At 33.6% G+C, this 72,089-nt stretch overlaps 1 protein-coding gene and 2 pseudogenes across 1 annotated transcript; 2 read left to right on the top strand and 1 right to left on the bottom strand.

Annotated features, from left to right (window-relative positions):
• The first annotated feature begins 16,295 nt into the window (after positions 1 to 16,295).
• Positions 16,296 to 21,786, top strand: LOC108481382 (choline/ethanolaminephosphotransferase 1-like; annotated as a pseudogene).
• Positions 21,787 to 26,522: 4,736 nt separating this feature from the next.
• Positions 26,523 to 43,300, bottom strand: LOC108482684 (long chain base biosynthesis protein 1-like; annotated as a pseudogene).
• Positions 43,301 to 60,635: 17,335 nt separating this feature from the next.
• Positions 60,636 to 61,321, top strand: LOC128286484 (uncharacterized). Its single transcript, XM_053023823.1, has 2 exons — positions 60,636 to 60,980; positions 61,061 to 61,321. Exons 1-2 carry the CDS (start codon positions 60,704 to 60,706, stop codon positions 61,204 to 61,206), a joined length of 423 nt encoding a protein of 140 aa, XP_052879783.1. The 5' UTR covers positions 60,636 to 60,703; the 3' UTR covers positions 61,207 to 61,321.
• The last annotated feature ends 10,768 nt before the right edge of the window (positions 61,322 to 72,089 follow it).

Raw genomic sequence — 72,089 nt, 5'->3', positions numbered from 1 at the left:
CTAGAGGTGAGCAAAATCCAATTTGATTCGAAAAACTTGATAAAAAATTTAAATTTTGAATTAAATAGTTCGAGTTATTTGAGTTAATCAAGTTATTCGGATCGACTCGAATAAAAAATTAAGTTTTTCAGTTTAACTCGAATATGAATTACACAATTCGAGTTATCCGAAAATTAGAATAAGAAAAGATAAAACTACATCGTTTTGATAAATGTTTATTTTTTTAAAAGTTAAAATTCAAAATAATTAAGTTAAAATGCAAAACTACGTCTTTTTAATAAATGTTTACCCATTAAGTTAAAAGACTAAATCATTATATTGTTCATGTAGTTAAATAATCTTGTACTTCGTCTACTAGTTAAATAATTGGTTCATCTAAACGCAACATTAAGTATAAATAATAAAATTCGTTAACTCGACTTGATTTAATTCGAAATTTTTTGACTCGATTCGATTCGATTCGAAAAAATTCAAATTGAGTTCGGTTACTAAAATAGATTTGTCAACTCAACTAACTCGAAAATTTTTTACTCGACTTGACTCGACTAGATCGAATATTCTCCCCTACTTACATTATAAAAGTAATTTCTTTTTGCCAAGACATTATAAAAGTTGAGTAGTACCAAATTATATACAAAAATAAAGTAAATAAATTAAATATTGAGTGTACAAAACTAAAATTTGGTTATTGTCATATAATCTTAAAAAGAAGTAAAGGGTCATAATTGAAATTTAATCATTAACTTATAATGAAAAAAAATATTATTAACACGCATGATGGCTTTAGCCATTCCTTTTATATATTTATACATATTAAAGAACTTCTAATTAAGTTCGTGTCGCAGATTAATCATGTATCAAATTAATTGAAAAAAGATTAACATAACTTTTTCTTTTAAATGAAAACTAATAATATTATGATGGTACTTTTGTCTTTCCATACTTTTATATAATTTTTAAATAAAATAATTAAAACTACACATCTATTTGAACGAATGTTTAATAAAATTTATTTAAAAGTTTTTCCACTTCGTTTACAATTATTGTTGAATAAATTTTAAAAGAAAAATACTTTTCTTACATATAAGGTTTTCTCCTACCCCACATTATGAGTATGACATAACCTAAGTAGTTTATAGAATCTTCCAACAATTAAATAAATGAAGACATTGTAAAGGCTAATGTTGAGTCTTGATTTCTCGTTAATTGACTCAAACAAAAGTTGGTAAACTGCAACAAACTGGTTTTGTTAAAACTTCGATGAGAAAAATCTTGAACACATAAACGGAACATGAACACCAACTCGAGAAAAAATATGAAGTAATAGGATAAGGATCCAAGGCATGTATCAAACCACTATTTTTAAGGTTCTATTCACCCCACCTATACTCTGTGTACAAATGAGTTTCAAACAAATGAACCTCGAGAACACAATGAAGCCTAGTGACTATTTGCATTTTGCTTTGATCACTTAGTACTTCTCTTGTTATTCATGAGATTGACGGGGTGGAGTCAACATTTATCTCATAAAAAAGTTAAATATGTGAATTTAATATCTAATTTCAGTTTTATGAATTCATATATTCTTAAGAGGAGTTCTGCATCTCTTTTTTTATTTGGAATGTAAATTTGAAAATTTTATAATGATTGCCTGTTTATTATGTTATCTATATGGAGTTTCTACATTTAAAGTTGAGGTTTCTCCATATGAGATACTATATAAAATCAATCTTAATTGGACAATGTCTAGAGTCATACTTTGAGACAGTCTTATCTTCTTGGCAGTGGCCTAAAATATGGGTATCTTCTGCCGTTATGATTATAAATGCTAACATTTTCATTATTTTTTTATCTTGAAATTGGTACATTTTAACAATTTCCATTGTCGCATTAAGCCCTATATTATGGAATAAGATAGAATTGTCTTACTGTTACTTTTTTTTAAAGTTCCTCTGATGTTGCTTTACATTCTAGATTTATGGAGAATCATGATATTTTATATAACTTGTGACTATTCTCCCTATGCTTTTGCTCTAACAGGCTTTCAGTTATCCTTTTGAAGGACCTAAAGGCTTCCATTTTTGTTTTCCTTTAATCCAGCGTCCATATTCTATTCATCAATGTATGTTCTCATTTTTTTCTTCTTGATTTTTAGAGGGTGAAGTTGATTGTGGATTATTTTTTTTGTGTTTTCTTGTGATTGCAGATATTCTGAGAGCTTGTATGCCTTGTTTTCAATTGGTGGATGTTACTATTTAGTATCTCATGCAAATAATATTGTGGTGCTTTGGCTTTCTCTTTCCGGTTTTGCAAGATCTAATAGAATGCTCAATGCTGGTTATTTTAGTTTTCAAGCAATGCATTAGGCTTGTTGTTGAAAGTTGGCAACAATACAGTAGCAAGCAAATGTCCAATATGCAATTTGGTTGTTAAAACTTTTTGTAACATGTGACTTATGTTTAGTTTGATTATAATTTTTGTTTTGCTAAGGTTAGTCATGTACTTAGCTGATTTAATAGCCTCTTAGGTTATCATTTAAGTTGACTTTATAGCTTGGATACTAGCAGAAGCAATGTTTTGTTTTTTTCCAATGTAATAAAGTTACTTATGTATATTGTAATGTTGCTTATTGTAGTAATGTGAAGTTTTTCAATTTTTCCTCTCAACAGATTTATTTTGCTTCTGTTTTTCATCTTTCAAACATAAATTTTTATTGTTTTTTATCTTTGAATGCTGATATAACTCAACAAATGGTATCAAGAGCCTGTCATCTTTGAGGGCCTTTTGTTGTGTATTGTTCATTTGAGTGTTCTGTGCTTGAAAGAAAAGAAACAGAAGATGTTTTATTGGTTTTATGGTTGCTGCAAAAGAATGAGTTTCTCACCACCACCACCATTTGTTTCTGCTAGTGAAAACTACAACATTTGGGATGTGAAAATGAAAACATACCTGCAAGCTCATGATCTGTGGTGGTGGTGGTGTTCAAACTGACACAGAGCCACCACCTTTGAGAGTTAATCCTACCATAACTCAAATTAGGCAGCATAATGAGGATTGTGCCAAAAAGTATAAGGCTATGTCATTGCTTTAAAATAGAGTTTTAAATGTAATTTTCACAAGGATAATGGCTTGTGACTCTCCAAAGCAGGCCTAGGACAGATTCAAGAAAGAGTTTTAAGGGTCAGATAAAACCAGGTAGCAACAGTTGATCAACTTAAGGAGGGACTTCGAGAATAAGAAGATAAAGGAGTCTGAATCCATTAAGCAGTATTCTGACAGGATTATGACCACAGTTAATAATATTAAGCTTCTTGAGGATGATTTCAGTGACAAAAGAATAGTTGAAAATGTCATTACAACTCTTCCAAAGAAGTACGAGTAAAAAATTTCTTCCTTGGATGACTCTAGAGACCTATCAACTATATCCTTGACAGAGTTGATAAATGTTCTTTATACACAAGAGCAGAGAAGAGCAAACAGGATGGAGGAGTATTCTGAAGGAGCCTTTCAGGCTAGAAGTAAAGAAATCTCAAATTCGAACTCAAGCTACAAGGGTAAAAAGTTTTGGTCTGAAAAGAAAGAAAAGGCAAAGAATAATTATGCCAAGAGGAAGCTTCCACCATGCACTCACTGTAAGAAGTCCACTCATTTAGAAAAGTACTGCTGGTTTAGGCCTGACATTCAATGTAGAAGTTGCAAGCAACTTGGTTACATGGAAAAAGTCTATAAAAATAAGGTAAAAACACAGTTACAGTAGCAAAATCAAGCTCAAGCTGTTGAGGATGTTCACGCTTGGGAGGAGCATATTTTTACTACTTCTTGTTTTGCAAGTTCGAACAAGGTCAAAAAGAATTGGTTGATTGACAGTGGCTGCACTCATTACATGGCATCAGATGAAGGCGTGTTTAGGGAACTAGATACCAGCTTTGTGTCCAAGGTCAGAATTGGGAATGGTGAGTTCATTGAGGCCAAAGGCAAAGGCAAAGTTGTGATCTGCACTTAATCAGGTAACAAAACAATTTCAGAAGTTCTTTTTATACCTGATATTGACCAAAATTTACTTAGTGTTGGTCAGTTGTTAGAGAAGGGTTACTCCCTTATCTTTGAGATAAAACTTGTGTGATTAATGATCTTTTTGGTCAAGAGCTTGTGAAAATAGCTATGTATGACAGATATTTTACTTTAGATGTGAATCAGTTAGAAGTAAATGCATATACTGCTCTGATTGATGAATCATGTTTATGGCACAAAAGGTTGGGGGATGTGAACTATAAGTCACTTGTTTTGCTACATAAGATGAGTCTAGTTGAGGACATGTCCAAGATTAAGCTTAAAAATGAAGTATGTGAGGTCTGTCAGCTTGGCAAGCAGACCAGACTACCTTTTCTAGTTAACAAAGCTTGGAGAGCTCAAGAGAGGCTTCAACTGATATTTATGGACCTATGAAGACCTCTTCATTGAATGGCAGCAGGTATTTTGTGTTATTCATTGATGATTGCACCCGATTCTGTTGGGTGTATTTTTTGAAACAGAAATCAGAAGTGGTTGATTTATTTTACAAGTTTAAGGCCTTAGCTGAGAATCAAGCAAGTTGTAAGCTGAAGGTATTGAGGTCAAACAATAGGACTGAATATGTGTCTCAAAAGTTTTAGAAGATTTGTGATGAAATTGGCATTCAACATCAATTAACCACTATTTACACACCACAACAGAATGGTGTTTGTGAAAGAAAGAACAGAACTGTTCTTAATATAACTAGGTGTTTGTTGTTTGAAGGGAAAATACCTAACATTTTTTGGACTAAGGCAGCAAATACCTCAGTATATTTACTCAATAGACTGCCAAAAAATGTAGTCAAAGGCAAAACACCATTTGAAGCTTGGTTTGGACACAAGTTTACTGTCTCACGCTTGAAAGTGTTTGGCTGTTTATGCTACATACTTGTACCAGTTGAAAAGAGAACCAAGTTGGAAAGAAGGTCTATGCTAGGAGTTTTTGTTGGCTATAGCGGTACAAAGAAAGGGTATATGGTCTTTAATCCATCCATTAAAAGGATTTTTGTGAGCAGAGATGTGAAATTTAATGAGCCCAACTGTTGGAAATGGGATGGAACAGATGGAAGCTTGTTTGAGCAAGACCAGCAAGATCTTGACTTGCAGCATGTTGAGAATGAAGCTAAAATTGAGGAAGGATATGATGATGTACCTGTCAAAGGTACAAGGACTTACATGGACATCTATAAAAGATGTGATATGACCATTGTTGAGCCTTTCAACTTTGATAAGTCTGCAAAGGAGGGCTGCTGGAAAGAAGCAATGGAGGCAGAAATGGAAATGATTCACAAGAATGGTACATGAGAGCTAGTTGATAGGCATACAAAAAATTTATTGGTTCGAAATGGGTGTTCAAGACCAAACACAATGTAGATGGGTCATTAAACAAGCACAAAGCGGGGCTAGTTGTAAAGGGGTATAGTCAACAACATGGCATTGGTTTTTTAGAAACCTTTGCACCAGTTGCAATGTTAAACACCATAAGACTGTTATTTGCCTTAGCTGCTCAAAAGCTGTGAAAAGTGCACCAGCTGGATGTCAAATCTGCTTTCTTGAATGGATTTCTCAAGGAAGAGATCTTTGTTGAGCAGCCAGATGGATTCAAGGTTCTTGGTGAAGAGCACAAAGTTTACAAGCTTAAGAAGGTTTATATGGTCTAAAATAGACTCCAAGGGCCTGGTATGACAGAATTGATGCTTACTTGTCAAAGCTAGGGATTGAAAAAAGCATTAGTGAGCCTACACTCTATGTGAAGAAATTTGAGAAAGAAACCTTGTTGATTTTATCATTGTATGTGGATGACTTGCTTGTTACTAGTTGTAAAAGTGAATTGATTGAAGAGTTTAAGAAACAAATGTAAGATGTTTTTGAGATGACTTATCTAGACTTGATGACTTACTTTCTTGGCATGGAAGTAAATTAGAATAAGCATGGCATTTTTATAAGCCAACAAGTATTTGTATTGAATGTCCTAAGTAAGTTTTGCATGACAAATTGCAAACTTGCTAGCATTTCTATGGCATAAGGAGAAAAACTTTCTAGCAATAGTGACCGTGAACGTGTGGATGAGAAAGGCTACAGAAGCCTTGTAGGTTGTCTGCTCTATTTGACAGCAACAAGGTCAGACATCATGTATGCAGTTAGCCTTCTATCAAGGTTCATATATTGCTGCAATGTTGCTCACTTCAAGGTTGCTAAAAGAGTTTTAAGATATGTCAAAGGGACCTTGAACTATGGGGGTGAAGTTTGTGAAAACTGGGGAGCTAAAACTGATTGGCTATTTAGATAGTAACTGGGCAAGCTCAGTTGATGATATGACGAGCACATCGGGTTATTTTTTCACTCTAGGTTCATGGGTCTTTTGTTAGAATTCTAAGAAACAACAAACAGTAGCTTAATCCACTACAGAGGCAGAGTACATTGCAGCTGTTACTGTTGTTAATCAAGCCATTTGGCTTAGAAAACTCTTGAGTGACTTGAATGCTGATCAAGAGGAAGCAACAGAGATCAAGGTGAACAACTAGTCAGCTGTTGCTATTGCTAAAAATCCTGTACTTAATGGCGAGACCAAGCATTTTAAGATCAAGTATCATTTTGTAAGGGAGGCAAAACTATAAAGGGAAGTCAATTTGATTCATTGCAGTTCAGAGGTTCAGCTTGCCGACATTTTAACCAAGCCACTAGCTAATGCAAGGTTTGAGTATTTGAGGAAAAGAATTGGTGTCTGCTGCTTTGTAGCCAATGAGGAGTGTTGAAAGTTGGCAATAATGCAACAGCAAGCAAATGTCCAATGTGCAATTTGGTTGTTAAAACTTTTTGTAACATGTGACTTATGTTTAGTTTGATTGTAATTTTTATTTTGCTAAGGTTAGTCATGTACTTAGCTGATTTAGTAGCCTCTTAGGTTATCATTAAGCTGACTTTACAACTTGGATACTACCACAAGCAATGTTTTGTTTTCTTCCAATGTAATGAATCTACTTATGTATATTGTAATGTTGCTTATTGTAGTAATGTGATCCTCTCAACAGTTTTGTTTTGCTTTTGTTTTTCATCTTTGAAACACAAATTTTTATTGTTTTTAATCTTTGGATGATGATATAACTCAACACCTATGATGTTTTTTATCTAAAAAAGCGTGCTTTTGTAAGTTTCTCGTTTTCTTAGGTTACAATGCTCTATTTGCAGGTTGTGTTTATTTTCCCATAAGGCTTCATCCTTAAGGCAAAGCTGAAAGGGCTAGGTTTCAGTTATTTGACTGCTTATTAATTGTTATCTTCCATTGATGTTTAATGGGCTGCAGAAGCATTGTACATAAAACCCATTCCTAGGTGAAGACATTAGTGGAAATGGGGTGATAATTAATGAAATCAAACTGAACTTATTCTAATAACATGTTGTCAATGAGATAGTTAAGGAACCAAGTTTAATATTCAACTTGCAGCTATCTATTTTTTGGTCTTCATGTATTTTCCATTTACACATGCTCCCACAAGGCATTTGCAGGTATCTTTTGTGCATGTCTATCTTGTTTCCTTAATGTCTTCAATGGGACTGGGATCATTTTGCTTATGTCAAAGTGGATATATTAGTTAGTTAGCTAGTTAGTTAATCATTCATTAATATTGAGCAAATTAATATGATAACATTTTTTAGCTTTCTATTATGGTATGTGATTTTACATCAAACATTGATTTGTGAAAAGGAATATTGTATTATTCTACTAGGGCAGTTAGAGAGTTGTCACATTCCCTTTTTAAGGCACATTTCAGTTGTAGAGTTTAAAAGTTTCACTTTAAGGGTATAGAGAATGAACTTTTTAGACAAATGTATGGTTTCATAAACAACTTTCTGTTTCTGTGCTAGTTGGCATTGTAGAGCACTGCGTTGTATCTGCATTTTTGTTCCCTTTATGACTCTTCAGGCATATGGCTACTACAATTTGTGTCTAGGACGTTCTTCCGATAAAATGAGGCCTTGGTGTAAAGCATGAATACCTTTGCTATACAATTACATTCAAAGTCATTATTGGTATGTTCTTTTGCAACTAGACAATGTATACCATTCATTTCATTTTATTCATGCATGGTATGTCAATAATTATCAAGTTCTCTAGGTGCTAGTTTAAATAATCCTGCTTACAGGAAATCATTAATGTATTGGAATCTACTTTTTAGCTTCAAATTTTATACGGATTTAGATTTTGTTGTGATTGGTTTCTAAGATGCATGCTTTTATATTTTACTTATATTCTAGGGGAGTGGGATTCTTGAGATACTTCCAATTTAAACAACTGCTAAACTTTCTATTGGTATCTCCAATACTGTTTTTGGAGGTTTGTTCAATCATCTATTATGTGAAGTCAAGACCTGAAATAGTTTGATCATTAGGTTTTCAAGCTTCAGTTGAGAAGAAAAGTTCCATGGCAGTAATTTTTTCTTCACAGAAACCACAACGATCAAACGACACCCAATTTTCAGAGAAATATTCTTCTAGGAAGTAAGGTGAATTATGAATGATGCCACATATTTCTCTTCATGGTTGGATTGGTGGTTTTAGTACTATATTGTGTCCATGTTTGTTTCTGCTTCTGTGTTGAAACTTTTCTCTTACAAGATGTTATATTAAAAAAAATTTGTGGGAACAGTTCGACCACCTGTTAAAGTAATTATTATCTTTGTGACAGAAAATCATAATCTTAAATCGAAGAAGAAAATAAGCCAATGAGAGGATCTTGCCGAGTGCAGAACGGTACACGGATCATTAGAGAAGCTAGGATGTACATCTGCTTTCGACTAAGACCTTATACAATTCAACCTCCTAAAATTGTTCATCATGCTAGTATGCAACACAATGTAAACAAGTAATGCAGCACTAAAAGTATTAAAAGCTCGTATGATTCGCAAATTCGATGTAAAATTCAATAATGCAAATAACGTTTTACCAGCTTCATTGTGCTGTTGTGCAATCATCTTATCGTACAACAACATACGCTCGCAATACTTCTCGTAAACAGCATCGAATCCACCCCACCATTGTCGACCTTCGGCTTCAACATCCCTACATTCACTCGAGCACGTCTCGCCACTGACCTCCTCCCCATCATCCTCGTTGTACAACTCTTCTTCTTCTTTCTCAGGAATCAGTACCATAAAAACTGTTTTTTCTAAGTTCTTTTAATCTCCTTTTCACTTCATTGGTTATTGTGAAAAATAAAATAAAATAAAATAAATAAAGAACACACAAATTTTACGTGGAAACCCTTTCGGGAAAAAACCACAGGCAGAGGAGAAGAAAATTCACTATGTCGAAAATTTGAATCCAATACAAGAGGAATAAACTATGTTTATTTATAGGCTTGTAAAGCAATATTCTAGTAGAATTGAAACACCTTATCCTAATCAATATAAAATAGATGGAGTTTAATAAGGTTTAAAAAACCTTATTTTAAAATAAAATAAAAGAAGTCTAGTTCTATATGGATTTTACTTTTATTTTATTTTCCATCGTATTTAATTTAAATAAGAATTCGGGTCACTTAATTCTAACAATCTCTACCTTGAAACAAATTCTCAATGAACAAGTTCTTCATCGCGAACTTTTAATGAACAAGTTCTCCACCTCTTCCATAAAACCCCTTAAGGGTTTAACTTCAACAATGAACACCAACCAAGTCTAAGCAATGCTCAAACTTGGTTATAGGAAGTGACTTAGTCATCATATCTGCAGGATTTTCATGAGTACTAATTTTGCTCACAACAATATCACCACGAGCAATAATATCACGAACAAAATGATACTGAATATCAATATGTTTTGTTCTCTCATGAAACATTTGATCTTTTGTAAGGAAGATGGCATTCTGACTGTCACAAAATACTGTACTGATTTGAAGGTGTTCATTGAGTTCACTAAATAGTCCCTTCAACCAAATAGCTTCTTTACAAGCCTCAGTAATCGACATGTGGTAGACAAAGCGATTGTAGTTTGCAAAGTGGCTTTCCAACTAATTGCACAACCTCCAATTGTAAAGACGTAACCTGTGAGAGATCTTCTTCTATCAAGGTCTCCAGTAAAATCAGTATCAAAATACCCTATGACTCCATCTTTAGTTCTTCCAAACTGTAAGCAAACATCAGTAGTGCCTCGTAAGTATCTTAAAATCCACTGAACTGCTTTCCAATGTTCTTTACCGGGATTTTCCATGTATCTGCTAACTGCACTGACTGCATATGATAAATTTGGACGTGAACAAACCATAGCATACATGAGAGATCCCGCTGTACTAGAGTATGGAACATGTGACATGTACTCAATCTCATTATCTGATTGTGAGAAAAAGCCGATAAAAGTCTGAAATGGGCTGCTAAAGGAGTACTAACAGGCTTAGCACTCTGCATATTGAACCTGCAAAGAACTTTCTTAATGTACCCCTTCTGACTTAGGTACAATTTACTTGCTATTCTATCTCTGAGAATCTCCATACCAAGTATCTTCTTTGCTGGTCCTAAATCTTTTATCTCAAATTCTTCACTTAGTTAGGCTTTGACCTTTCTTATCTTTCCTTTATCTTTTGATGCTATCAACATGTCATCAACATAAAGAAGTAGATACACAAAAGAACTATCACAGTTTTTCTTAAAGTAAACACAACTGTCTAAACTACTTCTTTTGAAATCATGAGAAGTCATAAAGGAATCAAACCTCTTGTACCACTGTCTTGGTGACTGTTTCAAACCGTAAAGGGACTTTCTCAGCAAGCAAACATAGTCCTCTTTTTCTGAGACTATAAAACCCTCTAGTTGTTGCATGTAAATATCCTCCTCAAGTTCTCCATACAGAAATGTAGTTTTTACATCTAACTGCTCAAGCTCCAAATCATGCATGGCCACAATACCAAGCAAAGTTCGAATCGAACTATGCTTAACAACTGGAGAGAACACATTTGTGAAGTCCACTCCTGGAATTTGACTGTAACCCTTTACAACAAGCCTTGCTTTATATCTGGGTTTTTCAACTCCTGAAGTCCTTTCTTTCTTTTTAAACACCCATTTACAACGAACAGCCTTTTTACCCTTAGGAAGTTTCACAAGGTCCCATGTTCTATTTTTGTGGAGTGATTCCATCTCTTCTTGCATAGCAAACATCCAATTTTCTGAGTCTTCACAGCTAACCGCCTTAAAATAATTAGATGGCTCTTGATTCGCATCTATATCTTCAGCCACATTTAAAGCATAAGCAACTAGATCAGCCTCGGCATACTTCTTTAGATGTTTAATTTCTCTTCTAGTTCTGTTTTTGGCGATAAAGTATTGTGGTGAAGAAGCAACTCTATTCTCAATTTTTGTTCTGGCTTGAGGAGTTGACTCTGTATTAATCTGATGTTCTACCTGCTTTTGATTTTCTTTATTGAAAGAGTCTTTAAGAGATAAGTTAGGTAGCATAGCAGTTTCATCAAAAACAACATCTCTGCTAATCACAACTTTTCTATTTTCAGGACACCATAACATATACCCTTTTACACCAGCTTTATAACCAAGAAAAACACATTTAATGGATCTCAGTTCCAATTTTCCATTATCAACATGAGCATATGCAGGACACCCAAAAATCTTTAAATCAGAATAATTAGCAGGATTACCAGACCATACCTCTTGTGGAGTCTTTTTCTCAATGGCAACGGATGGAGATCGGTTGATCAAAAAATATGCAGTAGAGGCTGCTTCTGCCCAAAATGACTTCGGTAAGTTGGCATTTGACAACATACATCGAACCTTCTCCATGATCGTTTTGTTCATTCGTTCTATAATGTTGTTTTGCTGTGGAGTATAACGAACTGTCAAGTGTCTCATGATCCATTCTGACTTGCACAATCTATTAAACTCATCAGAACAGAACTCTAAGCCATTGTCTGTACGGAGGTATTTTATCTGTTTTCCCGTCTATTTTTCAATCATAATTTTCCAAGACTTAAATGCTGAAAACATATCGCTTTTCTGCTTCAGGAAGAACGCCCAAACTTTTCTGGAAAAATTATCAATAAAGGTTAGCATATAATTAGCTCCACCTCTCGAAGGCACTCTGGATAGCCCCTACAGATCAGAATGAATATACTCCAACGTTCCCTTCGTGTTATGGATTCCTCTAGTGAATCGAACTCTCTTTGCTTCCTAAAACACAAGGCTCACGAAATTCAGTTTGCAAATTCCTTGCCTATCAAGAAGTCCTCTTTTGCTCAATTCTGCCATGCCATTCTCACTCATATGCCCTAGGCGCATATGCCAAAGTTTAGTAATATCATCTGACAAGGAAGAGGAAGCGACAGCTGCATCACCAGTAACAGTAGAACCCTGCAAAACATATAACTTGGCAATTTTTCTCTACCCTTTCATCACAACAAGGGACCCTTTAGAAATCTTTAAAACCCCACTTTCAGCTGTGTATCTGTACCCTCTTGAATCAAGAGTACTCAACGAAATTAAATTTCTTTTCAATTCTGGAACATGCCGTACGTCACTAAGTGTTCTGACAACTCCATCAAACATCTTAACTTTAATTGTTCCAACACCTGCGATTTTACACGAAATATTTTTTCCCATCAAAACAACACATTCGACACTATTTCGTAAGTTGTAAACCAATCCCGATTGGGACTCATGTGGAAGGTGTAGCCTGAATCAAGTATCCACTCCTCACTTACTTTAGAATCATTGACAAAAGCGACTAAAAGTTCACCATCGCTGTAGTCTTCTACAACATTAGCTTCACCGGAATTTTTTGGTTGTTTTCTCTTTTGATTCGCAGCCTCCCTTTTAATCTTATTTTGTAGCTTATAGCACGCAGCTTTAATGTGTCCTTTCTTCTTGCAGAAGTTACAAGTTTTACCTCTATTTGAAGACTTCGATCTACCCTTAGATTTAATACGAGGATTCCATTCCTTTATCCTACCACGGTCATCATCAGTATTCCGATCTTGTCTCCCATAATTAATGAGACCCTCTCCTTGAGAGTCGGGTTTAACTACAAGATGCTTAATCTTATCATACGAGGTTAAAGAATCATAAACTTCATCAACTGTGAGAGACTCGCGGCTATATAAAATCGTGTCTCTAAAGGTTGAATAAGATGGGGGCAACGAACAAAGTAGAATCAACCCTAGATCTTCCTTATAATACTGAACCTCCACGGCCTTCAAGTTTGAGAGAATTTCTTTAAACACTGTTAAGTGTTCGTGTATAGACGCACCTTCCTCCAAACGATAAGCATAAAGACGCTGCTTCATATACAACTTGCTTGTTAGAGTGTTCGACATACATATTTATTCTAGCCTCTTCCATAATGCAGCGACAGTCTTCTCTTTCATCACATCCTGCAAAATTTCGTTGGACAAATGCAGATGTAATTGTGTTAACGCCTTTCGATCCTTACGCTTCTTCTCTTCATCTGTTAATGTCGAAGGCATCTTATCTCCCTAGCAGGGCATCCTCCAAATCCATCTGCGTAAGAACTGCTTGCATCTTAATCAGCCACAATGCAAATCTAGTGTTGCGATCCAACAGTGGAATTTCATACTTCAAAGACGCCATTACTGTGATTGAAATGAACAACCCGTAAATCGATACCGATTTATAAAAAATAAAATAAAAATAAAATAAAATAAAATAAAGAACACACAAATTTTACATAGAAATCCTTTCGGGAAAAAACCACGGGCAGAGGAGAAGAAAATTCACTATGTTGAAAATTTGAATCCAATACAAGAGGAATAGACTATGTCTATTTATAGGCTTGTAAAGCCATATTCTAGTAGGATTGAAACACCTTATCCTAATCAATATAAAATAGATGGAGTTTAATAAGGTCTAAAAAACTTTATTCTAAAATAAAATAAAAGAAGTCTAGTTCTATATGGATTTTACTTTTATTTTATTTTCCATCGTATTTTATTTAACTAAGAATTCGGGTCACTTAATTCTAACAGTTATAAAATCATAATCATCATCATCCTCAACTTTAACACCATTGTCAACTTTGGATGATTTCTTCACATCATTATCACCACCACCATCAGAACTGCCACCGCCACTGCCGCCGCCACCACAACCACCACCACCACTATCATTTGATATTCTCCAAATCCTTTTCAGGGTCTGGCTTATGAGCTTTCCTAAACTTCTTAACTTTCAAGAAATCCATCTCCTAAATAATCTTTTTTTTTCTTTAGATCCAAATTGAGACACAAAATTGTTCTTTAATAGCTAAAAAAATTTAGACCCTTTCACTACACCAAAACAGGTTTTTAGCGGCGTTTTTTAGCGGCGTTTGAATGAAAAACGCCGCTAAAGAACAAGCATTAGCGGCGCTTTTAAAAAATGCCGCTAAAGATTGAGCATTAGCGGCGCTTTTCAAAAAACGCCGTTAATGCTCGATCTTTAGCGCCGCTTTACAAAAACACCGCAAAAAATTTAACACATCGCCATCGTTGAGCCTTTAGTGGCTTTAGCGGCGCTTTTTAAAAACGCCGCTAAAGATCAAGTATTAAAAAGCGCCGCTATATGTATACGTTTAGCGTCGCTTTTTGAAAAGCGCCGCTAATGTTCGATCTTTAGCGGCATTTTTTGAAAAATGCCACAAAAAATTAAAAAATTAAAAAACTATTATTTAAAATAATTTTAAAGATTTTTGTATATGACTAATTGTTTTTAATTTATATGTTAAATATTTTCTTATATAATTGTAAAAGAGATAGTATTAATTTTAAAATATTGAATTAATTATCATTATAGTTTAGGATTTATGTATATGGTTAAGGGTTTAATGTTTATGAGTTATTATTTTAAGGTTTATGGATTATGGGTTTAGGGATTATGGTTTAAGGGTGGTTTAAGGGTTGTGGTTTAAGGTTTAAGTGTTAGGGGGTTACGGGTTAGGGGTTTAGGTTCATGTTTTAAGATTTATAGTTTAGGGTTTAGGGATTAGGAGTTTAGGGTTTAGATTAATTAGTGTTTTTAATTTATATGATAAATATTTTCTTATATAATTATAAAAGAGATAGTATTAATTTTAAAATATTGAATTAATTATCATTATAGTTTAGGGTTTATGATTTAGGGTATATGGTTTATAGTTTAAAGTGTATGAGTTATTATTTTAAGGTTTATGGATTATGGGTTTAGGGATTATGGTTTATGGTTTAAGGGTTGGGGTTTAAGGCTTAGGGGTTAAGGGTTAAGTGTTAGGTTTACTTAAGGATTAGGCTTTATATATATTAAATGGTTTAGGATTTAAAGTTTACTTAAGATTAGTTAAATGATGGAATTTTATACAATCAATTAATACTTTTATATTTAAAATATTTAATCTAAACCATTTGATATATTTAAATATTAGAATTAAAAATTGATAAATAAATAAATAAAAGTAATGATTGATATGGATAGGACCAAATTATAACAAATAAAATGAAATACAAAAACTAAAATCATTCCACATCGAACATCTAGCAAAATAGTCATATTTTAGTTAGGAAGAAATATCTCTAATGAAATGGAGATTAGATCGGAAAAGAATAATATAAAATCATGATTAACGCCTTAATTTTTAATAGAAATTTGATATGCGAGAGATTGATTGCTTATATTGGACAATTCTAACTTAATAATTAATTACAGCCATTTAATTATTTTTTTTCTTATTAAAATATGCGATATTTATTTTTAGAGTACTTAGTTTTTTATTTATAAAACCAATTTATAAAATAATAATAATAAATATTTTATAAAATCATTTAACTAATAATTTTAACAGATAAAATAAAAAAACTAGTATAGCAAAATGGTGTCATTTTATTTAAAATGAAATAATTTTTGGTGGCGTTTTTAATAAAAACGCCACAAAAAGTTAACAATAGGGCCGGTTTTTATAAAAACGTCACAAAAAAATTATTTCACCTAAAAACAAGAGCTATTTTATCCCTAAAATTTAGCCCAAACCCCTAATTTTTCCCCCTAAAATCGGTATCGCCAAAACACCCCCAATCTCACCCCTCCGTTGCTCTTTTCAATCAAGAAACTCTCTAGCAGCGTCTCCAAGCTCTTATCGAAGGAACCCTAGCTGTCTCAAGTCCCTACTAACAGTTTGCTACTTCGTTCCCATTCGCATTCCCACTTCCACACACTCATTTCGATGAAAGATTGACAAACCCACCCGCAAATTTTCGACTGATGAAGAATCATTGAATAAAAACAAAATGCATGGTTAGGATTCCATTCAATTCTTTTATTTGTATTACTATTTCAGGTTTATTCCCCTCGCTTGGATTCACCTCCACCAAGATGGGTTCATCTTGCACACGGGTTGCTTCTATTTTTGTATCAGGTTTATACCTCCACCTTATTCTTTCTTTATTTCCTTGGTGTTTTGGGGAAGGGGGATGAGCGTGAATGTTTTCTCTCTGGCAATGTATTCAAAGTATGGGATCTGTTTCACATATTAGTAATTACTTGCTAGACTTTTGATGCTGTAGATGGGAAACAAGCTAGACGAACAAACTCCTCGAGTCCACTTGGAGAACTTTTTGACCATGGTAAGTTCACTTTATAATCTCTTCTTTCCATCCTTTTCTATTTTTATTAGAAAATTTTCTGATGGAGTAATTATTTTTGGTGGTCTTGAAATATTGCAGGGTGTGATGCACTTGCAAGTACGGTATGTATTTAACTTGTTTCATTACATAACAATGTCTAATAAAATTCTGCCATTATACAATATTGATTCTTTTTCAGTTCGAAACCATGGATTTTGGGAGCACTGCCATGTGCGGAGGGGACAATTTCTGGTTCTGGGTAAATTTATCTATACCATTTTATGGAGCTACATGGGAACAGTAAGTTATCAAAAGAGTAATTTAGTTTTGTATTTTGTATTCCTTCTAAGAAATCCTGCCATACACTTTGCAGTTATTAAATTACTTGGTTTATTCTATAGAGGGTTTATAAATTTTGTTTTCAATCTTTTTTTATCAAACTTTATTCAATGTTAGGTAATTTTTTGAAAGGATTTTGTGATAAATTCGTGATGTATATTTGAGGTATTCTAAATATTCTGTTTGATATGTATTCCTCTCGAATGTCTCCATCCTTTCTACATAAAATTTTAGAAGGGAGTTTCTAATGTGGTTTTTTGTAGCATGCAGTGGAACATTCTTTTACCAATGCTGATACTTCTGTTGTGTCATTTTCTGCAGCTATTTCACCAATGCACTTATCCTTCCTATTGTCAATGGGCCGATTGAGGGTCTTGCGCTGAAATATGGATTGCACTTTATGACAGCAATTGTTGGTATGTTTCCTCACTCGATGTTATGGGGGTGCCTTTGACAGTCTGTACTAAACCTTTATATTACTTGTGTTCCACGTATAAAAAATTTGAAACTTCTTTTGAATTCTTTTCTTCTATTATTATTGTTTTTCACGTTTTATGATTGCTTACCTTTTTCCCCTCAAGGTGCCCGGTGGTGGGCTCAGCCATTTCAGCAATCGATACCCTTCTTGAGTTGGATACCTTATGTTAATTGTAAGTTCTTTGTTTAAGAAAGGGTTAGCACCTTATATTGGATTTCTTGTTGCTTTGCCATTTTTCTTTGACTATTTTATTACTTATTCACCTTTTTTTTCCAGAACTTCCAACATATAAAGCTGCTGTGTATTTGTTGACACCAATTGCTATTTTACCTACAGTGGCTTGCAAGTAAGTGGTTATCTGCATCCTAAATGGTCAAAATTTACTTCAACTTTCATGGCTGAAACTTCTTATAATTTCTATTTGGCACTCTTGTAGTTTCACGCTAGTGCTTTGAATTACTTATTCTTTAACCTTTAGTGGAAAACTGTCCACTTTAGTAGTCCAATGTGAGAGCTGAAGCTTCTCATGCTTTCATTTTTGGCTTCTTGTTGGCTTGTAGCCTTATACTAGAGCTATGGATTATTAGGCTGAGTTAAATGATCTAATTGCATTGTCATTATCAATTCCCCTTTTGTTTTCAACTCATAGCTTCATGTGTAATGCAGAGGCCAAGGTTTCCATGCATGAGACCACCTTATTTTAGTCCATCCTACATTTATTTTTTGTTCATAGTACTGCTGTCTTTTAGTGTCCGCATAAGCTTCTCTTATGTACTTGTATGGTTGCTATTGCAGTATAAGCAATGTCCATAAGATCGTTAAGGCAAGAAAAGGAAGCATGTTACTGGCATTAGCAATGGTAATTCTGAAAATTCATTGTGCTTCTTTCTTCCTTCCATGTATGCTTAAATGATTAATCAGTGTTTTCTGTTCTTTCTTGTCAGCTTTATCCTTTTGTTGTACTCATGGGAGGAGTGCTCATTTGGTAATTTGAGTTTGTCCTCTTTTCTTATAACAACGTTCACCTTCTTTCTTTTATTCAGCACACAAATATGGTCAGGCTATTGACTTGTACACGCAGGCGATAGAGCTAAATAGTCAGAATGTAGTGTACTGGGCTAATCGCTCACTTGCTCACACCAAATTGGAAGAGTATGGTAGTGCCATATAGGATGCTACTAAGGCAATTGAAGTGGATCCTAAATATTCAAAGGCATGCTTTATTTACTGAAGTGATTCAACCTTTTATGCAGTATATATTTTTGTTCTTGTTCTGATGGTTCTCTAACTTACAGGGTTATTACAGAATGCAGCCTTTTATTATATATTAGTAGTAAATATAATAAAATTTGAAGTGCAGAAAGTAGTATTTGAGTTAATGAATCCTAAAAATCGAAATAATGGATTGAATATAGAAATTAGATTTTCATTTTATTAAATATTTATTTGACAGAAAAGAAACAAAATCAGGTCATAACAAGCTATATAAATTAATTGTGGCTTTTTTTGGTACTCTTTTATATACTTTGATTAAGTTCTTTTTTGTATAAAGTTTAGTCTTCTAAAAATCTTTCCTGTCTCAAACTCAACAGGTAGTCGATAAGCACTAAAACTGATTTTTCACAGTTTTCTTCTTCTATTTCAGGTATGTTAAGCTTCTCTTTTACCCTTTCACCTCTTCTTAACTACTAGTTTATTGCTTTTATGGTCGTTGTTTGTGTAATTGCCTATATGTAATTTCCATATTCTTTTGTGATTTAAATTTGGATCCTGTTCAGGCTCTTTCGTAAGTTGCTACTAGAGAATTTCATGCTTGTTTCTTCTGTTTTGGATGACATGTGTTACCGGGTAGTCCTCATGCATGAACTGAACTTTGGCTTGTGCTTTCTGGTCTCTGAAACTCAACCGTGTATATATTTTTCTCAATAGTACTGAATTCTTAGAGTTACTGTGGGGCTCTGCCGTTGCTGCTGGTAAGCGAATTAACTGTTAATTATCCATAGAACTGACCATAAATCTTATTTTTAGAAGCAACACCGAAGACTATTCTGGACCTGATGGATTTAGATGGACTCAATCTTTACCATGTTAAGAGTCATTTACAAGTAAGTGTTTATATTTAACTTACGCGTTTCCATTTTAGCCCTTAAAACCAACCTTCCTTATGAGGGTTTATCATTTATTCCCCTAATGTTACTAAATTCTAGAAATTTAGACTAGGAAAATTTTGGGTGAAGGATTGGCAGGACACATCCAAAAATGGTAGGTCTTGTTATATCTACCCGCTTTCATTCTTAATGTTATATTAAACATGCGAATTGATTCATAAAATAATCACAAAGATATTTAAAAGATTGAAATATATAAGAGAAGTTATTGTGAGAAACTAGGAAGTCAATTTTTTCTTTTCTTATCGTTGTATGGTTATGAGTTTAATATATGTTGCAAGCTTACTACTCTTTTATTTGTAAATAAAGATTAGTGGATTCATGAATAGATTAACAACAATTGACATTTTTTCCTATATGCTGACACTCAAAACTCTTTTGACATTTTTTCAAACTAGTACTCTCCAAGCTTCACCATTGATTCATGCTTGTTCATGAGTAATTGAGTATATAAACTTTCTTTAATTTACGACTTTTTGGTTCAAGTCTAATTTCCATTGTATATAAACATTATTTATATTTACTTTATTTTATATACTGGTCCTGTTCCATGGTCATCCTCTTTATTCATTATAGGTTCCTTACAATCTCATTTAAATATTTTAATTTGCTTATTTGATTTTTGTTATAATTTAGATTGATTTGAATTCAAAATTTCGGAAACCAAAATATTTTGGTTTTATGTGATTATTCCTTAAAACCAATCCAAACCAGTCCATACTCATCCTTAGACTTAGCTGAAATCGTTGCTTAATTTTATTAGGTTAAAACACAATAATTTAGCATTTGTGAATTGTTTCTTTATTTTTTTTATTAATCATTCATGATTATATTTATCTCTTTAGGAATTACTTGAGTTAGGGGAGAGTGTTGGAACACAAAGTCGGGGTCTCACCCAAGAACTTATTTCATTGCTACCTGTTTCAAAATACAAGTGCAGCTTATTCTCAAGGAAGAAATCAAGGAAAGAGAGGTACTGCTTATGCTTCATCTTTGCCTCGTTAAAATGTGATTTGCTTTTATCAGCTGTTGCGTTTTGGTCTTCCACAGATTTTAAATTGAAATACTCAACAACCCTTATTCATCTTGGCATAAGTTTTATATGTTAATTTTTTGCCACTGTTTTAAGAGATTGGATATGTACTTGCCTGTAATGGAGTTCCTCGAACTTCCAAACCAGTAACATTTCTGAATTTGTGATCATTAACTCCATAGTAGAGCCATTAATTTCATATCCGTATCCTCATGTGTCCTATACTTGCACGTTGAAGTGCTTTTGCATTTGGAATTTTCTTTCTTAATCAATTTTCTTTAAAAGGGTCTGCTTGAACGAGTTAGTGTTTTATCTAAAATTAGAAGACATTTTCTTGATTGTTATTAATTGTTTTCTTTTACCAACTAGCCTATTTTCTGTAGTTGTCTACTGCTAGTGGTAGGATGATTATCTCTAGTGATGGTGTTTGGGATGCAGTTGTCTAATTTTGCCCAGCAGAATTAAGCTAATTTTATGCTACATTCTAACTATCATTTTTTTTCTTTATGGATTTTCACTAGCGTTGATGATGCAAATTAATCATTATTCATTCCAATATATTTGAAGAAAGGAACATTTGTTCAGATAAAATATAGTATATATTCTCTGCTCCTATCTAATTTATCATCAATTTGCCTTCTCAACGACTGTTATTTTACCAAAATCCCCACTGATTGAATCATACCTTTGAAACATGCGAGCTATAATTTACTGTGTAAGCTGATGGAGTTACCATAATATAGCTCTTTTATGTTTTGACTGGTGGCAAATGGAACAGGAAAAACCAACTACACTAGATTGCGGTCCAAGAACAATTTGCAGAAGGCACATAATGGCTGGCTCCTACCTCTACAAATGCATGTGGGAGGCATTACAGCAGCGAATAAGAATGATATTGATCAACATGCAGTTGACACCCTATGTGCTCTGAATCCGAATTCAGGTGTGAGTTTCAGATATTTTATGTGCAAAAAAGTATTAGAGTGCCTTATGTTTGTATGTTAGTTAAGCAGATTATAGATAGAATCTGCAGTAGGATTACCTAATTAGTTGATCAAAAACTACGCCTAGTTTTGTAATAGTCTACTTGCATATTTGCATATATTTAATAATAATCTCGTGTCAACTAATTATTCTATTTTTATTTAATTGTTTTGTTTTCAACCTTTTATTTTTATTTGAGGTGAAAGAAGAAAAAACGAATTGTAATTTTGACTTAGAAAAAGAATATTCATTAGCAAAGATAATCAATTTAAATAATCAATGTTGATATTTCACATGGGAATGGATATTCAAATCTTATATTTTACATGGTTATGATTTAAGTCCTTATTTCATTTAAGTAATTTCATTATAATACCTTATTTTATTGATATCTTTATATTTAATCTCATTTTTATTATTTATTTTAGTTTTGATTCAAAATTTTTATTTTTATTTTATTTTAATATTTAAGATAACTTGAGTTTTAACTTTTGGATTTTAATTGTGTTATTAATTTATTATTTTAAATTTTAAATTTAAATTCTTTAATTTTTGTATGTAGTTTTAAAGTTAAAATTTTAATAGAAAATTTAATTTGATAATGAATTTTAATATAAAATTTTTATATTTATATCATGGATATTATTCTTCTCAATATTTTGATAATGAATTTTAAGCTTTTTATATATTTTTTATGACCTTTATAATATTTTATAATATTTTATTTTTTTTAAATTTTATGACCTTTAGCGGCGTTTTTGGGAAAAGCGCCTAAATGTTATAACCTTTAGCGGCGTTTGTGGGAAAAGCGCTGCTAAATAAAATAATTTTGCGGGGCTGCGGCGTTTTTTGTGACGCTTGTAAAAACGCCGCTAAAGACCTTACAAAACGCCACTAAAAGTTAATTTTACTGTGTTTGAAATATTTCTAGAAAGCATTTGATACACAGAAAATCATGAAGATCTCACCTTAAACATGAAAGATGAACTGAAACATCAGCTTTCAATGTAGTTTATAAATAATCAAAAGCTTTAAAACAGTAAAAAAAAGAGTCACCTCAGGAGAAAGTGAAACAAAAAAGAAAGGCCATTAAAAGTGCATTTCTTTTAGAATCAACCATTAAACCCCATTAAAAAAACCCAATGATCGTTAAAAAATGGGCTTCTTTTTTAACTAAAACCCCAGAAAGAGCATTTACAATAATGATTCACAAGTTTTTTGCTCTTCTATTTTAGCATTTACATAAAATGCTTAGAAATATTAATTAAATTTAAACAGAAACAATTTTTTATACGGAATAGAGATTACTTGAAATTTAAAATATAATATGATTCCATAATATATAATAAAAATATATTATATTAAATATTTTAAATTTTTACATTTTCTAGATTTATTATTAAAAGTTTGGTTTTTAAATGGTACTATTTTTTCAACAACCTAACCTGGATACACCTTTTTTTTCCTTATTTTATTTATAAATATATATATATATAAATGACAATTAAAAAATAATGAGATTGTCTAAGAAGTATGAATTTAAAAAAATAATTTTCCACCTATTAAATAAAAACTTTGAATTCCCAAAATTTTCATGCTTTAAAAAATAGAATTGGTGGAAATAAAAAGAAACGTGAAAAAATAAAGAAGAGAGAGCACGAAAGCCAAAGGAAAACACAGTAAGCATGGACAGAGAATTTTGAATTTTGTCAGAAATAAGAAATAAAATAACTCATCCTCACTGCATTAACTCAAATCTACCCTCTCTTTTATTATTATTATTATTATTATTATTATTATTATTATTATTATTATTTCTCCATCTTTAATCTATTTTTATAGCCCCACAGATTAAATTTACCTTCTTTTTCTTTTTTTTAAAAGAAAGATACTAAAAGTATTTTTATAATCAAATAACTTTTTATTACTAAATTAAACTCAATTTGCAGCATTATTATTGTAACAAAGTAACAACCCAAGACGAATGCACTTAATCATGTTTTTTATTAATGCACTTAATCATGTTTTTTATTAATCATTATATATTAAAATATATCAAATTAATTAATCGTTATATATCAAATTAAGAATATTAAATTTTTATTAAAATTTCATCTATTTTATTTCATATTAATTATAAAAATAAATTTTAACTATAAAAATAAATAAAATTAATTTGTTCTTTAACCTAAACTAATGTTCTTTGGATAAAGAAAACCTTTTACTTAATCACATTTTTCTCTAATTTAAAATTATAAATAAAAATAGGCATTTTATAAAAATAAAAAATTTGAAGCCCGAAAAGCAACTGCCTGGATAAGTATGTTAAGAATTATCAAAATAAAAATAAAAATAAAAATAAAAATTGAAAATGGGCCATTATACCTAAAAATGCCCTTTTTTAAATATAATTACAGAAATAGACCAATTTTTTGATTATTTATCGAATTGGGCCATTTTCCTCAAAAACGTGTCCACATCAACACGAGTTCAGAGTATGTGCCAACAAAACGTTTCTCTGAGAGAGCATTTTGTCCACGTCAGTAAAAAACGATTCCTTGGGGTGCACTTTACTGACCTTGGGAGTGCACTTTACTGACGTGAACAAAATGCTCTCCCAAGGAAGCGTTTTAACCCGTATTTAAATTTTCAAAAAAAATTATTTTTTAAAAATATTATAAAAATAAACTAATTTTTTTAAAAATTTACAAGAATAAACCTTAAAAAAGACTCAAAGTGACAACACCATTTTTTTAAGATGTCACTAATTAATATGGAAATAAAACTTACAAAGCAAATCTTTATATAGACCCAAAGTCTCATTTCCCTTGTTTTCTTAAACAATGTGGGACATGAGATATGTGTATATATAGACTCATGAATAGGTTTGCAGCTTGTTCCTAAACAATATGGGATTCCTTTCTCTTTTAACTAACAACATGAGATTAAATGCTACACTATATTTTATAATTTTTTACAAAACAATTTTTATTTTTTATATTTTGTTAACATTTTCTCATATTATAAAATTAATTTTGAGATATTTAATCTTGTTGCATTTTAGAATTGTTAACATATACAAAAGAACTATTAAAAAAGAGAACAAATTGCACATATAAAACTTGTACATGCAATAATCTTCTATTCAATTTTAAATATTTGAAGTTAATATCAATGCAATTTTAATTTTTAAAATAATTTTTCATTATTTAAATTTATAAGTTATACTTTTAATTTTTAATTTTAATTTTAATTTTATATTATAAATGTTTGATTAATAAATAAATGGTGAGTATTTGGCATTCAAATAATATTTTTGTAATTTTAAAAATTGATATATCTTTTTAAATATTTACTTATTTTTAATATTTTACTATATTCATTAATTTTTAATTTAATTTTCATCACCTAATGAATGCTGATAAATTTATTTTAGATGTATTTTGACTAGATAGATAATCTATTTAAACATAGTATATAATTATGTTAAATAAGTTTTTTATTATAGAAATATATAATATAAATAAAATATAATAATTATTTTTATATTTTTATATCTAGATTAAATTACATGGGTAAAATGTCACTTAACTATGATTTTTAGCTATTGAATTATAAAACTTACAAAATGATCACTTAACTATTAGTAATTTTTAAATATTTATTTTTAATATTTTACCATACTCATTTTATATTTTATAATTTTTTACTTATAGAGTTTAAAAGTTTTATTTATAATGTAACAAATGTTAACTTTTGTAAAAAATTTAAACTCTAAGTAAAAAATATAAAATATAGTGTAGCTTTTAATCTCATGTTGTTAATTAAAAGAGGAAAGAATCCCACATTGTTTAGGAACAAGCTGCAAACCTATTCATGAGCCTATATATACACATATCTCAAATCTCACATTGCTTAAGAAAACAAGGGAAATGAGATTTTAAGTCTATATAAAGATTTACTTTATAAGTTTTATTTTCATATTACTTGGTGACACCTTAAAAAAAAATGGTGTTGTCACTTTGAGTATTTTTTAAGGTTTACTATTGTAAATTTTCAAAAAAATTGGTCTATTTTTATAATTTTTTAAAGAAATGACATTTTTTTGAAAATTAAGGAGTGTTTTGTCCATGTCAGCAAAGTGTGCCCCCAAGGAAGTATTTTCTATTGATGTGGACAAAATGCTCCCTTAGGGAAGCGTTTTGTTGACACATACTTTGAACTCGCGCTGATGTGGACGAGTTTTTACGGAAAATGACCCAATCCGATAAATAATAAAAAAATTGGTCTATTTCTGTAATTATATTTAAAAAAAAGGCATTTTTGAGTATAATGCCCATGAAAATGGTTTGATTTCATTTTATAAAACATATAAAATGTAATAAAAAAGAACATGCATTTGTCCTCATGACATATAGCTTGGCATTAACACCTTATTGCAAACCCAAAAATCCTTTCAAGAAAGTTTTAAACAAACAATACCTACTTGTTAATTTCTACACATGAAAATACACTTTCAACATATGAAATTACAAAGCTACGTAAAGTAAACAAATAGCTTGAAAAGATGACAAACATTTATTTAAATTATAAAAAATAAAGTAAAACGTTTAATTTGTAGTTACGTTTTGTTTTCTTGCTAGAGAAAATTTAAGAAAAGTGACCTGAAAAATCTTCCAATGCAGTTAAAAACAAAATCTTGAACTGCTAATAAAGTTTTTTTAGCCCTACAAAAAACTGTCATGTATGTTAATTTTTTTTTTTCAAATATAATATAAAAACATGTTGGATTTTCAAGTTAAAAAACTATACTGACAGTAGATACTAATCCATACATACATATACATTTATATATATATAGATATATATATGATGGGTATGCTCACCTAAGCATCGCTGCTGCGACTCGCTTGAGTGATTCACATGCCTTAAGCAGGTCAGACTCTGAATGGGCGGCTGAAACGAACAGTCTAATTCCGACATGAAGGGGGCATTTATCGAGAGTTGATCTTTTTAAAGCCACTACAAAAATGGATTCTTGTTTCAAGGCCTGTAAAATGTATATGTTTTCAATTATACATATCCACTTTTCCATGTTACCTGGACTCGAATGTCAGTCACATTTTGATATATGTCTGAATTATATGTTGTCTCATCTTTTTTATTTTTCTTGAAATATCTATTACTGAGACATTTGAGTTAGAATATGGAAATATGACCCTCCATAGATCTTCCAAATGTATGAAAAAAGTTGAACATATCCATGTTGGAAACAGACCCATATCCGCAACTCGAGTCAGAGTAGCATAGACTTGTAATACTTGGATTCAGCATAGACTTGTATTACTTGGATTCAGATGTGTTAGATACAAGTATGTTCCCGATACAGGTATATTGAATTTTTCCTATGTGCTTATGTCTTCGGAAAGTCAAGTCATTACATATCTAGAAATGTGTCGGATAAAGGTATTTTAAGAAAATGAAGAGTTAAAGCAACAATGATTTTTAAGTTGTATATATATTTAAAATATCATATCTGCATACTCATGTTCGAATATCAAATATTTCAAGAAAAATAGAGATTCAGCATAATATAACTCGGCACTACTAATAAGAAGGAAACATGAGAATGGTGTACTTACACGATGGGCATGTCTTCAAGGAGCTGGATGTCACTTTTCACCGAACCAGTTGATTTTTCAAGCACAAGGAAAATTGGTGATTCTGGATTACTTGCTATTGAAAGCACCCGGATATCGGAGAGTCCTGTGTTTTCACAAGAAGTTCAGAACCGGAAGTGATTAGATCAATTACACGATAACCACCGAACAAAGATCGCACTACAAAATACACCAACGTGCTTTTTGATCCGATGTTAGCATATTGCAGAGATTAATCAGAAAAAAATATAAATTCCTATCACAAGTTCAGAACCGGAAATGGTTTGGTCAAGTATACAAAGATCATCAAAAAATTATCTGCATTTTTATCTACTAAAAAACAAGGGCTTGCACTAAAAGATACACCGATGTGCTTAGTTACAAGATGTTAGCATGTTACAGAGGTTAATGACATATCGACTTCTATTTTAGAACCAGAAAAGGTTTTGTCAATCATAAACATTGTCTTTTATCTCCTATGTACTACCGACCAATGTAACAGACGAGTTGAAACCAGAGGACAAGAGCATCATCACAGAAACAAAGGAAATCCTTAAAACCATACAAGAAAGAAAATATTAAGCTCGAAACCAACCTTTTGCATAAAATGGCAATGTTTTCCTTCAGCTTTGATGTCAGGTCAGGATTTTGCTCTAGGATGTCAATAGCAGTAATTGCGTAAAGATGCGGAGAAGACGTAGCCAGAACTGCTCAACCGCTGCCACCAATCATAGAATTACCATTAGCATTTTACAAGTGCATTAGGAGTCTATCCAGGGTGGTTGGTATCATACAAACATAAACAAATAAATATATATATGAAGAACATTTGAAAAATACTCATATAAAAGATGGTATGCCTAAACACAGCCATATACACGTACCAATACCAGAACAGAAAAGGTAAATCCACTGGTATAGTCCTGACTATTTTGAGTCTATCTATTATAAATAATGTTTATGACGAGTAAAACTACGTAGAGCTTCCAATATTCAACACTAAAAGGTCCAAAGACTACATAATTGATGATCAATGACTCGAGCACTTCCAGTGCAGAATCCTCCTTCTGTTGCCAATGCATGTCCCATGGCAGCAGTAACAATGTCTATCTTCTCTATCTGCAGTACGTTCAACTGTTAGTGACCAACAAAACCAAAGCAACTATAAAAAAGTAACTTAAACAAATTATAAACACACCGGAACCCCGCAGTATTCAGTGAGACCCCTTGCAGTACGACCAAGTACCCCTAATGAGTTGGTCTCATCCAATAAGACACGGAAGCGATACTTCTCTTTCAACTTGATGATCTTGTCCAAAGGAGCTATTTGACCCGAATTCTACATATTTAACCAACAAAAAGTTAGATATGGTGAAACTACAATTAGGAAAATCAGTAAGAACGAACCAATACAAGGTATCATCAACTTTGAACCATTGGACGACCTTGTTAGAAGATGGCCTTCCATGCAGCTCATGCAGCAAGGAGCACCACATGTAGTCGAGCCAAGCTTGCAGCAGCTGAAACTTGCTGTTGTTGTCCAAATGCAACTTGTTTTGTTACTTCAAGTTCATGTTTTGTAACTTAGTTTGATTTGAACTTAGTTGGTAAAGAATTTGATGTAATTAGGTAGTGATTGAGCTGATAAATCAGCTTTGTTCTTATGTACAAGTTATTTTACCAAGTTTTCATGTAACTAGTGGCATTAGGTAAGCATTAGATGAAATTTGCTTTGTTTTTTGTTCAGTCATTGACTGATATATGTAATGGCAATATGCCAATGTTCTTTCTTAATGAAAAATTATCATCTTTCATTCATATGCTCCACCATTTTCTCTTGTCTTTCAATTCCGTTCTTGTTCTCAAGCAAATTTCTACTTTTGTTTCCTCACCAAGTTTCGAGGCTTGTTGCACAAGCTTTCAATTCTGTTTGTTTAACCTTGTTCCAAACACCAACAATTGGTATCTAGAGCTTTTATCTTAGAGGACCTGCTGTGGTTGAACCTTAAATCGACTGGCTTCTTCAGCATTTTCTCCAGCTGCACCACTAGTCTTTAATAGTGAAGGGTTACACATATGGGTAGTCAAGATGAGGACTTACCTACAAGCCTTTGATCTGTGGGAAGTTGTGAACACTGATGCTGAGCCAGCTCCACTCAGAGCCAATCCCACAGTGGCTCAAATCAGGCAACACGCAGATCAGAGGACTAAGAGGCATAAAGCCATGTCTTGTATCCAAGAATTATGACTTGTGAGACTCCAAAATAAGCTTGGAATAAGCTTAAGGAGGAGTTCCAAGGCACAGAGAGGACATGGCAGCAGCAGTTCCTAAACTTGAGAAGAGACTTTGAAAATTTAAAGATGAAGGAAGAAGAAACAGTGAAGCAGTACTCAGATAGAATTATGGTTGTGGTTAATAGCATAAGGTTGCTAGGAGAACAATTCAGTGAGGCAAGGATTGTGGAGAAGGTGCTCTCAACATTGCCTGAAAGATATGAAGCAAAAATCTCATCCCTTGAGGATTCGAGAGATCTTGCAACCATCTCTTTAATTGAGCTCATCAATGCTCTTTATGCTCAGGAGCAAAGGAGAGCCAGCAGGATGGAGGAGCATCAAGAAGGTGCTTTTCAAGCCAAGGCTAAGGCTGCCTCGAGCACCACTGCCTACAAAGGCAAGAAGAATTGGAAAAATAGGCCTAAGCCTAATGTTGCAAGAAAAGGAGACCAACCCTGCAGGCACTGCAAATGACCATGTCATCCTGAAGATAGATGTTGGTTCAGACCAGATGAACTATGTCAACATTGCAAGAAAAATGGGCATGTTAAAAGGGTCTGCAAGAATAAAGGCAGGCCTAGGCAAAATCAAGCACAACAGAAGAATGTTGAAGCTCAAGTAGCTGAAGACAGTAGTGACCATGAGGAGCAGGTCTTTGCTGTGTCATGCTCAGCTGGTCAGAAGAAATGCTCGAAAGGATGGCTATTGGACAGTGGTTGCACTAACCACATGTCACCAGATGCAACCATTTTCAAGACCTTGGATAGAAGTTGCAAAACCAAAGTAAAAATTGGTAATGGGCAGTTTATCAGGGCTGAAGGAAAAGTGGATGTGTTGATATGCACTCCCACAGGTGGCAAGGTTATCACAAATGTGTTGTTGGTACCTGAGATTGATAGGAACCTTCTAAGCATTGCTCAACTACTTAAAAAAGGCTACTCAGTTGTGTTTAAGGGCCAAGAGTGCCAAATTACTGATCCAAATGGATCAAGCTTCATGACAGTTACTATGACTGATAAATGCTTTGAAGTCAACTGGCCAAGTGACTCACACTCAGCCTGTGTTGCTTCTACTGAAGAATCCAAGCTTTGGCATCAAAGGCTTGGTCATGCCAACTTCAGATCGATGACTCAGATGATAAATAAGGAACTGGTTGAAAACTTCACCAATTCTGTTGAGAAAGATGAGGTTTGCGAAGTCTGTCAACTTGGAAAACAGTCAAGATTGCCATTTCCTACCAATAAAGCCTGGAGAGCCACAGAGAGATTGCAGCTGATACACTTTGATGTATGTGGTCCTATGAAATTAGAATCACTGAATGGAAGTAAGTATTTCATTCTCTTTATTGATGATTATACCAGATATTGCTGGATTTTCTTTTTGAAGCACAAGTCTGGGGCAACTCAAGTGTTTTTGAAGTTTACAGTAGCAGTTGAAACTAAAGTAGGCTGTAAGCTCAAGACCATCAGGTCAGATAATGGAGCTGAGTATACCTCAGCTCAGTTCCAAGCTCTATGAAATGATGCTGGCATCAAACATCAACTCACCAATGTTTATACACCTCAGCAGAATGGGGTCAGTGAAAGGAAAAACAGAAGTCTTATAGATATGGTCAGGTGCCTGCTATTTCAGAAGAATTTGTCTAAGACCATGTGGGCTGAAGCAATTAACACTGTTGTTTACATTCAGAATAGGCTTCCAACAAAAGCGCTAGCTCACAAAACACCATTCGAGGCTTGGTTTGGATTCGAGCCATCTTTGGCTCATTTAAAAGTCTTTGGCTGCCTGTGTTATGCTCATACACCAGCTGTGAAGAGGGATAAGCTGTCCAAAAAGGCTCAGCCTGGCATCTTGGTAGGATACAACATGGTCAAGAAGGGTTATAGGATTTTAGATCCTTCAACAAACAAGATCTAAGTGAGCAGAGATGTGTCTTTGATGAAAAGGCATGTTAGAACTGAGAAAGAAATCAGCCAGAGGCTATTTCTGAAGAATTCATAGTAGGTCAGCTTGACCCTGATCAAAATGGTCCTGAAATGGACATTGATGATGAACCAGTCAGGGGTACAAGGACTTTGGCTGAGATTTATGAGAGGGCTCATGTTGCATAAGAAGAACCAAGTTGTTTTAAAGATGCTGAAGCACATGAAGGCTAGAAACAGGCAATGGTTGATGAGATTGCCATGATTGAAAAGAACCAAACACGGGAATTGGTTAAAATACCAGCCAATAGAAAGGTCATTAGAGTGAAATGGGTCTATCGAGCTAAGCAGAATGTTGACGGAAGTTTGAACAAATTGAAGGCTAGGTTGGTTGTTAAAGGTTTTAGTCAGAAATATGGCCTGGATTACATGGAGACATTTGCACCAGTGGCCAAGCTAGACACCATAAGGCTGCTAGTTGCCTTAGCAGCACAGATGCAATGAAAGATCCATCAGCTTGATATGAAATCTTCTTTTCTAAACGGTTTCCTCGAAAAAGAGATATACATTGACTAGCCACAAGGTTTTGAAGTAGCTGGTAAGGAACATAAGGTGTACAGACTCAAGAAAGCAATGTATGGCTTAAAATAGGCACCAAGGGCCTGAGATAGCAAGATCGACAGCTACTTAGTGAGTTTGGGGTTTGAAAGGAGCTCTAGTGAGCCAACATTGTATGTCAAGAAGGAACAAGCAGCAACACAGTTCATTGTGTCCCTGTATGTTGATGATCTTTTGGTTACAAGAGAAGACCAAACAATGTTGGTTGATTTCAAAGCCAAAATGATAAACATGTTTGAAATGTCTGATCTGGGGTAGATGACTTACTTCTTGGAATGGAGGTACTGTAAACTCAAAGTGGAATCTTCTTGGGACAGAAGACATTTGCTGCAAAGATCCTAAGCAAGTTTTCTATGGAGAATTGCAAGCCAACAAGCACACCTATGGTTGTTGGAATAAAGTTGTCAAGCCAAGGGGATTATGAACAGGTTGATGAATCTGTCTATAGGAGTTTAGTTGGCTGCTTATTATATTTGACAGCAACCAGACCAGATATCATGTTTGTTCTGAGTGTGCTATCGAGATCCATGCATTGCTGCAACAAGCAACATCTTCAAGCAGCAAAAAGAGTGCCCAGGTACATCAAAGGCACCTTGAGCTATGGATTACAGTTTAGCAAAACTGAAAACCTGAAGCTGATAGGGTACACTGACAGTGACTGGGCTGGTTCAAAGGATGACATGAAGAGTACCTCTGGTTATGCATTTACACTTGGTTCAGCAATGTTTTGCTGGAGTTTAAAGAAGCAATCGCTAGTAGCTCAGTCAACAGCAGAAGCTGAGTATGTTGCAACTGCAAATGCTGTTAATCAAACCATTTGGCTAAGAAAAATCCTAGCTGACTTGAACTTGTATCAAAGGGAAGCAACATAGATCTTTTGTGACAAAAAGTCTGCTGTTGCAATTGCAAAAAACCCCGTCTTCCTTGGTAGAACTAAGCACTTTAGCATCAAGCTACATGTAGTAAGGGAGATGGAACAAACTCGAGAGGTGGAGCTGATTCATTGCAATTCTAAAGAACAAATTGTTGATATCTTTACAAAGGCCCTTAATGTAACTAGGTTCAGTAAACTAAGAAAATAGTTAGGAGTTAGCAGCATGGAGACCAAGGAGGAGTGTTAGAAGATGACTTTCCATGCAACTCATGTAGCCAGGAGCACCACATACAGTAGAGCCAAGCTTGCAGCAACTGAAACTTACTGTTGTTGTCCAAATGCAACTTGTTTTGTTACTTCAAGTTCATGTTTTGTAACTTAGTTTGATTTGAAATTAGTTGGTAAAGAATTTGATGTAATTAGGTAGTGATTGAGCTGATAAATCACTTTGTTCTTATGTACAAGTTATTTTACCAAGTTTCCATGTAACTAGTGGTATTAGGTAAGCATTAGGTGAAATTTGCTTTGTTTTTTGTTCAGTCATTGACTGATATATGTAATGGCAATATGCCAATGTTCTTTCTTAATGAAAAATTATCATCTTTCATTCATATGCTCCACCAGTTTCTCTTGTCTTTCAATTCTGTTCTTGTTCTCAAGCAAATTTCTACTTTCGTTTCCTCACCAAGTTTCGAAGCCTGTTGCACAAGCTTTCAACTCTGCTTGTTTAACCTTGTTCCAAACACCAACAGACCTCACAGTTTTTTACTCAAAAGGACTCTCCTACATTTTTTCCAAGTTTCCTCATATGTACCACTATTTTACAAACACGCAGTCGGGTAAAAACAAATAGTAAACAATTAAAAAATTTAAATTAAGAATGATTCCCTAAGACTAAAGAATGATATTTTCTTTTTGGTAAGTATGTAATTCTAAGCAATTTCATTGAGTAAAAATATATATTCTATTCGCATCACTACTAATGTATTATAGCACTCACTCATCCTATTTTGTTCTGATTTTGATGTATTAACAAAAGATGAGCATGGTTTAGATGAGAATGTCGTAATAGATCATAATTATGCAAGGAAGAATATGTCTGAAATGAATGTACAAAGTCAACTGCATTGACATGCAATGCCACAAGCATGTTTATTTTAGAAACTGGCACCAAACAATTTCTTGTCATACAAATTTTATAAGTAGTCTATTGCAGACACCATAGAAAAACCATTTATAAATAGTTTATTTCTGACACCAAACAAGTTCTTGTCAGACAAATTTATAAATAGTCTATTGCTCCACATTCTTTTCGAAAACTTTCTTGGTCAACCTAACAAGAAACCTAGTAATGCTTATGGCTTAACTGCCACTCACCACCTTCATGCATAGCTTTTTGAAGGCGGCTGTAAAGGCTCTACTTGACAAATAATGGAGAATTTGCTTCGTTTTTGCAATGTAAAAGACAGTGAACAAGAAAGTTATAGCTCATGAGCAGTAATTCAAGGCAACAACTGTATTTATTAGGCACCAAATCCTACAAACACGACTATTTATGTACGACATGGGCACACTTAAGGATACAATCATTAAAGGTTGTGAGAACTTGACATAACATACGTGATACACAAATTCAACCACAACGTAGCGCTGTAATTTCTTAGCCCACTTGTGCTGTAATTTTCTCAAGAGTTCTTTCTAGAGATTCCATATCATTGTGCTTGAAATAAACAATGGTACTTCTAGAAAGGTAGCGGCCATTTTGTATTCCCCAATGGACTCCCTTATCCCTGGATAACCAAAAAAAAAAAATAAAATAAAAAAACATGTAACTAATAAACAAGATACAAATCTACGCCTTAAATATTCTAAAATTGTAATATTAAAAGAAGAGGTACAGATTTATGCTAAGAAAGGTGCAATAAAGCAAGACAATTTAAAAAGCAATTTGGGCCCCTAAACACCCTTCAAAATTCAGCAGCTCTATTCTGACAAAATACACACAAAGGACAATAAACCCAATCTTCATATGGTTTCCTCCAAGCATACAAGAATGCATTCTACGGTAAATAATTTTATGAATTTGCTTAACAATTCTAAACCATGCATCACATTAATCAGTTTAGCTTTTAAAATATTGTAGAGGTGGGCCTCACGTATCAGGAGGCCCATTACTGAATATATCACAATCTGACTTGTAAATAACATTTACTAGTAAGATGATCTAATTGTTAAGTTTAGTTTTTAATATATTGTAGAGGTGAGGCCTCACGTATCAAGAGGCCCATTGCATAATATATTACAATTTGGCCTGTGAATAACATCTACTAGTAAGATGATCTAACAATTCTAAACCATGCATCACATTAATAAATTTAGTTTTTAAAATATTGTAGAGGTGGGGCCTCACGTATCAGGAGGCCTATTGCAGAATATATTACAATCTGGCCTATGAATAACATCTACTAGTAAGATGATCTAACTATTAATTCGATAAAAGAAAAAGCTCCACAAAATACAAAAAGCAGGGGGAATCTAATTTTCATTCTTGGGAATTTCAAGTGCATCATGCAATAAAAAAAATAAGAACAAAAGACAGAGTAAAAACAAAAAATTTCATAAGTTATCCATACCATAGCTTACAATGTCAAATCCAGGATAATAGCTGTAACACCCCTTAACCCCTATTTGTCGTCGGAACAGGGTTACAGAGCATTACCAGATATTTCAGATTAATTACAAACAAACATTTAATAATATAACACACATATCATGATTTAATCAAAATGTCCCTTTATTGGGCCCTCAAGGTCTAAATCTCGTGTCAGAAACAAATTGAGACTTAATCGAAAACTCAGAGAATTTTTCGCAAAATTACAATTTTTTTCCTAGATACAAGGCACACACACCCGTGTGGTCAAGGGACACACCCGTATGACCCTATGACATACCCGTGCTTCAGGCCGTGTCCTAACCTATATGCTCTTTGACTTACCTCATAAGGCCAAGCCACACACCAGTGTGTTAAGCCGTGTGGTCAATTTATTTTTCAAAAATTAAGTGCAGTTTTCACACGACCAAGACACGTGCCCATGTACTAGGCTGTGTCCCTCACACGGCTGAGACACAAGCCCGTGTCTCTGCCCATGTGGAGATTCCTTGGCATCCTATTTTAAATCTTTAAATTGTAGAGGACACACGGCTTATCCACACGCCCATGTACAAGCCGTGTGGACTAAAAATGAGCCTTTAACATCAAATATACTAACCCTTTAATACAAAAACCAATCATTCAACCAATTCAAAACACATTTAGATACCTTTAATACATGCCAAATTCATCAATCTAAAGACCTAATTAATATAATAACATAAGTATTTTACATATATTAATCAAATCAATTCAATTAAAACTCATTCAAACCAAATTTTTAATTTCATACAAATTTACCACTAAAACTTGTCATTTGATAACTTTAACATTTATATATATTTAACCATTATCATATTATAACATCATTTACAAGCATTTCCCAAAATGACAAATACAACATCCTAGGTACATGTCATTTACCAAAAAGGAATGTACTTCACCACTTTGAGCTCGGGATCGGCCTTGGATGTTGATTCCATAATTTGTCTTTAATCTAACCTGCGCACGGAAACAAATCGTACACTGAGTATAAAACTCAATAGTATTTCTATAATCCGAATACCTTAAATATAAAACTTATAACATTTATATATATATATATATATATATATATCACACATAATAAAGATCATTCAAGTAATAATTAATTTCATAACATATCATTCTCAACACTTTCAATTCTTATCTCTTGATATATCAGTCTCATAATTGCTATTCAAATAGACTTTTCTCAATAAAATTCACATATCAATTTGCAATAACAATATTCTTTTCATGACTTTTAGTCCATGTATTATAATTGTACAATCCAAATCAATATCCAATTTCAAATCCACATTTATTGTCATTCAATATCAATCTTATTGCCAATTTATTTATTTACCCCTATTAACAAGACTCGGACTTTGGCGGATACACGGATCCGACCAAAACACACCAATATGGCACCCAGTTCCTCATTGGATAATTCGAAGTAATATAGTGACACCTAGTGTCTCATCGGCCATGCTGAAGTAAGTTGGTATCTAGTACCTCATCGAATTTATCCGAAGTAACAATATGACACTCAGTGTCTCATCGACTCGTGGTCGAAGTATTCTTGAGCTCGTCCAATCTTATGGCATGTCAACTATATCTGACTCAGCCCAATACAATTAATAGGGTTTAATTCCATAATTAAAAGACAATCAATATCCAATATACACATTTCATATTAATCACAAATTCACATTCATTCCATTCAATCTCATAATGCTATTTACTTACCTTATTCACTTACCATGGTCATTAAATTAAAATACAACAAATAATAATTGCTAGATTCGGATTATAGAAATACAAACCGTAATTTTCGAGCTAATCTTCGTTGACTTTGTCTTTTCCTTTCCTAGTAGAGGTCTCTGGTTCAACGTTTACTACGAAATTAAAATAATTGAAAATCATAACATTGAATATTTCAATTTATACATAACTTTTGCTTAAATTCCAATTTAGTCCTTAAATTAAACTAACTCTTTTTCGTACAAAACTAATTCCATATCTCAATTCAACTTCCATTTTAATCTAATTTCAACTCCCTAATTTCACCATAAAACCCTAATTTTGAAATTCTCTCAATTTAGTCCCTACCACTCAAAAATTATAATTTAACTTACAATTCAATTCATTTCTATATTCTAACTTGGAGTTCTATCAATTTAATCCCTAATTCTTCAATTTATTCAACATGAACAAATTCTAAAAATTCACTAACTTTCAAATTTTGAATTTAAATAAAGTAGTATTTTGTTCTAAGATTCCAAAAAACATCAAAATTTCAAGAAAATAGGCTAAATTGACTTACCAATTTGAATTTGAATCCTTAGAACCCTAATTTCCCTTTTCTTTTTCTTTTTCTTTCTTTTTCTCTTTTCTTTCTCTCTTTTTTGTTTCAACCCTCTATTTCTTTTTGTTTTTTTTTGGTTTCATTTATTTTATTTATTTTAATATAATATAATAATATAATAATGATGCGGTCGTTGAGAGCACCAAAAATATCCTATTCCCTGTAAAATAATAAAAATAACAATAAATGGGAAGTAGGGTCGAATCCTCAGGGACCGGATTGTACGAATGCTCGTTTCTTGAAATCTTGGACAATTTCTTGGCCAAGAAACTTGCGTTCCTGAAAAAATAAAAAAAAAATAGAATTAAGAATTTCGATTTGGAAAAATAAAAATAGTATTTAAATTAAATAGAAATTGGAAAATTAAATAAATGACGGAAATTGAGATGGAGAATATATAAAAATAATAAAGAGAGTTAAAGGAAAATAAATTCTTATTGGTAGATTCCAGCCTCCAGTTGTCTCATTCCGGCTTGGGTTCAATTCTCGGCTTTTAAATAACCCTTCTCAACTCAAGTAACCCAGTTATAATGGAAGAGAACGCCTACGACCACTAGTTCCAAAGATTAGAATTACGATTTTTAGGGAACCTGACTCTAGTCAGTAATATATGCTAGATCAACGCTTCTCAATGGCGAATCCCATGCCATTTTGTCTCTTTGGCTCGCCAACCTCTGACGCAGTAAGTTAACGAACCGTCTATGCAATCCTTCCAAAACATACAAAGCGGCCGCCTTTGCATATGCTGAAAAGCTTACTTTTTAAGGGCCATGGACGGAAGCGTCAGCCAGTAGTACGGAGAAACGATGAATACTTGACGAGAAGGCTAAGTACGGATTCTAGGCCTCAAGAACCTTTTTTAGGAAATATTGACAACTTTCGGTTAGATAGGTTTTAGTGGCTCATGATAATGGTGGAAAAGAAAATAAATATAAAAATGGAAAAGGGAATTTTATTGAAAGAAAATATGAAGAAACAAAAGCTTAGACTTTCAGGGGGAGAGTGTTTACAGAAAAAGATTAACACCCAATAGAGTCACTTCACCCCTATTTATAGCGCTAGGGAGATAGTCTAATTTAACTTAAATTCTAAAAAGATAAATACAATTAATTAAAGATAAATAAAGATAATAAAAATAAAATCCTAAAATTAAATAATCCTAATAATTATCTTAATATTAATTATCCTAATAAAATGGAGTCTTATAAAATAAAATCTCTTCTTTTTGCGTTTTTAGTCCTTGTGTCTTCTATGCTTGCACTTTTGGCACAATGTTTTTTCTGCGTCGCATATCAGCCCATTGTGTCTCCAAATTCGCACTTTTGTCCCTTAATTTTGCTTTTGCCTCCAAATCAGTCCCTAATCGATAAAAAGACATAAATAGCTCAAATTAGTAGGATCAAGCCCAGAATAAACACATGATTAATACATAAAAATACGTTATTCTAGAGCATTATCAAATAATATATTATTTTAATATTTACTTATATTATAAGTAAATATATAATAATTACTAATATATGTATATAATTATTCCACATGTATTTCACTATTACCATATATTTGGTACTTATGGCTTAATTACTAATTTCGTCCCTTAAATTTTCTCCATTCTATAATTAAACTTTCACCCTTTATTCAATTTAGTCCTTACACTAATTATCCTCAATTCAAACTAATTCACCTAGCCAAAACCTAATTAACCACACAACTAACTTCGTAAATATTTTTAATAAATATTTACGAATCTGTTTTACGAAAACGGAGACCCAAAAATACACTTTCTGATTACCTGTAAATTTCAAGTCGTTACAATAGCCATATATGTATCCATTTAAGGTAATGACATTTTTCACTTACACAACAATTATGCCGTCCTTTTTACGAAAACATGGGATTGCACTGAACAAGGTGGAAAGCCCATAAGAATAGAGGATAGAATCATGTGTTCCCAAAAACTTTGTTATTCTGTACTCACAATCAAGGTGGACATCTGAATAAGAGAAGGTTGTCACAATCTATATCTTGTTCCTATTGAAAATTTAGAAAGAGAGTTCAAAAACACACCATTCAAAATTGTATAGGTATTGATGCTTACCAATTATGCCATAAAATCCACAAAGACCACAAGAACTAACACCGTATTTCTCCAACGCAAAATTACATGATTCCTGGTAAACACATTTTTTTTTCATGGCCAAAAGAAACAAAACCTTAAGAACTAGTCATTATAACTTACCCAAAATTTTGAAAACATGTTTCTCCTTTGCGAAACTACCTTTTAATATTACTTAATAGCCTACATAAACATATTTTTGATAAGGTAAATGGAAAAAAAATGTATGTTTCAAGGAATACTTAGAAAGGATTATAATCATGCTATCTTGATATATGGTTTATTTATTCTCTCTTCCTGTCGACCAAATGGTAGAATAAATTAATAATTGCAATGAAATCCTTACAAGTAACTTATCATGCCCCACAAATCTGAGATAATTTGCAGAAGCAAAGTTCACAACTTCTTTCCCATTGATTATAGTATGGGGCTCTGCAACACTACATAAAGATGAACTAATAAGCTATGCCACTTCAGAAAAGAATCTACCTTGAGTATTTAAACTACTATAACAAATCATGAGTATTTGCCAAAATTCTATAAAATCTATTGTAAAAGCATACATCGGTAAATATAACCTAAAGAATAACTAATAATTAAGATTCCAAATGAAAAGGAAATTTGAGAAGAGAGTATAAAAGGCTGAAAAAGGAAATGTCACACATTTTTTTGGAAGAAAAAATAAAATAAATATATTTGGTTGAAATGTGTATCTCCCAAATCTTTAAAGCAAAGCTAAGCATATTAAGTCGAACCATATATTTTTCAAGAGTCCAATAAAAATCATATAAAACTGACAATTATTCTCACCTTTCCAACACTAGGTGTTCACTCAGCATAACTTACGTGATAGAAGGAATAAGGGATTCTAGGACCCGTTCATCATAGAGCTCATCTATTTCCTACAAACAATGAAGAGACCTTTCCGAATGTTAGGCTAATGCAACATCATCTACATAAAATGAATTATAAGTAAAACTAAAACACTACAAGGATGAAGAAAGTATATCAATAGTAGAATAACACAAAGTTAACATCTGACACAAATGCACCATATCTAACTTAACATAAAAGTAAAAAAAACATATCAATTGTTAAAACTTAAAAAACAGGAAGGACTTGATCCAACATAAGTCATCAAACACTTAAGAAGAAAGTTTCAAGCTCAAACATAAAGCTCAAAGTGTATATGGCTACCCTTATGAAAATCCTTGATGACATGTGTATTCAAACCTGAAACTATTTATTTAATAAAATAGAATTTGTGGAAGACTGAAAAGTCAATTTAAACAAGTAAAAAAATTAAACATTGTAATGTATCTATATACATTGCAATGTATCTTTGATTGCATGGACATTGCAATGTATCTATTGTCCACCATGTCCTTGCCCATGTGAGTCATACGGGCTGGGCACACACCCATGCCCTCTGCATGTGTGATTTTAACCTGTAATCAGAGAGTTGCATGGCTTGGACACACGGCCATGTCCCTACCCATGTAACTCACACGGCCTGAGCACACGCCCTTGTACTTACCTATGTGGTCCTAAGTCATAAACAGTGAGTTACACTGCTTGACACATGTCCGTGTCTCATACCTGTGTGAACCCTGCACTATTTTGGTCACCACGGCCTGGAAACACGCCCGTGTGCCAGCCCGTATGGCCCCAATTTGATGAATAGTGAGTTAACAGCCTGTCACACGCCCGTGTGGCTCACACGGCCTAGCCACAAGCCCATGTGCCTGTCCATGTGGTGTTGACAACCACCATTTTTCGATGACCAAAACTTGCAAAAACTAAGGTTTCCAATACGCACCTGAGATGATTTTGAAGTAGTAACAATGTAGAGGAGTTTCGAAGCCTAAAATGACCATCCAATAACTCAATCAAACAAATTATCAACAACAATGCACATTTATTTAATAAAATAGAATTTGTGGAAGACTGTAAAGACAATTTGAACAAGTAAAAAAAATTAAACATTGCAATGTATCTATATACATGTTAAAGTAGGGGTGTTATCGAGCCAAGCACAACTCAAAATTCAAGGATGGGATTTTGGTTTAAAATTGATTTAGTTTTACTTCTAAAGCTCAATCTTGTTTCAAGATAAAAATCAAACCGCTCAAACTCACTTAAGTAGGCTGGATTAAGCTTGTTTATCTAGAAAAAAATATGTGTGATTCCCAAGATCGGCTTCAAACTCAATTATATATGCTCAAGCTCGAGATAAAATAAAGATTTGTCAGTGCCAATTAAAATAGAAAAAATTGATTAGGCTTGTTAGTTATTCAAGTCAAGCATTAGGATACTCGAATTCAATTAGCTCAATAACTCAAGCTTGAGCTTTACTCAACAATGTCCAAGTTAAATTTGAGTAGTTTACAAACCATACCGAGCAACTTGCAAGTACAAGTGTCTCATTTAGATCCCTATGTTAAAGTAGTAAAAAATAGTTTTTTATTGTTGAACTTTTGAGACATAACTTTTAATCAAATGTGGTCGAGAAAGGATTTTGGTTAGAAAAGGTGCCTAATAGTTCTTACCGGCATATTTGCCCAAGTCCTAGGTACAAAATACTTAATAGAAATATAACAGTCATAAATTTCGAGAATTATGACCTGAGCCTATATAAACTTGAAACAATATCTATCCAAGGAAACATTAATTTGAAGTAGAATTGCAATAAAACCTTTGGCCGCTTAGGAGGCTTGTAACTTTTCTAGAAAGCAGACAAAGAATGACAACCAAAAGAACTTGAACGAATAAATGCCCTATAATATAAAAATAAAGTAAAAGATAATGTATACATGTCAAGTATGAATGAGAGAAAAGATTTATGTTGCTTCGACCTGTTTTCTTGAAGCATCCATGTCTGACATGTATCTAGACATGGGTATTGGGAAATGATTCTCAAGGATCTTCCAAATACATAGAACTCTAGTAACAATTAACATTCTCATGTCAGACACTCATTTGTTTTAATACTCACATTGGAATTCAACATAGAAAAATATAGCATGATGTAAACAAGAGTAAAAGAGTGGTCCGCCTATGTGAACTCCAAACACCATAGCTTGTGCAGAAGGGCATCTAAAGTAAAAGTGATCCAATTTAAAGTGGCATTAACTAAGTTTAATGCAGCTAATTCCATTTTTGTTGATAAGTCCAATACACAAATAGAAAGGATTAGATGATGAACTTTGTTTTCTTCTAAAGCAATAAGAAATCCTATATTAATTCATTTATTTGAAATAAATAAATGACTAAAATACAACAATTACTTCCAACATAATTTGAAAAAAGTACCTAAGCTAATTAGAATGAACGAAAGAAAAACCAAATAGTTTACTAATATAAATCAACAATATTAATCACACAAAAATAGAAAATGATGCAAAATATTGAAGGATTAATCAACAATACAACAAACTTACATATTACATGTTGAGATACAGGAAACAATTTGGTGTGTTGGATGGACGAGTTCTAGGAAACTCGATTTTAGTGTGTAATGGAGAGGGGTAGGATTGTTTTTATAAAATTTGCATTGTAGACACTCAATTTTTCCCGGGCCCAAAAATAAGCCCCCCTCAAAAAAATAATAAACCCCAAAAAAAAACGAAGTCCAAGTTCAGTCCAGAATTACAAATATAATTTGGCCCGATCGGAATGGCCCATTACTTGAAAAGATTTAAGGTCCATCTACAAGCTTGACTCATATGGAAATATAATCTTCAATGATATGCAATCTTAGATATGATTGCAATCTTAGATATGATATGCAATCTTAGAAGGTATGATTTTGTAATCTTAGAGATTTAATTTGTAGATACCTTTTAATCTTAACCGTTGATGTAATTGATCTGTACCATTGGATTTGAGGAGGTTCAACTATAAATAGAGGCCTCTCCCTTCATTGTAAACACACTGGAGTTTTGTGAAACAATAAAAATTTTTGAGAGCTTTCACTCAAATTTCTCTCCCTCTTACGTTCTTATTTTTTACGGTTTGTTCTTATTTTATTCTTTGTTCATCTTCATTTTCAACCTTTTTATTTTGATTTAATCCATGTTTCCTGATTTTTTATATATTTTAATTTTTAAAATAATTTTAGTATTATATCAAACTCTTTCATTTTTTAATAATTTTTTAGTATTACTCTTAGTAAATTATTTTTATTCAAATCATTATTTTAAAAAAATATAATTCATTTAATTGTCATATTTTATCCAAAAGTTTTTCTAAAATGAGGCAATGTTTTTCGTATTTAGAAATTCGGGAAATAGTGCCCTAACATGCTGGGTTGCGATTTCCCGTTTGTCTAAATGCCTAAAGTATCCTTCTAAATAGATTTTGTAAATCACGAGATGATTTCAGTTACGAGAGTTTAAGAATATCGTGTCCTATCATGCTGGATGTGATGTTTGTATTCTTTCGGAGCTAAGGAATCTCGATTTTTCAACTTAAATAATTCTGGTTTTAAAAAAGAGATCCTATTTTTAAATCTTTTCAAAATTTTGACATTAAGACAGAAAACTATTCAATTTGGCACCAATTTTGGGCGTTGCAAGGGTGCTAATCCTTCTTCGTATGTAACCGACTCCCGAACCTGTTTTCTTAATTTTCATAGACCAAAACATTTTATAAGGTGATCCAATCACACCTAAAAAGGTTGGTGGCGACTCCCGTTCTCGTTTTTCAAAAGTCGATCCCCATTTTTCAAACATCCCTTTAAAAAATGGTTTCGACAGCTTGGCGACTCCGCTGGGGACTTAAGAGAGTCAAGCCAAGAAATTAAGTATTTTCTGTCTTAATGTCGAAAGTTTGGAAAATTTAAAATTGGATCATTTTTACATGTGTTTGCTGCATATGTTTTTACCTTATTGCTGTACATTGCATTTGCATGACCGTTGTGGTCACACCCTTAAGTGGGAGTGAGAAGCTACGCTTTCGTAAGGTTTTCACCTTCGTATGAGCTAGTGGATTGCTTCCGGGATACTGTACCTATGTCTTCGTGAGATTTTCATCTCCGTATGGCCATAGGGAAATGTGTCCCCCTGAACTGAACTTGGTCTATATGAGCCTATAATGGGTGAAGACCAAGGAATCTACTGGTTCAGGTACTCTTACTTTAGAACTTAACCTCATATAGTGAACTTTAAAGAGCTTACCCTAGGAAAGATAGTGATAACCTTTAGTAAGCTACCCTTGTAAGTACTTGTTTATCATTTTTTTTATACTGACCTATTTTTATTTTACTGTCATTGCATGTCATTTGGCATTTAAAGGTGTCAATTCATAGTTTGATTTCTGAGTTAGAAAGTTTTGTAATGGGGAACGAATATCTTGATAAAGTGGAGAACAATGCCTCTGTCTGTACCTGGTTAGAGAAAACTAGTTAGAGAAAGGAGATAGTGTCACTAAGGGGCATACATCAGAGTTATGGGGTTTCACCCGTATTAATTCGACGCAAAATGAGTTTCAGGAGTTGAGAGACATTTGGGCCCAATGGGATGACGAGGCTAAGCAGCTTTTCTACTAGAATTATGGAGACCTTCCCTATTTGCTAAATGTCAAAGTAGGTAGGCACTTGTTTCAAGCTATGGTCCAGTTCTGGAACCCTGCTTATAGTTGCTTTACATTTGGTGATGTTGATCTTGTACCTACTCTAGAGGAGTATACGACTTTATTGCATTGCCCGAGGATTCAGGGTCACAAGGTTTATGTTAGGCCTGCTAGTCTTCTAACTTTTGCAAAGAAGTTGGTGATGATTACTGGAATGAGTGAGCAGTGGGCTGTAGCTCGTGTGCAGCAAAAATGTGATAGTAAGTGCGTTCCATAGGCCCTTTTGAGAGAATTGATATCGACACATCCAGAGTAAAGAAAAGGGTCGACGTCCTAGCTTTGAGTATTTACGGCATGGTGATTTTTCCAAAGGCGTTGGGGCACATAGATGAGGCAGTTGCAGATTTATTCGATCGCTTTGGTAAGCAGAATATACCGGTACCAGCAATCTTAGCTGAGACATTTAGATCTTTGAGTGCATGTCGGAGAGCCGACGAAGGTAGATTTATTGGATGTGCACAGTTGCTGTTGGTTTGGTTCCATAGTCACTTTTGGAAGCTTGAGAAGGTTCCTTGCCAAGTGTTCTTTGAGGGTTATTCCCCCTTAGAGGAAGCAGAAACTAAATCAAGGAGAGACGATATTACAGAAGAAAGGTGGATGGATATTCTTCAGAATCTTCGAGAGGAAGAGGTTTTGTGGAAGCACCTTGGATGACTCCTAATGAAGTCCTTTATCGCTGCGGCAGTTTTGATTGGGTACCTCTTCTTGGGATTTGGGGAGTTGTTGGCTATGCACCGTTACTCGTCCTAAAGTAATATAAAGCGGGGCAGTTCAAATAAAGGTCGAGAGTTAGCTTTGTTATTAGATAGGGTTAATACTCTGGGCCTACAAGTGAAAGCGTATTTGTAATTCGTTTTATGAAAAGACTTTTGTTCCTTAAATAACGTTTTCTAAAATGAAACTGAATCGAGATCGATACCTTTTTGCATTCATGCATTTGCATTACATTACATCAAAGAAAAGAAGGTGTTGATTTGAAATTCGATTCCTAAATAGAATAGTTTGTCATAAGGAAATGAATTTCTTGATAAAGTGGATTATAGTGCGGTCGTTTAAATATAGTCCAAGTAAACAGGACGAGAGAAAGCTGGTAGTCCACGAAGGAATACATGATGTAATTGCCAGAGATTCAAGCCAACAAAGGCATGACGAGAGAAAGCCGGAAGTCAACAAAGGAATACATGACTTGATTTAATTGCCAACGAAGATTATCCAAGAGCCGACACTTTTTGATGAGTATCATAGAGATAAGCGAACAAGAGACCGAGGCTCAGATTAAGCAGCAAGGAGTTAGCAAAGGCATCTTTTGGAGAATTTACAGGATTCGACCATGAAGAAAAGATCAGCGTTTACTTGGACTATGAAGGGCAAGACCGCATATGTAATATATTTTCATGTAAAGAAATTTGTTTTCTAGAAAAGTTATTCTAATGGAATTGAATTCAAAATCAACATCTCCTTTTCTTTTGCATACATGCATTTGCATTGCATCACATCACATGCATTTAAATCCATAAAAAGACTCTAATTAAGGTTAAAAAGAGAAAGAAAGAGAGAAGAGGGTCACGGCTGAGCGAAAAGAAGACGCTCCCTTACATATCCTAGAATTTTGTATCAGGAGGGATAGCTTACCTGGAGATGGGGGTGTTTGGAAATGAAAATCATTCCATCAATGCCATAGAAGGGACTGATTAAGGAAACCTTGAGGGCATTCGCCCTTACGAACCGGGAAGCTCTTTGAACAATTGGACTGTGGAGGAACTTCCTGTAGTCTTTAGGAAATTATCAAAGTAATTTTCGAAACATTCTTGTTACTCTAGAGCCTAGGAGTAATAAGATTTCATTTGTGAAATGGGCTTACAATCATCTATTATTTTTTAATAAAGCATAACTTTTATCAATTTGAACGAGTATTGTTTTATTTTTATCAAACAATATTCTGTTAAATTTTGGCATTTCTTATTCTTTCATTTATAGCACATAAATAATCATTCTTAAATTCATTCATTCTTTGTATATTCTTTATACTTCACAGATCCCTAGATATCAATGACATGAGCATTGATATTACAAATCCTGATTTCTCTCGTGAGCAAGACATGTGTTTAGAGGAATCACAGGATTTTGAAGATGTCTAGGATTGTGATGTGTCTCTAGATCTTTTGAGGATGGTGAAACAAAAGGAGAAACAAATCATGCCATATGAGAAAGAGGCAGTAGAGAATGTAGCCCTAGAGGAAGGGAAAGAGGTGAAATTTGGCACGCATATTTCTAATGATATAAGGCAAGGACTGATTGAGTTGTTACATGAGTTCAAGGATATCTTCGCATGGTCCTATCAAGATATGCCAGGGTTAAATACTGATATTGTGGTGCGTCATCTTCCAATAAGACAGGATTGTAAACCAGTTCAACAGAAGTTGCGAAGAATGAGACCAGATATCGTATTAAAAATAAAGGATGAAGTCAAGAAATAGTTCGATGCAGGATTCTTACAAGAGGTGAAGTATTCTGAATGGGTAGCTAACGTTGTACCAATTCCTAAGAAGGATGAGAAGGTACGAATGTGTGTTAATTACAGGGATCTAAACAAAGCTAGCCCAAAAGATAATTTCACTCTGCCTCACATAGACACTTTGGTAGACAACACAGCGGGATATTAGTTGTTCTCCTTCATGGATAGTTTTTCAGGGTACAATCAGATAAAGATGCATCTTGAAGACATGGACAAAACCACATTCATAACCTTGTAGGGGACTTTCTGTTACAAGGTAATGCCCTTTGGGCTAAAGAATGCAGGGGCAACATACCAAAGGGCTGTGGTGACCTTATTTCACGATATGATGCACAAGGAAATTGAGGTGTATGTTGATGATATGATTGCCAAATCTCGAACAGATGAGGAACATATTGAGGTTTTAAAGAAACTATTCTTGATATTAAGGAAGTTTCAGTTAAAACTTAATCTGACAAAATGCGCTTTCGGAGCCAGGTCGGGGAAGTTACTAGGTTTTGTGGTCAGTGATAAAGGAATAGAAGTTGATTCAGACAAAGTTAGAGCCATATAAGATTTGCCTTCACCGCGTACTTAGAAAGAAGTTCAGGGTTTTCTTAGAAGGTTGAATTATATTGCTCGGTTTATTTCACAATTAACTGAGAAATGTGACCCTATATTTCGCCTCCTTAGAAAACACAACCAAGGTACTTGGGATGAGGAATGCCAGAGTGTTTTCGATAAGATTAAGCAATACTTGTTAAATGCTCCTGTGTTATCTCCACCTAATCTAGGTAGACCATTAATTCTATACTTATCAGTGTTTAGCGATTCTATAGGATGTGTGCTTGGCCAACATGATGAGTCGGGAAGAAAAGAGAAGGCGATATACTACCTCAGCAAGAAATTCACAGAGTGTGAGATGAGATATTCGCCAATTGAGAAATTGTGCTGTGCTTTAATCTGGACGACTCGAAGGTTGAGGCAATATATGTTGCATCATACTACTTGGCTTATTTCAAAACTTGATCCTCTGAAGTATATGATGGAGTCAACAGCTTTGAATGGAAGAATGGCGAGGTGGCAAATTCTGCTTTCAGAGTTTGACATAGTTTATGTGAGCTAGAAGGCTATAAAAGGAAGTGCGATAGTGGAATTTCTGGCTAGTAGAGCTCTAGAAGACTATGAGCCGTCGAATTTTGATTTCTCAAATGAGGAGTTGATGTGTGTAGCAGCTACAGAGGATTATTCTTGGAAGTTGAGCTTTGATGGGGCATCCAATACAGTGGGAAATAGAAATGGGGCAGTCTTGGTATCCCCAAATGGTGATTATTATCCATTCACGTGCAAGTTGGATTTTGATTGCACAAACAATATGGCCGAGTATGAAGCGTGCATCATGGGACTCCGAGCGGCTATAGAGCGAAGAATAATAACCTTGGAAGTTTATGGAGACTCCGTGTTGGTAATTTACCAGCTTAAAGGTGAATGGGAGACAAGGGATCCTAAATTGATCAATTATCGAAAAGTAGTTTTGGGGTTACTTGAAAAGTTCGATAACATCACTTTCAATTATATCCCATGAGACAAAAATTAGATGGCAGATGCTCTAGCAACCTTGGCTTCAATGATTAAAGTGAATAAAGAAGAGGAGATGAGACCCATTCAGATGAGTATCTTTGAGGCTCCAGCTCACTGTTGTAACATTGAGGAAGAAGAAAAGGATGATAACCCTTGGTATCAGGATATATTGCGATATGTGAGGGATCGTAAATACCCGAATGAGCAACCTGAAAATGATAAGCGAACTTTAAGGAGATTAGCCTGCGACTACGTTTTGGATAGGGACATCTTGTACAAAAGAAGAAAGGACCAAGTACTGTTGAGATGTGTTGACGCCGTGGAAGCTAAGTTAATCTTGGAAGAAGTTCACGAGGGTGTTTGTGGGACGCACGCTAATGGTTTCACGATGGCTAGACAAATCATGAGGTTTGGATATTATTGGTCTACTTTGGAAGGGGATTGTATCAACCACGCCAAAAAATGCCATAAATGTCAGATTTATAGAGACAAGATTCATGTACCACCTTCACCTCTACACGTTATGACTTCTCCATAGCCTTTTTCTATGTGGGGCATTGATGTCATTGGGCAAATATCACCAAAAGCTTCAAATGGGCATCGCTTTATTTTTGTGGTCATTAATTACTTCACGAAGTGGGTAGAGGCTGCTTCTTATGCGAATGTTACTAAGTCGACTGTAAGTCGTTTCTTGAAGAAAGAGATTATTTGTCGATATGGGATGCCTAAAAGGATCATATCAGACAATGCATTGAACTTGAACAACAAAACGATAGCAGAAGTTTGCAGCCAGTTCAGGATTAAGCATCATAACTCTTCGCCGTATCGTCCAAAGATGAATGGGGCAGTGGAAGCTGCTAACAAAAACATCAAGAAGATAGTGGGGAAAATGACTGAAACCTACAGAGACTGGCATGAGAAGTTACCATTTGCACTCTTAGCTTATCGAACATCTGTCAGAACCTCTACCGGGGTAACTCTTTTCTCGTTGGTTTATGGGATGGAAGCAGTGTTACCCATTGAAGTGAAAATACCGTCTCTTTGAGTCTTGTCAGAGATAAAGTTGAATGAAGCTGAATGGATACAATCACGATATGATCAGTTGAACTTGATTGAGGAAAAGAGGCTAAAGGCCATTCGTCATGGTCAGATGTATCAGAAGCGAATGATGCGAGCTTACGACAAAAAAGTGCGACCAAGAGAATTCCACGAGGGGGATCTTGTGCTGAAAAAGATCCTCCCTATTCAGAAGGACTTTAGAGGAAAATGGATGCCAAATTGGGAAGGGCCATATGTCGTGAAGAAGGCCTTCTTTGGGGGTGCATTGATCTTAACAGAAATGGATGGGAAGAGTTTGCCCAATCCAGTAAATCCAGACTTAGTCAAAAATTACTTTGTCAAAAAAAGAGAAGAATTCAGGGTGAAAACCCACAAAGGGCGCCTTGAGTTTTCGAAAAAAAAATAGAGAGGCCAAGGTGAAAACCCGCAAAGGGCGCCTTGTGACCAAAGGGTTTTGAGTTGAAAACCGAAAGGCGTGTCAAATTTTGAAGAGCACACGGTAATCTTGCTATATCTGATTCAACGAAGAGTGAAGCGCGTTGCATATCGGGGCATCAACAAAGTACTTTGGATCTTTTAAACACATGTTGAATTCAAGAAAGTCTTCATGGAACTGGCATATAAACGCTCAAGCGGCGATATCTAAGGCATCTAACTTTTGTCCTATTTGCTATCTTTAGATTCTTTTTCTTCTCAAAGATAAGCTTTCAGATTAATTTCCTTTGTATTTTTGACAAATTTATTCAAATCTAATTATTCTCAAAATTAAATTCATCTTCATTATTCTTAAAATATGTTGCATTAGAATAATGATAAATGAACTAAATAATTTTCATAAATGAAGTTTTGCTCATTACTCTGGAAATTTCTAGATAATACAAGAAACTAAAACAGAACAATTGTTCGAAGAATTCATGTAAGTGAGGTTTGAAAGAACTCGAGGAAATTCTTTCTTTAGTCCAAAATGATGATTGGACAAATCAAACGATTCGATCCTAAGAGAGGATCATCTTACAGATATTTTTGGTGGGTCATAGCATTTGAAGAATGGTACAAACCCACAGGCTGAGTAGGAATGATACTTCGAGAGAAATAAGGATAAACTTTGACAAAAGAATGAGTGGTGACGTCTGGAATAGGGGTCATATTCATAAACATTTTGCATTATAACAGGTTTAATTAGGAGCATTTGACTCACTTCGATCATAGCATCCTAATCATTAGGCATGAACTCATACACATTATACAGGTTATGTCCTTCAAGGGACAATGAAGATTGATGCGCCTTAACCCCCTAAGCAGTAGGGTAACAGGCTGAAGGCATAGCAGATCTGACCTTCATTGAAGCAGATCCAAGATGATTTGGCATCTCTGTACTGTCAGAGAACAAATCGAAGAAACAGATTTGGCATCTCCATATTTGACGAAGAGCAGATCGAATACATAGCAGATTTGGCTTTCACGTGTTTATGCTGAAGCAGATCTAAGATGATTTAGTATCTCTGTACTGTCAGAGAACAAATCGAGGAATCTCTATATTCGATGGAGAGCAGATCGAAGACATAGCAGATCTGACCTTCATTGAAGCAGATCCAAGATGATTTAGCATCTCTGTATTAGACGGGGAGCAGATCGAAGACATAGCAGATCTAACCTTCGGATGTTTTTACATCGAAGTAGATCCAAGATGATTTGGCATCCTTGCGTTAACAAGGAGCAGATCAAAGATATAGTAGATTTGGCTTTCACGTGTTTACGCTGAAGCAGATCTAAGATGATTTGGCATCTCTGTACTGTCAGAGAACAAATCGAAGAAACAGATTTGGCATCTCCATATTCGACGGAGAGGAGATCGAAGACATAGCAGATCTGACCTTCATTGAAGCAGATCCAAGATGATATGGCATCTCTATATTAGACGATGAGCAGATCGAAGACATAGCAGATCTAACTTTCGGATGTTTTCACATTGAAGTAGATCCAAGATGATTTGGCATCCTTGCGTTGACAATGAGTAGATCGAAGACATAGCAGATTTGGCTTTCACGTGTTTACGCTGAAGCAGATCTAAGATGATTTGGCATCTGTGTACTGTCAAATAACAAATCGAAGAAATAGATTTGGCATTTCCATATTCGACGGAGAGCAGATCGAAGACATAGCAGATCTGACCTTCATTGAAGCAGATCCAAGATGATTTGGCATCTCTGTATTAGACGGGGAGCAGATCGAAAACACAGTAGATCTGACCTTCAATGAAGCAGATCCAAGATGATTTGGCATCTCTGAATTAGACGGGGAGCAGATCGAAGACATAACAGATTGGACCTTCATTGAAGCAAATCCAAGATGATTTGGCGTCTCTGTATTAGATGGGGAGCAGATCGAAGACATAGCAGATCTGACCTTCATGTGTTTACATCGAAGCAGATCCAAGATGACAGATTTGCCATCTCTGTATTAAACGGGGATCAAATCAGAGATAACAGATTTGGCATCTATGTATCAGACGGGGAGCAGATTGAAGAAGCAGATTTGGCATCTCTGTATTAGACGAGGAGCAGATTGAAGATAACAAATTTGGCGTCTCTGTATTAGATGGGGAGCAGACCAAAGATAGCAGATATTGCCTTCCTGAGTTGCAATGAAGCAGATTGAAGCCGTCAAGAGACCATTTAAAGAAGATCAAGGATCAAGAACTCAAGACTCGGTGAGCCCGGGAAAAATTGGTCCTTTTATAGTCTTTGCTCTATTCTGTTATACAAAGAATGAGCAAAGAGGGCAATATGAGACACTCAATTTTGCCCGGGCCCAGAAATAAGTCCCCCCAAAAAATAAGAAACCCAAAAAAAAACGAAGTCCAAGTTCAGTCCAGAATTACAAATCTAATTTGGCCCGATTGGAATGGCCCATTACTTGATAAGATTTAAGGCCCATCTACAAGCTTGACTATATGGAAATATAATCTTCAATGATATGCAATCTTAGATATGATATGCAATTTTAGATATGATACAATCTTAGATATGATTGCAATCTTAGATATGATATGCAATCTTAGAAGATATGATTTTGTAATCTTAGAGATTTAGTTTGTAGATACCTTTTAATCTTAACCGTTGATGTAATTGATCTGTACCGTTGGATTTGAGGAGGTTCAACTATAAATAGAGGCCTCTCCCTTCATTGTAAACACACTGGAGTTTTGGGAAACAATAAAATTTTTTGAGAGCTTTCATTCAAATTTCTCTCCCTCTTACGTTCTTATTTTCTACGGTTTGTTCTTATTTTATTCTTTGTTCATCTTCGTTTTTCAACCCTTTTTATTTTGATTTAATCCATGTTTCCCTAATTTTTTTTATATATTTTAATTTTTTTTAAAAATTTTAGTATCATATCAAACTCTTTCATTTTTTAATAATTTTTTTTTAGTATTACTCTTAGTAAATTATTTTTATTCAAATCATTATTTTAAAAAAATACATTTCATTTAATTGTCATATTTTATCCAAAAGTTTTTCTAAAATGAGGCAATATTTTTCGTATTTAGGAATTCGGGAAATAGTGCCCTAACATGCTGGGTTGTGATTTCCCGTTTGTCCAAATCCCTAAAGTATCCTTCTAAATAGATTTTGTAAATCACGAGATGATTTCAGTTACGAGAGTTTAAGAATATCGTGTCCTATCATGCTGGATATGATGTTTGTATTCTTTCGGAGCTAAGGAATCTCGATTTTTCAACTTAAATAATTCCGGTTTTAAAAAAAGGATCCTATTTTTAAATCCTTTCAAATTTTTGACATTAAGACAGAAAACTATTCAATTTGGTACCAATTTTGGGTGTTGCGAGGGTGCTAATCCTTCTTCGTACGTAACCGACTCCCGAACCTGTTTTCTTAATTTTCATAGACCAAAACGTTTTATAAGGTGATCCAATCACACCTAAAAAGGTTGGTGGCGACTCCCGTTTTCGTTTTTCAAAAGTCGATCCCCATTTTTCAAACATCCCTTTAAAAAATGGTTTCAACATGCATCATTTTACGAAATGTGCATCATTTTACGAAAAGTGCATTAACATGATCATGCATAGTATAAGTGTGAAAAATTGAGTTATATGAAATTGATATGATGATTATGATTGTATAATGTATATGTTTATATGTATGTGATTGTGTTTATGTTAATCTCACATTAACCTTTATAGCTCACCCCCTTTTAGTTTTTTGATTTTACAAATAACCCCAAGGTTAGGATTCGATGATGACATTTGGAGGAGTTTCTCAGAATTCTTTTTAAATTAAAGTAATTAAACTTTATTTTGATATTTTGGGTTTGTCATAAGTTTGAGTATAGGCTGTGGCATGGGACTTTATCTTAGGGATGTTTCATTCTAATTTGCATAAATTGCTTGCATGACATTAAGTTTTAAAAAATGCATAAATTAATATTTGATAAGATTTCGATTGAACCTCGATTTTTAAAATAGAATCTTTCAATAACATATTTTTTCACTGCATTTCTAAAAATGAGTTTTAATAAAATTAGACTTAGTTTTCAAAATTATTAATGTTTACAAATGAATTTTCTAAAGACATTTGATTTATTAAGTTAATATGTTTTTTTCCTAAATAATGACGAATAACCAAGTTCTCCAATTTTGAATAAAAAGACAAATAAATTAGAAGTATAATTGAAATCCAAATAGTTTCAAATAAATGATTGAATGTTTACAATTGAGATATTATTTATTTCGATTCTTGAAATTTGCACGGTTTTTATGATATTAAAATAAACGATTTATTTCATTTATTTTGAATTGATAAGCCAATAGTTTTAAAATATTTTTTTAATTTTGAAAGTTTATTTCGACCATTTTCGTGGACAAATGGTTTTTGAAATGAGATTTAAAATATAGTTGAACATTCAATTTTACTAATTTTGAACGAATTGCGCAATGGTTTAAAAAAAGTACGTTTCAAATCAAGAAAAGTTTCTCTGGGCAATTCCGGTGGCCAATGAAGCTTTCTGAATTCATCAGTCATAACGGCTGAGCCGAGTTTGGGGTGTTACACCTAGGAACTAGTTTTACTGGAGTGTTGCATTAGGCCATCAAGGCTTCAAATAAATGGACTTCTCCATATGTTCCACAAATCGAGCTACCTCAAGTGGGTCAAATGAGCCCCATTTAATCAAATGACCTTTATGGGACGTTCCGTGTGCATTTTTCATGAGCTTTCATCTGAGACCCGTGACATTGTCCCCCACCCATTCTCGTGACACCCTCACCCCGTCCTCAAAATAACACTGGCTTGAATTGCCTTGGAATTGTCTTAATGCCTTAGTCAATTCCCAATTAATCTCTTTGTCAAGTTGTTCCGCCCCTTAAAACATTTGCCTCAGCTTATGTCTCCACTGTCGCCTAACTCGAATAGTTTCTCTCTTTTGTACATTTCATTCGTAAGAGCCCATTACTCTTACTTGCCCCCATCGTGACTTGACTTGATTGGGATCCCCTAAATCTAAACAACTAGGCTTAGGTGTTCTCACATTGAACACTAGGTTAACATTGAGTATAGGCATCAACTCTGGTTTGTAAGCCCTTCAACTTAATTACTTCAGAACTTTAAAAGGGCCCCTATATCTTTGCCAAGCCAACGGTAAGTCATAATGTAGAACACTAGGAAAGTGTTTGATAAATACTTGACTTATTGCATTTACTCGTTTTGTCATTCTCACTTTTCCCAAAAAGTTTGATGCACAACCCACATCTCTCATAGGTGGTAGCCTTACTGATAACTCAACAAGCTTCATATTAGTTTGTCGCACCTCTAACGTTTCCAAGGGGGTCTCATTAACACTTCGATCTACCAATTCAATGTTCTTACCACAATAAACATCTTTCGATAATAACTATGAATGGAATGATTACAAATAAAAGGGGAATGACTCTATATATAGTTGAGCTTCCCCAAATCCAATGGTACAGATTGAGTTACATTAATGATTGAGATTAATGCCTATCTACGATATGAGAGTCCTAAAAGATTTAAACTCTATACAATCTTATCCCTTAAGATTACAAAATTTTTACTCTGGTAACTTTAGTTTTACTGGAGTGTTCCACTAGGCCATTAAGGCTTCAAGTAGATGAGCTTCTTCATATGTTCCATAAATCGAGTCAATTCAAGTGGGACAAATTAGCCTCATTTAATTAATTGACTTTCATGGGATGCTTTGTGTGCATTCGTCATGGGCTTTGATCTGCGGCTCGTGATACTAGACTTAACATTGCATTAGCGCTAAAATGTTAGGAAGATAACAAAGCAGTATTATATTAGACAGTTGGGAAATTGCAAATAAAATAATGATATCTCTAAGGAACCAAAGTCACGTGCTTACATATGGAAAACTTAACATTCTAGAAGTCGTTAGATCTTCAAACTCAAATTTTTGCTAGTTGTGTTGATTCTCTGTAATCAATATCAAGGTGTATCTTATGTTTCTTAGAGCAGTCATATGTTAGAGAAGTGTCAAACAAACATTGGAGGGCCTTTATTCTATAGAAGTTGAATTTGTATAATGTTTTGAAACTACTCGATAAGGTATTTGATTGAGAAGTTTAATTACGAGCTTAGACTTATTGATTCCATCTGTAGGCCCTTGTGGATATATTGTGACAATACAACACTTGTGTTCTTTACTAAGAATAATAAAAGTGGAAGTTAAAGCAAACAAATCAACATTAAGTACTTGGCAATCAAATATCACATTGGGTTTAGGAAGTTGCTCATTGAACAAATAAATAACAAGCTAATAATAATAGATCCTTAGACAGAAGGCATGCTGCTAAAGTCGATGAAGGATCATGTGGTTGAAATGGATTATTCAACAAGTCACTATAAGATACTTTGTTCTTTAGTTTGTTTTATTGTTCTAATTTTATACATTTGGTTGAAAAAACAACTATCAGGATAGGACCTAGAGCAAACATGGAAGGTTTATTCATAACGTGATTTCCCACATGTATGAGTTTATTTAGAGAAAGGAAATTTGCATGGTAATACGTAAAAGGGAATATTCAATTAAATGAGAAATTACTGTCCTGACTTGTGTAACTCTACTTTACTACTTAAACATATGGTATTTAAATTATTATTGAGGAAAATAATATAAAATTTAGATTAAATGGGAAAATGTTAGAATATTTATTATTAAATAAATATTTTACTCATTAATAGTCCTTAATTTTATAATAAATTAAATAAATTTATTCTTTTGGGTAATTACTATTAAATAATTACTTTTACTTGATAATTACTATAATTAAGTAATAATTTAAATAAAATAGGTTGAGTTTAATGGTAACTCCTCCCACTTCCTAACCTTTTCTTTCCAAAATTATACCTAAAATTTTAGTGAGGTTTTCACTCTTCGGACGACCCCTTGGTTATTCAAATCCTAATCTAACTAAAATTGCTTATATGTTATTAAAAAGGTGAATGCATTTGAGAGGTTCCTTTATTATAGGGACCTGATCAAATTAGTTTCTCTAAAATTGCTTATATATTATTTAATCTTTATACTATTAAAAAGAATTAAAAAGGAAAAATTGAAATAAAGTTAATATTTACTATATAAAAATGTCATTTACTTGTTCATAGAGTTATTATTTTTAAGTTTTTTATGATTTTGTAAATTAAATATTTTATTTGGAATTGAATTGTAATAAGAAAAATAATTTTAAGATATTTTTCATATAGTAAATGTTAACTATGTTAGAATTTGGATTTATTTTATGCTTTTAATAGTATAAGAGACTAAATTGTTTCATTTATTAATAAATGGATTAATTTGGTCCTATCCTATATACAAGGACCTCCAAGTACTTTAACTTAATTGAAAGCGATTTTAAATATAGCCTACAATAGGACCCACGGAGTCAAAAACCAAGGCTTTGCTTAATGTGAAGGAAACAAAATTGAAAAGATGGAAAATTGAAAGGATGAAAACTAGAAGAATGAAAAATATAATTTTTTTCATAGGTGTGCATGGTAGAAAAAATGAAAAAATAGAAAGAATATACCCCTTCATTGATTGGTGGAGTTGAAAAGTGAAAAAAAAACAATTGGAAAATGTATAATTTGAACAAAAGTACACTTTTATCTCATTTTCTCTCTCTCATCATTCTAATTTGGAAGGATTGATAAAATAATCACCCGCACTATTTTCTTTTCTATCACTTTTCTTTCATTTCAAGTAGGGGTCAGCGTTCGATCGAGTCAAATGAAAAAATTTCGAGTTAATCAAGTTGACGAATCATATTTTATCATCCTAATTTGATTTGAAATTTTCTCGAATCGAGTTGAGTGAGATGAAATTCGAATCGAATCAAATATATTTGTTCGATTTAAATTTTAAAAAATAATTTTGGATCCTTATAACCATTGTCACCCATCGTAATAAAATTTGTCCACCGTAATCAATTTTTTTTATTAACTTTCATCACCTCATAATTTATTTATTAATCTTTTATATACGGGTTAGCTTCTTTGTTTGTTTAATTATTTCAATTATCTTCATATTCTTGTCACTATGTATTTTGGAATTAAAAATATATTAAATGCAAAATATGATTTTTAATAAAAGTTATTTTAAAGATAAAATAATTGATACCAATATAAAATTTTAATACTGAATATTTTATGGTATCATTAATAGTTCAATTTTAATATAAATATTCAATATGACTAAAAATTCAATAATATAAATAATATAAAATGTGAAATTTAATTTAATAATATAAATAGTAGATATAAATAAAATTATTACTATTTATGTTTAGGGATTTTTTGATAATTTTATTTTTATTTAAAAGTAAAGGGTGAGAAGTAAAAGTTTAGGGAGAAAATAAAAGTTTTGGAGAATAAAAGTTTGAGGGAAAGTAAATAGGGGAGTAAAATTTTGTAGGGAAAATATTAAAAAATATTAGGGGTATGGGTTTGGGGTAGATGGGGGTGAGATGGGAATGAAGTAAAAGTTTTAGGGGAAAAGTAGGAGGAAGTAAAAATTTAGGGGGAAAATAAAAAGTTTTGAGGGTTTTTAAGAGCAAAATTTTGAGGAAAAGTAAATGGGAGAGTAAAATTTTGGTGAGAAATAGATTTTAGGTAGATAGGGGGGTTGGGATAAGAAGGGAGTAAAACTTTTGGGGAGAAAGTGGCAAAGAGTAAAAGTTTTGAAGAAAAAATAAAAAGGTTTGGGGGTTTGGGGTATATTCAAATTATTCGAATTATTCGAGTTATTCGAATTCGAAAAATTAACTCGATTCGAACTCAAAATTCAGAAAAAAATTCGAGTTGACTCGAATAACTCGATTAACCTAAATAACTTGATTCGTTTAACTCACAATTCAATTTTTATTTTTATTTTTTTTAGTCGAATCAATTTCCTACACTTTTTGAGTTTCTTTGATTCCAACCCAAGCCTAATTCTATAGAGCTTAGTGGATTTCTAAATAGCCCAAATTGACTTCTGTCCCATGTGCGCTATACTCATGTTTGAATGTGCCAAAAAGTTGCAGTAACACAACTTATGTTTTGCTTCAAAATTGAGGCTGCAGGTTATTCTATTTCTCCTTTTTAATCTTTCCTACACTAATGGTAAAGCACAATTCTTTAATTGAGTCACCAACATTTCCTGGTTTTTTATTCCATTTTCTTCACTATATAAAATGAAAACTGATTTTCTCTTTCTCACAAACCATTGTAGTAATTTGTTTAATACTAGTTGATTGAGATCATGTACCTCTTGTCTATGCTTGTTTTAGCTGAAACGGCCCTTGTATTAGGGCTTGTCTTCAGTTCTCCTCTAAGGGAACTGGTGATGATGATATTAGACATAATAACAGTAGGGAAAGCCAATCTGATCTTAAAGACTGTTGCAGCAACTTTGCTTCTTGTTTTCACCTCAATGTTATACGATGTGATAGAGATAAAAAAATGTTGGTCGGAAGGCGCTGTTCCTAATCCTGCTGATGAGATTCTAATGGCGAAACAAGTTTTGAAAGCATCCATGTGTAATTTCCTAACATGTCTGAAACTTCAGGTTTTAACTATATATATGTTTTGATCCTAAGATATTATGTATATGTTTCAGGGATTACTTTATTCCTTGCGTTGGCTACATATGGATTGCACTACTGTATCAAAGGGCTAGAAAGATCGAGGACATTGGAGGCTGCTGAAGATAATAAACAGTTGATGTTAGAACCCCCAAAGAATAATGCAACATGTTCAAAATGAACAATTGATGTTTGAACTTTTAAAAAAATATGAAGATTCCTCCTCTTCATGTAAGGTATAAGACAAGGTCATATGTTGTAATAAAATAAGAAGAAATAAGAACATAATTGTGTAATGATCATTTGCTCAAAAATATAAACACATATTATAGTTGAGATTCTCCAGTGGTACAGATTGAGTTAAATGACTGAGATTAATGCCTATCTACAATATGAGAGTTATGAGAGATTAAACTCTGTATAATCTTATCCCTTAAGATTACAAAATTTTTACTCTGGTAACTTTAGTTTTACTGAAGTGTTCCACTAGGCCACTAGGGCTTCAAGTAGATGAGCTTCTTCATATATTCTACAAATCGAGTCAATTCAAGTGGGACAAGTTAGCCTCATTTAATCAATTGACCTGCATGGGATGCTCTGTGTGCATTTGTCATGAGCTTTGATCTGCGACTCGTGACACTAGACTTAACATTGCATTAGCACTAAAATGTTGGGAAGATAACAAAGCAATATTATATTAGACAGTTGGGAAGTTGCAAATAAAATAATGATATCTCTAAGGAACCAAAGTCACATGCTTACATATGGAAGACTTAGCATTCTAGAAGTCGGCAGGTCTTCAAACTCAAATTTTTGCTAACACTGTTGATTCTCTATAATCAATATTGTACCGGCCCAAATTTTTCCGGGCCCATGCCAAAATCAAAATAAAATAATAATAACAAAACCCAAATATTAATAAGTCTAATGTCTAAATTACAAAGATAAAATAACAGGCTTAAAAACCTAATAGCCCAATCAAGACCCAACTACCAGCCCAAAACCTAAAAAGCTAACCCTAGCCCACTAGCTCTCAACATTTTCAGAAAGCAAAAGAACCCTAGTCATTTTTGCCTTCAGCCACCACTCCACCCTATGTACGCTGCACGTCAGCAAGGCCCTCCCCGCACGCCATCGTCGGCCTTGCACGTCTCTGATGCTTCTCACTTCACCTACAAGACAAAAACAAAGGGGAAGAAGCCAACGCGCAATAAAACAAAGAAGAAAAGGACAAAAAGCAACAGAAAACAAAATGAAAAAAAAAACAAAGAACGAATCTTGTATCGGCTATAAAGGCCGCAATCTCTCCATTGTAATTTTTTTTTACGCACACTAAAAATAAAAAGCAGAACAGAAGTTTCGAAAGGTTTTGATCTTTTCATTATCTATTTTCGTTTCTTATTTCTTTTATTTTATTTTTTATATACAAATCTATTTTAATAAAAAGGGAAAAGAAAAAATAATAAAAAGAATAAGGGAAGATTTACCCGAGTCACCCCGCGGTCTCGTCGTTGGAAGTCCTTTTCTCCGTCGTCGAGGCCAGATCTAAAAAGGGGTCGAAGTTCTCGTCCTCCGACAGTTGAGTTGGGCAGATTTGGCCCTCAAAATATGAAGAAACGAGGGTCAAAATCCCCTTTTTGAGTAACTCCGGCCACCGGCCACAGTGGGGCCGCGGTGGGGAGTGGTACACCTACGACAACACCCAAGGTCAAGTTGAAACCCTAGCAAAGAAAAAAGGGAGAGTTTTTTTTAAAGTTTTTTAAGAAAAAAAAGCAGCTGAATGAAAATTTAAAAAAAAAAATGGTTTATATGCAGGAATGAAATGGTGCCATTTTGCACCCAAGGCCCCAACTCCAAAATGGCGTCGTTTAAGGCGACTCGCGCATGACCCAACCCGCTCTAGGGGGATTCGCGCGTCTTCGCTAAATGGGCTATTTATGCCCGTAGTCCTTCTGCATTTTTTATTCTTTTAATTTAAGCATTTTTTATTTTTCTTTTATTTTTAAATTTGACCACACAAATTTGCTAGATTTTCATCTCGGTCCCTAACCTGTGGATGCGCTGGATAATGGACACGTGTCCAGAGGCTGGGTTTTTGCCCGTTTAGTCCTCAAACCTTGCGCGCTTTTTATTTCTACCCCCGTGTTCTTATTTTGTTATAGTTTTTGCTTATAATTTCATTTTTGTTCTAGTTTAATCCCTAATCAGTTTGATTTTTATCCTTTTATTATTCATTTTTATAAACATTATTTATTTTAGATTTTTATATATTAGTTCTTTTAAATTGTTTTATGAACTATGTATTTAAATTTGCTTTACCAATTTTATATTAAACACACTTATTTTATTTATTTTAAATATTTTCATATATTGATTATTAACTTTTATATATTATTTATCTTAGATTTTTTTATATAAATTATTTGTTTTAAATCATTTTACATATTATCTATTTTAAATTTTCATGTGTAATATTTAATTTAAACTATTTTATATGTTATTCATTTTAAATTTGTTTATATAGTATTCTTTTTAAACTGTTTTAATACATATTATTTTGAATTATTTTATATATTAATTACTTTACATTGCTTTATTTATTTATTTTAAACTCTTTTATATATTATTTTTGAATTGTTTATTATTATAAATTTATGTATGCTATTTATTCCTAAATTTCTATTTTATACGGATTATTTATTTTCAAATTTTTATATATTGTTTATCTTAAACTCTTTATACATTATTTATTTATTTTATATATATTATTTATATTAAACTTTTTTATTTTATGTATACTATTTATTTTAAATTTCTTTTTACATATTATTATTTTAGACTTTTTATATGTTATTTTAAATTGTTATATATTATTTATTTTAAGTTGATTTATTTTATTTTAAATTGTTTTGTATATTAATTATTTTAAATTGTTTTACACTATTCACTTTAAATTGCTTTTTATAACATCTATTTTAAACTTGTTTTTTTTATGTATTATTTATTTAAAATTGTCTCATTATTTATTTTAAATGGTTTTATATTATTTATTTCATTCTTTTGATTATTAATGTTGGTATTTAAGTGACATATGTTATGTGATTATTGCATTGTGTGTATTATAATTGCTCATTCGTATTTTCATATCATCGTCTTTCACTTGTATAATATTGTATTGATGTATTATTGTTTTATGCTCATTACTGTATTTTTATTTCATGTAATCGCATTGTGTGTTAAGTTCCAACATATTTATTCAATATAGACCGTTATTTTACCCCAAACAAATAAATGCACATTGTTAAATATTGTACTCGCTATTATTCAAGAAAAAAGAAAATTTTCAAAATTAGACAATATTTCACGTTTTGAGAAATTCGAGAAATTGTACCTTAACTTACGGGTTTCGATTTTCTCGTTAAATCTAAATAGCCAAATATCCTTTTGAATCTCAAATACACGGAATCTCAATAAAAAATTTTAAAGGCAAACTTATTCCCAATGGTTCAAATGTCACGTCCTAACTTACGAGATGTGGCGTATTGTTATCGAGGGACGAGTGGGCCTTTGATGCGCGTTTCAATTTTATTCGAGCGTTTTTAAAATTAACATTAATGAAAACGGGATTGTATTTTAGAAATTTTTTAAAATTTTCAACTTTCGACATTAAGACATTAATTAATCAATTAGGTACCAATTTTGGACGTGACGAGGGTGCTAATCCTTCATCGCACGTAATCGACTCCCGAACCCATTTTCTCAAATTTTGTAGACCAAAATCATTGCTTTAGTGAATCAAAACATTTAATTAAAATGATCAAATTTCACGAGGTGATCCGATCAAATCTCATAAAAAATCGGTGGCGACTCCCGTTTTTAATCTTCATTTTCAAACCAACGATGATCCCTTTTCAAAAAAATAGTTTCAACAAATATCAAGGTGTATCTTATGTTTCTTGGAGCAATCATATGTTAGAGAAGTGTCAAACAAACATTGGTGGGACTTTATTCTATAGAAGTTGAATTTGTATAATGTTTTGAAGCTACTTGATAAGGTATTTGATTGAGAAGTTTAATTACGAGCTTAGAGTTATTGATTCCATCTGTAGGCCCTTGTGGATATATTGAGACAATACAACACTTATATTCTTTACTAAGAATAACAAAAGTGAAAGTTAAAGCAAACAAATCAATATTAAGTACTTGGCAATCAAATATCACATTAGGCTCATGAAATTGCTCATTGAACACATAAATAACAAGCTAATAATAATAGATCCTCAAACAGAAGGCATGCCGCTAAACTCATTAAAGGATCATGTGGTTGAAATGGATTATTCAACAAGTCACTATAAGATACTTTGTTCTTTAGTTTGTTTTCTTGTTCTAATTTTATACATTTGGTTGAAAAAACAACCATCAGGATAGGACCTAGAGCAAACATGGAAGGTTTATTCATAACGTGATTTCCCACATGTATGAGTTTATTTAGAAAAAAGAAATTTGCATAGGAATACGTAAAAGGGAATACTCAATTAAATGAGAAATTACTGTCCTGACTTATGTAACTCTACTTTGCTACTTAAACATATGGTATTTAAAATTATTATTGAGGACAATAATATAAAATTTATATTAAATGGGAGAATGTTGGAATATTTATTATTAAATAAATATTTTACTCATTAATAGTCCTTAATTTTATAATAAATTAAATAAATTTACTCCTTTTGGGTAATTACTATTAAATAATTACTTTTACTTGATAATTACTATAATTAAGTAATAATTTTATAATAAAAGAGGCTGAGTTTAATGGTAACTCCTCCCACTACCTAACCTTTTCTTTCCAAAATTATACCTAAAATTTTAGTAAGGTTTTCACTCTCAGACGACCCCTTGGTTATTCTACTCCTAATTTAACTAAAATTGCTTATATGTTATTAAAAGGGTGAATGTATTTAAGAGGTTCCTCTATTATAGGGACCTGATCAAATTAATTTCTCTAAAATTGTTTATATGTTATTTAATCTTTATACTATTGAAAATAATCAAATAATGCAAAATTGAAATAAAGTTAATATTTACTATATAAAAATGTCATTTACTAATTCATAGAGTTATTATTTTTAAGTTTTTATGGTTTTGTAAATTAAATATTTTATTTGGAGTTGAATTGTAATAGAAAAAATAAATTTCAAGATATTTTTCATACAAGAAATGTTAACTATGTTAGAATTTGGATTTATTTTATTCTTTTTCATAGCATATGAGACTAAATTATTCCATTTAATAATAAATGGATTAATTTGGTCTTGTCCCTATATACAAGGACCTTCAAGTACTTTAACCTAATTGAAAGTGATTTTAATAATAATAATTACTTTCTCTGTCTCTTGACACGCTTTCTCTCTGTCTTTTGACACTCATTCTGTTTTTCTAGAATTGTTCCTGTTTTATTTTTACTGTTGGGGGTTGGCTACTATTTTCGTGTAGAAAGATAATGGAGGACTCAATTGCTGGGCTTTCATTGGATGATGAAGAGGACGAAACCCTTCAGTTGGAGGTGGAAGAGCTGAACCAAGAGATCTCGTATGAAAATTGTCTAGTTGGAGTTTTTCTTACTTCTAGTGTAGTGCATTTCCAAGCAATGAGATCGACTCTAGCGAGTGTTTGGCATCCTATAAGGGGTGTTTCAATTTTAGATCTGGGAAGGGAGCGCTATTTATTTCGTTTTTATCATGAAGTGGATGCTGAAAGGGTTATGAAGTCTGGGCCATGGAACTTTAATTCTCACCTTCTTATTCTTCATCGATTGAAACCGAGAGAGGATCCTTTAGTTGTTCAGCTAAATTGAGTGGATTTTTAGGTACTTATATATGATCTTCCTATTGGGTTTATGGCAGATTCTATGGCACACCAGTTGGGGAATTTTATTGGGGTTTTCTGTGAATACGATACTGCTGCTATTCAACTGGGGCATAAACGTATAATAAGAATCAGGGCGAAAATAGATGTTCGGAAGCCGCTGAGGAGAAAAAAGAGGATTGCGTTGAAGAATGGCGATTCAGTATTTGTCCATTTTGAGTACGAAAAGTTGACCTTATTCTGCTTTCTATGTGGCAGATTGGGAAATTTAGAAAGCTTTTGTCTGGTACGAGTTACACAACCACAGACAGAATATGTACTTAATTGGGATATTTCTCTACGTGCTCAATCAAGAAGGAGTTAGTCATGGAAAAGCAAATGGCTTGTGGAAGACGATGGAAGGAAATCTACTAATTTTGGTAATACAATGTTAACGGGGGAAAGGAGAAATGAAGGGATTCTATCTTCAAATTACATTAATAAAGGCGAGAATTAGGGTTCAATCCCAAAAGTTCCTATTTTTGTTGCTACTGAAGATAAAAGAAAGTCAACTGTTACTTTAGGCCCATTAAAAAGTGGGGAACGAGCCCAGACCAATATGGATTTCGATGAGGAAATGGTGGCCCATAAGGAAGACAACAGTCCAATAATGTTCAGTGAGGGTCTTAAATGTCCCCGAGTACATGCTACTATTTCACGAGTTTCTGGATACGAGGATTCGAATGAAACTTTTGGTACTTTTTTGTAGGTACAAAATAATACACAAGCGGCAGACCTTGCTAAGTAGGCCAACCGGGAGTCATGAAACTCTTAAGCTGAAACGTTCGAGGTTTGGGGAGACCTCGAACTGTTAATCATCTCCAACACATATTGAGAGACATAAATCCCATGGTGGTTTTTTTAATTGAAACAAAGCTGAATGGAAGTAGGATGGAAAAAGTTAGGCGTAAGTGTGGTTTTTCTAATGGAATTGATGTGGATTCGAATGGTAGTAGCGGAGGCTTATCTTTGGGGTGGAATAGTGATTGTAAGATTACTTTTCGGTCTTTTTCAAGAAGACACATAGATTTCATGATTGAGGAAGATTTGGATGGGAAAACTTGGAGATGTACGGGATTTTACGGTGCTCTGGTGGAGATAATGCGTGAAGCATCTTGGGATTTGTTACGCACTTTGAATGATCTCTGAATATTCCTTGGGTTGTTTAGGGGATTTTAATGAAATTGCATACTCAACGGAGAAGAAAGGAGGTCTCCCTAAGAGGAAAAGGCAAGTGGGTCGTTTTCGGGAAGTGAAAGAGGACTGTGCTCTTACTGATATTGGTTACAGTGGTCAGTGGTTTACATGGGAAAGAGTTCGCACAAATCTCAATAATATTTAAGAACGCCTTGATAGAGGAATTGCGAACTCTGTTTGGTGGGATTTATTTCCCGATTTTAAGTTATGTAATTTGCAGCATGCATTTTTAGATCATTGTCCTTTGCTGCTGAATACGACTGCTGAGAACCAACACCCGAAGCAGTGGCATTTTAGATTTGAAGCTTCGTGGCTTATGGAGGAATCGTGCGAAAGGGAGGTGAGTAGAATTTGGGCTGAAAGTTCAGGGGATGTTCCAAGCAAGGTGAGATCAATGGGAGTGGGTCTCGAGGGCTGGTTCCGAAAGATTAAGAAGCAGAAGTCTATCGCGAAGAAGAAGTTGGAATGGCAGTTGTCTAAGTTAAATGAAGCTATTGCCACTGATGATATTTTAGGAGCTATAGTAGAGACCAAACTTGCACTTAACATGGAGGCGGATAGAGAGGAACTGTATTGGGAGCACAGAGCGAGAGTGAACTGGTTGAAAAATAGGGATAGAAATACAAAATTTTTCCATCAGATGGCAACGGACAGTCGTCAAAGAAATAAAGTGGTAGAGTTGCTGGATGGTGAGAGCAATAGATATGAGAGTAATGCAGAATTATTAGTGCTGGCAACAAATTATTTTCATCAAAAGGTGTTGGGGATCCCAGTTCAATTTTGGATTGGGTTGAACCGTGCATATCTCAACAAATGAATGAGAATCTTGAGAAGGTTTTTACGTATGAAGAGGTGTGTTCAGCTTTAAAGGATATGAGCCCTTTAAAGGCTTCTGGGGAAGACGGCTTAGGGACGATTTTTTATCAAAGGTTTTGGCACATTGTGGGCAGAGATGTTGCTTATTTCTGTATCAAAATACTGCAGGGGCGTCATGATATGGCTATTATTAATGGAACAAGAATTGTTTTGATTCCCAAGGTTAGTTCCCCTCGTTACATGACTTAATTTAGGCTCATTAGTCTTTGTAATATTTTGTACAAGATTATTTCAAAGATGCTGACAAATAGATTTCAGAAGTTCCTCCACGTATGTATTGACGAAGCACAGAGTGCTTTTGTTCTGGGAAGACTTATTACTGATAACATTATAGTTGCATACAAAATTTTGCACTCTATGAAGAAAAAGCGAGTAGGGCCTAAGGGATCATTTGTTTTAAAACTTAATATGAGTAAAGCATATGACCGGGTTGAATGGTGCTTTGTGCAAGTTATGCTTAAAAGGATGGGTTTCTCGGATAGGTGGGTGGAGAATGCCATGCGTTGTGTTATATCGGTTTCTTATTCTGTGGTTATGAATGGAGAGATGGGCAATTTATTTATCCCGACAAGAGGTCTTCGCCAAGGGGATCCTATTAGTCCATATTTATTTCTCATTTGTGGCGAAAGGTTGTCGACTCTCCTTCGAATGACTGCCTCTAGAGGTGCTCTTAGTGGCTTTCGGGTGAATAGGTATGCTCCTCGAATCACCCATTTATTTTTTGCCGATGACAGCCTTATTTTTGGAGATGCAACAATTTCTGGGGCTAATGCGATCAAAGATACGTTAGAGGTTTATACACAATGCTCTGGACAAGAAGTTAATTTCGATAAGTCGGGGATCTTTTTCAGTTCTAATATTGATCAGAACAGATGGGAGGATGTGTGTAGGGTTTTGAGAGTTGATTGGAATAACAACTTGGAGAAATATCTTGGTCTTCCTTCAATGGTGGGGCGTAACAAACAAAGGGCGTTTAAGGAGCTTAAAGAAAAATTAACTAAAAGAGTTTCAAATTAGAGCTCGAGATTACTGTCTTTGGGAGGGAGAGAAGTACTAATTAGGGCTGTGCTTTAGGCTATTCCATTGTATACCATGAATTGTTTTTTGTAGCCATCGTTTGTGTGTAAGGAGTTGGAAGCAGTCATAGCCCGGTTTTGGTGGCAAAAGAAGGCTGGGAGAAAAAGCATTCACTGGTGTTCGTGGAATGAGTTGTCTTTGCCTAAAGAGGTAGGGGGATGGGGTTTCGAGATTTGTCTAAATTCAATATTGCTCTTCTTGCGAAACAGGGCTGGCGTATAATGGAGAATCCGAGTTCACTTATTGCCCATGTTCTTAGAGCTAAATATTTTAATGGCTCTAATTTTATGGAGGCTCCTCTTGGGACGAATCCATCACTTATTTGGAAGAGTATTTGGTGTGCTAAGAGTCTTTTAGGCTCGGGTTTGAAATGGAGGATTGGTTCTGGAATAGAGGTGTCAATTTGGCATGATTACTGGTTGCCAGGAAATGATCAACGGCTTATTTCTACAGAAAAGGTGTTGGGGTTGAACTGGGTGTCTAATTTAATCCTGTTGAATCCTAACTGATGGAATAGAGATATCATTTATTCAAATTTTGCAAAGGAAGAAGCTGATAAGATTGTAAGTATACCTATTCCTACTACTCGTCAATTAGATAAAGTAGTGTGGTTTAATGATAAGTCAGGCACTTATTCGGTGAAGAGTGGTTATAAAATACTATTGAATAGTCCAATGTGAATGTCAATGAGAAAAAGCAATTCAAGCAAATATGGAGCTTAACATGTCTATCTAAAGTTCATATTTTAATGTGGAAATTTGTGGAAAAATTTTATCCCAAATTTTCAGAACTTACATTTTAGGAGACTGATATGCAATGACCGTTGCTCGCGCTATCGACAGTTCTGCAAGTCTTCAATTCATGCTGTTCGGGATTGTATGACCCCTGCACAAGTTTGGTCAAAGTTGAACATTCAGTGGACGAGTTCAATGGATAATTCCAATTTTAAGAAGTGGCTAAGTTAGTTGTTTGAGAATTCCAACAGTAATAGAAAAGAAGAAATTGCCATTGCAATTTGGGCACTTTGGTTCTCTCGAAATAGATATGCGCATGAGAACAAATTGCAAAGTGCTGAGGAATTAGTTACCTTTATTAGGGGCTTTGCTTTGGAGCATAGGGATTGCGCATTGATTCTGAAGCATCCCAAGCCGAGATCCATGGTTGTATGGATGCCCCCTCCGCAAGGATGGGTAAAAATAAATGTTGATGCAGGGATTTTTGCAGTAAATAATCGAGCAGTTTTGAGATTTATTATCAGAAACGACGAAGGCTTCGTTATGGGGTTGGGTTTTAAGGGTCATAACCTGGTTCACTCAGTGGTAATTGCCGAAGTAATTGCAGTTCTTCACAGACTTCAATTCGCCCTTGACATGGGTTTTTCAAAAGTGGTCCTTGAGAGTGATTCCAAGTTGGTAGTCCAAAATATTCAAAAGAGAAATGAGGACTATTCAGAAACCAAACCTTTTACCTGGGATGTGCAGAATTTGGCGAGGAACTTTTCTTCTTGTCAATTCCAGTTCATTGCGCGGGAAGGTAATAAAGCAGCACATGCAATGACGACTGAGGGTTTGCGAGCCGATGAGGACTTGCTGTGGGTTGAGGATGCGCCTTCGAAAGCCATGGAAGCTGTCGATTCTGATCAACGATTCAGTCGACCACCATAGTCTTTGCTTTGGTTTTGCTGTTTAGGTTGAGAAATTCTGAAATTTGGCTGACTGTCTCAACTAATCTTTTTTCTCGGGGTAATTCATTGTCGAGTTTAGGGGTTTTTTGCCGTTTATTAGGAGGGTTCTTGGACATGAGATAAGCCTGAAATTTGTTGGCTGGGGAGGATGATGTTTCTGTTTCCTTTTTCTTTCCGTTTTGTTTTTCTTTTTTTGTTTTTGTTTGGGTTATATTGTGACTATTTTTGGATCTTCTTCGGGTAGTTTTTCAGGCCCATTAGTAAACGAACTATTTTTCAAAAAAAAAAATTGGAAGTGATTTTAAATATAGCCTACAAAGGGA

Source organism: Gossypium arboreum, chromosome 1 (assembly GCF_025698485.1).
Source record: "Gossypium arboreum isolate Shixiya-1 chromosome 1, ASM2569848v2, whole genome shotgun sequence".
Lineage (NCBI taxonomy): Eukaryota > Viridiplantae > Streptophyta > Magnoliopsida > Malvales > Malvaceae > Gossypium > Gossypium arboreum.
The sequence above is the reverse complement of the archived record's forward strand: the minus strand, read 5'-3'. Positions and strand labels throughout refer to the sequence as shown.

Coding starts and splice junctions, on each gene's coding strand:
- LOC128286484 (XM_053023823.1), top strand. CDS start 60,704: ATGTACCTCTTGTCTATGCTTGTTTTAGCTGAAACGGCCCTTGTATTA. Junction 60,981..61,060: donor AGTTTTGAAAGCATCCATGT/GTAATTTCCTAA, acceptor TATATGTTTCAG/GGATTACTTTATTCCTTGCG.